Consider the following 64,648-nt stretch of genomic DNA (forward strand, 5'->3'; position numbering starts at 1 on the left):
CAGCAACAAGTCTTGGGGCCATCTCATCCCCCTATTCAGAATACTTTGTTAAACCCTTGATAGCCTCATTGTAAATTCTCTAGTGGGAAATGCATCATTTTTCATGCCTCCATAGAAATATGCATTGAGTATTCCAACTGTAATATACAGGTGTAAGATTTTCTAGCTGTTGGCTGTTGAAGCAGAAGAAATACCAGGAATATTACAATGCAGAGAGTATCCTTGGATCCTGCCCTTGGGACAGAATGAAGGAACTTTTGTTAGATTATATGCATTTCTGGAGCTCTTGCAGTGGCATTTTCTGTGTTGAAATCATGCAGCTCACAGTCTGCACCAGGTAAATTTTAGCATAGGTCTGTTGGTTTGGGTGAGCCCTGTGCCTTATTCTAGCTAAGGATTTGTTCACTGTAGGTTTGTCCAGCAAGAGAAGCAAATCTCCTGGCAAAGGCAAGCAAGATCACCACAGGAATACAGTTAGTAATTAGACCACCACTCCAGACACCCTTCTGGAGCACTGAACAGCGACCAATTTTTTAAACAGAAAGCTTTGCTTGCTAGAAGTTCTAGGTAGCAAAGAGAACCAAGCTCCTTTTCCCTCCCAAAAGTCTAAACCCACTTGATTCATGGCAGTATTTCAATATGGCCCTGCACAACAGAACAAACACGCTGAAGAGAAGCCCAGGCTGGCCTGTGATTCCAGACCTGAGTGTTCATCAGGATGCTGCTCTCAGAAGCTCCACCTCATTATGTTGCACTCTGAGTGACTTCTGCTTTCCCTGACCCACCCATAGATGGTGTTTGCAGTAAAAGGAACATGCATATCCTTCTGTGCCCTGCAACAAAAGCCCTTGGTTCTCCAGAGGATGTTCCTGTCCCTTTCTCTTTTGCATCTCCCCAAGCAAAAGCTGTTGCCTTGACAACTCTGGGGTATTCTCTGCCTCCACGGATGCTGGCAGGAGGAAGGCCAATTTCCTTCCACAAAATACAGAACTGTTAAGGAATAAACAATTAAAAGTGTTCTGATCCCTTCAGTAGTGCCAAAAACAGAAAGAAAATTAAGAAACCTGCTACAGACATAGGATTTTGTAAGCCAGAAGCAGCAGGATTCAAGCACTGAGAATTCACAAACACAAGTAGGGAACAGAAGAAATTGCAGTTGCTTGAGATTTCAGCAGAGAGCTGGGAATGGCTGTGACTAAGGTCAGGCTAAGGCTCTTCTCTTTGATCACCCTTCTGTAACTGGAAGGCCTCTGGCCTTCCATGGCACTGCCCTTTCTTTACCATTACACTCTTTATAAAGAAGGTGATAAAAAAATAAAAACAGAATAAAAACAACACTAAAAGAAATTTTAAAAGGTTTGCAGTTTTCAATGCTTTTGTGTATAACCTCTCATAATATTAAGTAGGACTAATTTCCTTTGTTTCTAATTTTGTGCCACTTTTTTTTTTTTTTTTTTTTTTTTATTCAACTCTACTTCAATTTTGAAGCAAAAAAGAAGACACGAGAGAACTGATGGTCAGGAAAGAGATCACGGTAGCTGCACTCCAGCAGAAAGGACAGCAGATAGACAGAGGTGCTGCTTGTATGTAACACAAAGGAAACATGGTGCCTTGAAGCTCTGTTTGTGTCCTGTACCTGAGCTGAGGGCTCCTCAGCCATGGAATACTGAGCTGTGTGACCATTCTGTCACATCTCACTGCAACCATGAGGAACATCACATCCATTGAAAGCCACAGCTCGTATGTAGAAGGACAGATAATGCTGCTGTAATCTTTAAATTCCTCCTGACCTTAAGCACATATAAGCACAAAATCTTTTGGCTTTTCTCATTTATCAAACCTTCCCCTCCTTCAAGGTTGAGCCAAAGCATGAACTGTGTGCGCTGCCAGCAGATATCTAATGATAACAGATTACATGCATCTTTTACCACAAAGAAATTATTTTGGAAAGTATCCATTAGTAATTAGAGCTAGATTTTCAGAGCCAATAGAAGCTAAAAGTACAGGAGAAACTAGTCACAACTTCATGATGCCAATAAAATCTGTAATAAAAAGCAATTCACTCTGTATTCCAAAAGGCTGCAGCACACCAAAAGTACCTAACACCACTGAAGCTCTAGCATGCATTATTGTATTTTATCCAAGGAAAGCATAGACAAAAGCTACTGGAGCAACCTTTCTGCTTGCAGTTAAATTTAACATGCAAGCAGGAATGACCAGGCTTCATGATACACCAACCTGCTGGTCAAACTAGTAGCACTTCTGTTTTAAGCTAAATGGAAGGCAATTAGGGTAAGAAAACTCCCTCTATTGACCACTGACATTGTTTATTACATAAAAGGTAATTGCTTGGAGAAGATTCCATCTCTTTTTGCTGCAGAAAATGTCTTGGTTTGCTGTGAACCCTTCTCCCATTACAGTGCAGCCACATTCGTGCCACTGCTCACAGAAGCATAGAGAGCCTTCTGCATGATTGAGGGCAAGAACTTTGTAATGCTCTACCTTTATCTGTCATATTTTGGTCTACAGCAGTAAATTTTGTATGCTTCTACTGACTACTCCCTGGAAATATGGTAAAGATGTGGCCTTTTATACAAAGATAAGGTACACAGAAATGATATCCAGAGAAAATATGGTAATAGAAAAGAACAGGCTCAAACAACAATGAAGAGCTCACAGTCAAATCCAAAAGCATTAGAAGATTTCAGGCTGTGTTGGTAGAGTGCAAATCCATCTTGGATCAAATTATTCACCCATTTACTGTGGTCCCTGGCTTGGCCTGGCAATTAGTTCAACTGTGGAATGCTACTTACGAGTACATTCACAATCCCTACATATTCTCTACAGCTCAAATGGACTTTGGGAAGCAAGAACTGGATACAGGCTACCCATTGTAAACAAAACAACCATTGCTTCCCCAGAGGTGCTGAAGATGTGCCTGGAAATAAAACACAAATAAAAAAATTTCTAATTTCCTACCTGGTATTCTGGGCAATATGAGGGAATTTATTTAACCTCTTAATTCCTCTGTTTTGTCATCTCAAGAACCAGGATCACACTACTGCCTTCACAGGACTCACTGCTATTTTTTGGCTCTGACAGGGCTGTGAATTTTTCTGTTCTGTGTAACATACATGTGGAGCTTGGTAATTCTGTGCATTCCTGAAAGACAATGCTCCCGTTAGGCCATGGAGACAAAGCTCATCTGTCAAGCAAAAAGGTTTGTTAGCAAAATTCATTAAGCAAAACATCAACAAATAAGGAAAACCCAAATCTGATCTTTAGCACATTTTTGAGGAACTCACCTGCACAGACAGAAAGTAGAAATTAATGTCAGTGGATGGACCTGATCTGCAGAAAGAGATTTTTCCATTCTGTTTAAGAAACAAAGTGAAGGAAAAAGCTATTTTTAGAATTGCAATTTGAAATTCCTGTTGGAAAAATTATGAAAAGCAAAAGTATATTTTGCCCTCCTTTTTTGTACCACTTCTGATTCATCATTGCATGACACAATTTTACAACAACTTACAGTAAAATGTTGAAATTGGTTTAATCCCTTAGGGATGTAAGCTTCTTGGTACATGCGTAAATAAACTGCTTTATGCTAAGCAGTAAGTCTCAGTCTATTCCCCAAAACTGTTTAAAGTAATTTTGGATATAATTAGTAATCCCTGAGAATGCAATTAGTCTATGGCAATTTTTCAGTAACGATTTCCCTCCTGTCAAATGGGTTTTAAACAGAAAGGTCATTTTGGATAATAATTTCTAAGATTTTACTTATCTTTCCCCTCAAAGTTCAAACTTGAATAAACTCACGATGTCTTAAAGAAAAGGAACATATTTTCTTGGAGTGTTTTTGAAAGGTATTATAACCTTGACCAACACAAAAAGCTTTCAGAGGCAAAACTGCAGTTTTGTTTCTCGGAGTAAGTCCTTGGCTTTACTCCCAAATTCCTCAGAAAGCTGCTACTCATAGCATCAAACAAAAGAGTGGTTTTTAACAAGTTTTGTGCTTGAGTCTGTAGAATTTTCTCACCTAACACACAATGCTGCATTTTCCTTAGCATTTGTCTGCTTTCACTCAGTGTAAGCAGGCCCTTAGTGACCCTTCAGCTGACTAGTGTCAATGATAATAACAATACATTTATATTTTTCGACCACTCAAATCTAAAGGCAAGTTAGCTCTGCACATGCATGCATGCACACACAAATGTAAGTAATATGTGAACATTTCCAAAGGACAACAAGTCCTTTTGGAATAGTAATGAATAGAGAAATCATCTTGTGCCCTGCATGAGATAGGTGCATTTCAAAATTTCCCTGTATAGCTTCCATGAAAATTGGCCCCTAAGCAAGGGTGTGAGTCATTGATGAATACAGCTCTGAGGCTTCACGCTGTGCAGCAAGAGCTGTAAAAGGCATTAGAGGAACAGAGGGGAGGAGGAGGAGAGAGAGAGAGGGTTAGGAGGTTATTAAATAAAACCTGGTAATGGTTTTACATGAAGGTTTTCCGAGCGGTGTTTGGAGAAGGCGCACCCCGCCCCGCCGGGCAGCGCCTTTGCCGGGCGGGGCACGGCGGGGCTGCTCTGCCCCTCCACAAATCACTCGTGCCTCACCCGAGGTATTGCTCTCACAGCTGCCCTCCCAGTGCTCGCTGAAACTCGGGACATACGAGTAAAATAAATTACCCTGTGGTACATTGTCTTAGAGTAACTTTTCAAATGGATATTGCAGCAAAAGGATGAGGGGTTTTGTCCTTCACATCCATCTCCAGCACACAAAAGCCACTGCACTGTACTAGCAATATTGCGGCCTTTGCCAGCACAACTATGGAAAAGTGTAGAACAGGATAAATAGAAAAAAATTAAGCTTCCTCAAACTTCAATTGTATTTGATTTTGGCTCATATTTGTCTTTTTTTCTTTCCCCAAGACCAATGTATTAAATTACTGTTAATTTATATCATTCACTGGTTAGTGATAAACATAGCTGATAACACATCAGACTGAATTAAGAGCAGGTCTCCTTTTTATGCAGTTGTGTTTCTCCTACCCAAGTCAGGAGGTCCAGGTTTCAATAAGGACATTGGGCTTTTAGTCAATACCTCAGCCATTATCCTGCCAGATCCTCCATCCTCCAGACTTCCTGCGTGTCCTGATCTCACACCCACTTGTGTGGTCCCCTCAATCTCTCTTCCTATTTTTGCTTCTTCCATTGAGCCAGCAGCCTCAGTGCACCCATCTGAAAGAGAAGATACAGTGCGGGCCATTACATCCCATTATCAAACACCTTGCCACTTGCAGGTTCACATGGGAAATTGATTATCAACAGTGATTAACTGACACCAGCTGGGTTACTTATAAATAAACCAATAATCCCTTAAATGAGTCTTTTTTCAGAGGATGGCTAAGACGTACAGTCAGGAGTATTATTTTTCCATATTTTATATAGCAAAAGTATCATGTGTTAGAAAGAAATCCATAATTGAAATCTTAATTTTCACACAGATAAGTTTTTAATGAGATTGGGCACAAACAATCAAAAATTATGGGTTTTTAATAGGTACAAGAGGAGCTTTAAGTCTTTTGAAGGTCAGAAACAGTGATTTTATGTTTAAGTCTTTTGAACAAATGGGCACAGTGGTCTACATAAGTGATAATTCAACCCAAAAGGAATGTTAACAGAAAAGCAGTTTGTCATGTTACAAGTACTCCTGTTCCTCTAATACCTTTAAAAATAAAAGATATAATTTAAAAAATAAAACAACACAAAACAACCGTATCTATAGGTAGATAGATAGATCAGATAGATAGATAGATAGATAGATAGATAGATAGATAGATAGATAGATAGATAGATAGATAGATAGAAGACCAGGAATTTTATATTCCCTTTTAACTGAAGAGTCGATGACTGGCTGATGCTATTTTAAAAACAGACACCTACAAACCCCCCTGGATCCACAGACATGCAGCACCATCTGGTGGATTAGCACGTCTGGCAAACAGTTCTGCATTTACTGAACACATCTCCACAGGCAGGAGAAGGGAGAAACCATACGAACAAAAGCATATCACAGAGATTTGTTTAGTCAACCTCAGGCAAGAGAAAGTGAGGAGGGTGGAATTTCTGTTACAATTTTGAAATAATACTCTCTACTCGTATAACACTTTATACTTTTCAGACACTATGTATATATATGGACTCAAAAATAAGTGAACAATACGCTTATGATGACAAAAATTCAAAAGTTTGGTATGTAATTTAACTAACTGCATCAAGAGTTATTTAATTTGATTTCTTTCATGCATGCATTAAGGCACGTGTTTATAAATCACAATTTCACTGGAAGTCTTGCTTAGTGAACATGACTGATTGCTCACCTAATAACAGTTTTCCAATATTTTGCTTTCTTCTTCTCAGGCACTAGATGGTCTCATGTTCTTTCACACATAGGCTCAGCTTGGATAATACAAGGTTATCAGGTGCTCACCATTGCAAAGCAACCATGAATTACAGGTGTCAGTTTAAAACCCCTGCAAGGCAAGTTGCATTTATTCTTCACACATCATGAGTAACAGGAGCTTCTCATTTTGGGTAGGAAAGGAAGGGGCCCCTCATATGTACACAGGGATGTGCCATCGTAGTCTCTGCTGTCTCTCCAGTGTCTTTGGAATTCCACCTTTCCATGGAGCCAGGTCTCCTCACTGCACCCTGCAATAGGTGGCTCTTGGCACACGACCCTTGAGGGGTCAAAAGGCTTAGTCCCCTGCAGGCCATGCACTCACCCGACACTGTCCAGGCAGCCGAGGCTCAGCTGAGGCTCCCTCCTTGTCATCACAGCCCTGCATCCCCTCTGCACTGATCCCTTTGTGCTAATCCCCATTTCTGACACAGCTGCAAACTGCTGGTCCTAAGATTTTTTTTGAAAAGACAGCTGTCTACACATACCCAGCTTCTAGAAGTCTCCTCCATGTAAGCCAGAATCAGAAATTTATATCTATCCTAAGTCTGAATTTTCTGCCTATAGAAGTTTCCCTTCTTCTTGATGGCCATGTATCTCAGCTATCTTTCTGCATCATCTGCATCTTTGTCTTGCCCATGCTGGTAATAAAGGTCCAATCATCCCTCATTCCTCTGGAAGATGTTAACTGTACCCAGCAGATCTTTCTCACAATCAGACACATCATCACTGAGCTGCAGACTGGGAAAGTGTACAGCAAGATCAGAACACAGGACACTGGCCATCACAACTTCGTACATCCCAGAGGGCAAACAGGAAGCTGGCAGGAGGCTGCTTGCTGCCAATTACTGTCTCAAGACACTGTGTTTTCCTTGATTCTTCAAAAATATTATGCAGCACATCTTAGAAGCATCCACAGCCAACTGTGCCACGTAAGACAAGAGGCAAAAAAGATCTTCCTCATGACATCTATATTTTTTTCCACAGGTAGATTGAGGCACTGAACCCTGCACCATTCCTTTATTTTTAAGAAACTGTTGCCCCCATTCATTTTTGGGTTTTTTCTTTCAATAGTTTGGTAATAATGCAGGACTGTTCACAGGGGATGATTGGTGAAATGAGCAGCAATAATGTGCACAACACTTCAAGTCCCACTTTTGGTGCATCATCTTCAAGCGACTGCCCTTCAGCAAACTTTTCTCTCTAAAAATATCCCATAATGCATTTATAGATATATAGCAAGACCAATGTCTTCTGTGGTCTGTGTTGGTAGTCTGCCATGGGCCCATGTTTGTAAGAAATCTCACTGCAAACTCCTTGCTCCTCCAAACCACCTCTCAAACTTTTGTCAGTGCTTATTGCTGTTTGGTTCAGGCACCTTTGAATCACACTTTGATTAATTCCTTTAATGTCTTTTCAGATGCTTTAGCCAGACAATTGTCACCAACAGAGGGTTTCTGCATCAAGGCCACCCTTCCTTTTTTGAGGGACTTTTTACAGAGGCATGTAGTGACAGGATAGGGAGGAATGGATCCAAAATAAAAGAGAGTAGGTTTAGATTAGATATTAGGAGGAAGTTTTTTTTCGTGAGGGTGGTGAGATGCTGACACACGCTGTCCAGAGCAGCTGTGAATTCCCCATCCCTAGAAGAGTCCAAGGCCAGGTTGGATGGGGCTCTGAGCAGCCTGGCCCAGCAGAAGCCGTCCTTGCCCACGGCAGGGGCTGGAACCAGATGATCTTTAATGTCCCTTCCAACCCAAACCTTTCCATGTAGGACTCGATCATTCCTGCCAAGAGTGTTGTGTCTGTCTCAGTCTGCAATGGTGGAACTCAGTGGCACAGGGTAATTTGCAGCCCAGAGGCACAGATGGTTTCAAAAGGTGACAGGCAGGATCACAAGGACGTTGCAATTAGGGTTTGTGGTGACCTGAACGCAGGCTGGCTCAGGAAACCCACCCGTCAGGTGTGGAGATAACGCCAAAGGCCTGTTCAGGAACAGGCAATGTGCAGCGCACCCTCCAGACACCGTCAGCCGGTGTCACCAGCGCCAGGCGATGCCAGCCCCGGCCCGGTTTGGTGTCCCCAGCTCCGGATGGATGAGCCGCCCCTCTGCGGCCCCAGACGCGGCGCCGCTGGCTCTGGCCGAGCTCCTCTGGCTCTGAGGAGCTGCCAGCGGCTCTGGGGGTGACACCTCCTCTGCAGCACGGCCCCGGGCCGGGCCCGCTGACCCGCCAACACCGCTCCCCTCACGGCGGGCCCGGCCCTGCCCGCGGACAGCGGGGGCGGCGCCGCCCGAGGCCCCTCCCGGCCGCAGCCGCCGTTGTCTCCGTTGCCGAGCGCCCGGAGCCGCCTCAGCCCGGCCCCGCCGCAGCCCCGGCCCTGGTCCGCCCGTCCGCAGCCATGGACAGCCTGCACGGCCCCTCCGCCGCCTCGGTGCTGGCCGAGCTGCAGTGGGAGCCCGGCTACGCCGTGCCCGTGGCCAACGCCGAGAACAAGGCGCTGGAGGAAGAAGTGAGCGCGGGGCCCGCGGCGAGAGGAGCCTGCCGTGCCCGCGGGGCCGGGCAGGGAGGGCTGGAGGGATCGGGGGAACCTCACGGGTTCCTTGGAGCTGTCCGGGGCATGGGGAGGGCGATCCCCGCCTCCCGTGGGACCCGCGCCCCGCAGCCCCCGAGCCCCGCAGGAGGAGCGGTGCGAGTTGTCCATTCCCTTAGCAAAGCTCCGCGTTTTCTCCTGAAATCCCTCATTTCGCTGCTTTGGAGGAATGTAGCAGCCGCTTCTTAGGTTATTTTCTCATTAATAATTGCAGTGACTGTTTTTAGGTAATTGCAGGTAATAAGCGCTCAACCTCGCACAGTAACTTGACGATTTTAACTCTTAAACAGCTGCAGAAGTTGCGAAAGGAAAGAGAGAACCTGCAGAATGAGTTTACCAACTTTCAGGAGCGCATAGAAGCAATGACATCTTATTTGAAAAACGTGAGACAAGAGATAAGCTTCTCTCAGGTAAATCACCACCTCCAGCAGACCCCTTTTGTCAGGCAGTCCTGTAACCCGAGTGTGTCTCTGTCTCTAGTATCTCTATCTATTTTGCCAGCTTTGTTAGAGATTTGTTAGGCCTTTATTCCAGGATTTCCATAGGAAATAAAAGTTAAACTATGTACCTCAGTGATATTATTTGATGGTCATTAAGACCATCCAAATTCAAATTACTGTACCTAGGAAAAAGCTAGGAAGGGTGCATTTTAGAATTATTTCTGAATGAGGGCTTCTGTAGATATTAATTTTAAAAAATTGGCCAAGGAAAACACCAGTGTAAAGGGAAAAATTTATGATCTTTAAAATAGTGAAGAATTAGTTGTGAAATGGTGGTGAAGACTTAATTGACAGACATGAAAAATGAAGTTAGATGGTCAAGATCTAACTCTTTACCTACATGCTGAATTAACTGACCAAAAGGGCTGGTTTAGATTTCTGAAGAGTCTTGAGACAAAGATTTACACCTTTCAGATGAAATATCCTAGGTGAAAAAGTCTTGAGAAACTTGTCTGCAGCTGAACAACTTCTTAATTTTTTTGGCCAGATTCAAGTGTTAATTTCAGTTAAAGGAAAGAAAAGTTAGGCAATCTCCAGATACTGCTATAGGCCAGCAGAGGAGGTCTGTCTCAGCACAGAACAATAAAATATTTTTTTGCTGTGCCTGCTGGATCTGCCATAAAGTCACTGCTGATTAAGAGACTAAGATTTGATGTCGAAATGTTAAGATTCTGAATCTTGAGTGAAAAATCTTAGAGTTGAGTTTTTAGGGCTACAAAAGGTTGATCTGTGGATACTTGATACAATGTGTACATATGTATATGTAAGAATATGTGTATTTGAGATACTAAAATCAAACTAATAAATTTTCTCTAAAATTCCTTCATTTAGATGGTGGTGAAACCATCTCTGACTTGGGATTCAATTGTATTGAAAAGTTTATTGATGTATGTCTTTTGTTTATTGTAAAATACTGAACTTTATTATTCTGCAGTCTCTTTACAAGGCCAAAGAGAATGAAATTGAAACTGAAAATCACTTTAAAGCCCTTGCTGAGAGAGAATATGGACGTCTCAAAAACTACATTAAACGACTGAAAGATGAGATAGCTTCCCTGAGACAAAAGAAAAACATTCAAGAAGTAAGGTTTGAAATTTTTGGAAGGGAACACCTATATTGCAAAATTTTATGGCTTGCACATACAGCTACAGTAGTATAAGTGAAGAATAGCTAATTGTAATTAAAGCTTATAAACTATTATAGATTATATGGATGGGCTTTTCCCTGTGTAGGCAAGTAGAGTGACACTGAGGATATTACTGCATAGACTGAGCAAGACTTAGCAAATATTAATTAGATATTGAAAGAATTCTCTTCTTAATGCCTGGTACACAGCCACATATCCATATCACTATTTCTATTTCTATCACTATTTCATCCATGTCACTGTGTTTCTAATGCTCACAGGTATTTTCTTAATGGTTTAAAAATCAAATAGTTGGTGGCAAATCTTCTCCATGTTAAATAAACTTGGGTCATGATTTCAAGATCGAAGATTTGGTTTAAGTTACAAAGTAATCTAATGCTACTCAATAACAGGTGGTCTTCGGGGTTTTAACTGTCTCCTTTTCTTTCTGTTCGTTATTCAATTATTTAATTATATTTAATTATTTAATTCTATTAATTATTTAACTATTTCATGTTATTGTTTTTAATTTGCTCTTTTTCTGCTTAAGTCAGTTTGCAGTCTCCAGTCTCAGAATGGGCAGCAGGATGAAGATATTCACACTGTTCAGCTGGGTCTAGATTCTCTCATTTTTGTGTCAGGAAGTCTCTTCACAGTCATGTGAAGAGGTCACATTTGAAAATTGATATGTAGGACAAGGGTCTAACAACTGTGAGGGAGAAACTTCACCTTTGGAAGCCTCAGATCAGTTCATTATATGGAACAAATACCCTGCAGATGGGTATATTTTGCCAGAGGCTGACTGTTCTGTTTAAAATTGTTTGCATTTTAATTTTGTGGCAACCTACTGTCTTGTTTCTTCTTTAAGACTAGGATGCCCAATAGATTCCTCAAATATAACACACAATACAAAAGAAAACTATCAATTCTGTGGACAAGATTTGGGTATACTTGTTACAGTAGCTTGAACTGGTTGCTTCAATCACTATTCAATGGATATTAGACATTTGATATTGAACCTTTTCATTTTCTCTTCTTTTATTAGAATACTATAAATAAAACCACTAAGAAGCTGGAAAACTTAAAACAACAGATGAACTTGGATGAGGAACTTCTGGAGAGCTGGCTAAAGGAGTTAAATCGTACAGATAATGATGCTATTGCAATCCAGAAGTACGCACTGCAAGATGAAGGGAAACTAGGAGTAAGTAGAAATGAAATGGCAGCAATTTTCAGAAACCAAAGGAAGAACCATTTTATCACTTGAAGACCATGTTGTGTTATCAAGTCAGATAAAGTAAAGACAAGATTTTGTACAATACTGCTTTGAAACTGGTTTTCATTTAGCACAAAAGTCCAATTCCATATGAGGCTCATTTTACAGTAGGTTTTACAGTAATGAGAGACATAATTGAAGGCATTAATTTGCTTATCCATCTGGGAAAGATTTAAGTTTAAATTTTTTGAGAGGGTGCACAAATAGATAATAAATTCTAGAAAACAGTGCCACTGAATTAAGAGGAGTTTGTTCAAAAATTCACACCAACTATGGACGAATAGTTTGGGATTTCCCTTTAGAAGTGAATTTATTAATATTGCTGAGAACAAATTACAGCTACTTCAGTAAAGGTACCTGGAATAACAGAAGACATAAACATATATATCTGTATAAACAGGAATTCCAGTCAAAAGTTCAGAGTTTATAAGAGTGAGTTCCCAAGTATATTATTAATGTCGAGATAAGCAACCCTCGTTATTCTTCTTTTTAGCTTTTAAATAGAATGAGGAAAAAATTGATTTGTACTCATCAAATACTTAACCCAGAAACTTTGGTTTACACAAACACTCTCACTGCTCTATGCCAAGGACACCACACACATTTACACACAGTGGAGGGTTACTTTGGTCTTGCTGCAGTTTGGTTCTTATGGCCACTTGTATTGACTGAAAATTTGGGAGGCTACACTGTCAGTTTTTTGTTTTTTAAACCACAATAAAATTGATGCCTCAATAATTTAACCCCTGATTGTAGCAGGGCTTTAAGAATTTATAAAATATGATTTATTTTGAAATACTTCATTTTCAAATATTTTCCTATCATTTTGTTTTAGACATTAACCCTTCAAATAGAAAAGTTGACCATGGAAGCAAACCAGAAGCGCAGAGCTCTGGATAACGAGTTTACAGAAACCATGACAGCTCAGGTTTGTGCTTGAGGTTCTCAAATATCCCTTGTTTATATGTGACATTTTTAACTTCAGAAATCATGGAGGTGCTTTCTTTTAAACAGTTGGAGCTTGACAGAGCAGCTGAAGATTTTCGCAGGGTTCATCAAGAAAGGCAAGAAGTCATCAGGCAGTGGGAGGATGCAATTCGTCAGATGCAGAAAAGAGATCAGGAGATTGATCAATGTGCTTTGGTAAAACTGCTGTAACTGATCCATATCTGGAGTTTGGGTTTGATGTGGGGGGTTTTTGTTTGGTTTTTTTAACATCAAAACTACAGTATAATTTTCTGGGTGGCTAATGTTTTACTTAACCTTTAAAATGCACAATTTTCACTGAGTAGCTATAAATCTGTCAGGTAAAGTAAACATCATTAATACTGGTAATTTTCCTGTTTAATTTCATCTGTTTCAAGTCTAGCTGAAGTTTTGCTTAGCTTTTTTTTTTTTTTTTTCCCCCAATTCAATCAAGAACTATTTTATTTTCATAAGAGCTTACAGTGTCTTTTTGTTTTCAAATTGTTGGAATATTTTGGAAGTTTCCAGTCCAAAACCCCTATAGTGTTTGGTGTGATGTATCCATGGAATAAAGTAATTTTAGAATGATAACTGGGCTGTCTCAGGGCAGATAGTAATCATAATAGGAACTGATCTTCTGGTTGTACCCTTTATTAATCTAACACAACAAATGCAAGCAAATCTAAAAAATTTTTATCCTGATAGCTAATTGCAGAGATAAAACAGGAGATCCGAAACAAAGAATTTTTGCTGAGAGAGAAGACTACCTTTTTGGTAAATGAAACTGTAAATAATATGGAATATGAAAAGAAAATCTCAGCTGCTGAGCGGGAAGCAAACACCCTCCGAAAAGAGTTCCAGGTTCAGGACACTCGCAGGGCTCAGCTCCAGGATGAGGTAAGGGTGACCAAAGAGTTCAGGAAAACAGACTGAAAGTAGAACTGAGCACCAGATGGAGGAAATACAGGAATAGCATTTCCTTTTCTCTGGTTTTATACTAGGCTCCTAATAATTCAACAAAATGTTGCTTTTCGCAGCCAACTCCTGTTTTTATTGGGATCTGAACCCTCAACTTGATCCTGTCAGTGAGAGTGATGAAAAGATTGGAATGCATTCTCTGTTGTGTAGGTGTAAAATGGATGAATTTTCTCTTAAACGGTCTAACACTGTTAGATGCCTCAGGAGGCTCCTTTCCTTTAGCATACAGACTGCAGTATTGTATAAAGATGAGAGAAATCTCTTCCAGATTCCAAACAATTCCTGTCCCTTGCTCTCAGAAGTACGTGTTGATGGCCTGGTATTCAGCTTACAATTCCTGGGGAAAACACACAGTGCTTTCACCTGGCTTTCTAATCAACAGGCAGTGGGATGGGGCTTTAATGTTCATAAAATTAAAATATCTGTGAACAAGCCGTGCTTGATGCTGTCCATACTGAATCTACACTTATATCTGAGAATGAGCTGCTCTGCCTAATTACTTAAATGCCTGTAGAAGTATTCTAAGAATTAATTCAAGTTTCATGGCTCTGCTGAGAAGGGATACACTTGTAATACCTGAGTAAGTTTTTTCTTAACAAGAAAATGGTAACACAGGGGTACTCAGCAAGCTTAGTAATATTTTCCCAAAAAAAAAAAAATAAACAACCCTTCATCTGCTGTTGCCTTAACTTTGGATAGCTTTTCTGTAGCAGGTGGTTCATAGATTGATCTCCTAATTAACCTGTAGGTAGCTCAGACAAGGTGTAGGCTATTAGATTACCCTATAATTCATGCAAGCTTGAGGGTTTGTAGAATTGGTCGGTTTTCATCTCAAGCTGTGAGATTGTGGCTTGAAGTTTTTCACAATTAATACTCCATGATGGGATAATAGAACAGTCTCCCCCAATTAGAACATCTGTGGGATGCATGGAAGAAACAAGGAAGGAAGGAGACAGTTCAGCCAACAACTTTTGACCTCTAAGAAACCTGCTATACCTGCCCTTGATCAGTTTTCTTCATCTGTGAAAGTGAAAACAATTGAACTTATGCTATTAAGTGATACTGCGAAGATGAAAGAGCTACTGATTGTAAACTATTCCTATCCTATTTAATGAGTGTATGCTGTCATGTATTTTTTACCAAATCAAATATGTGTATTTTTGTCACAATGATCTTAATCAAAATAATTTTATTTATCCAGCAAAGTTTGACATAGAAATGTTTATTAGATATGAGATTATCCATGCAAACTCAGCTGTGCACTCTAAAACCGTGATTTCACTGATACAGATGTTGTCGGACAAGAATTGCAGCTCAGAGCACCTCCATAATTCATCCTATGTTCTTAATTATTATTATTTTCTCCCAGTAATCACACTATGTAATCAGACTTTTGAATTTACTAGCTGGGCCAATTTACAGTGCCTCAGAATTTGCAGCATTTGCTCTCCTCATTTGGAGAGCACTGTTTAAAAGTAATGGAATACTTTCCAATAAGTAGAGGAAAATATAATTTTTAATATCTTAACATGTACCAAAGTAAGTAAGAGCTTCCTTGCTTGATTTTGTGATTTATTAGCTGCAGGCTTTGAAATCCATTGTGAACAGAAGTGCTTCTGATCTAGAGTCTTTGAGAACACAGATAACCATTCTGAAGAAAGAAATTCAGGAGAAACAAGCCAGGTAAGAAACAGACCTTTAAAGATAATATTTGTAAGGACTAGTAATACAACCAAATCCTTGAGATAGAAAAGAACCTTAAATAATGTTAATGACTGAAACCTCCAACTTGGTTACTTCATGTCCTGCATAGATTTGGCGCTGGGTAATTTAGGCAAGATACTCCTGGTAATCCTTGTTTTTAAAGGGTGGGGGGAAAAATCAGGGCCTTGCTTATGAGAGGTTGAATTTCAGACTGAGGCAACTGCTCAGTCAGATTTGCTGCTTCCTTTTGGCAGCATTGTTGGGCAACCTACATTTAATTTCTGTCATTTTGTTTAGCTTAAAACTTCTTAATGAAAAAAATGCAAGTCTTTCTTATAAACTGAAGCTTGTGACTGAGGAGACACTCAGTGCAGAAGAGAAAGCTTCGAGGTTGGAAGAAATATTGAAAGAAGAAGAAAAAAGTGTCGAGGTAAAATGTTTTTCATTATTTCTAGAAACGAGGAGTCATTTGTATTTGCAAGCTTTATATTTTAAAATTACTTCCTTAATTTTAAAATTTTCTAATAAAATGAAATGAAAGTATTGATATGACATGTAGCTATTTCATCAAATACTGAAGTAAGTGTGCATGTAGATATGTCTGTGCTGAGAAAACTCTGGGGGAAAATAAATGATTCTAGTAATTCCAACTGTATTAGTTCAGGATACTGATAGCCATCAATAATAAGGTTTTTAAAGACAGAATTTTGTCAGGATGACTTTTCAGTATCACTGCCACCAAAAACTTCTTGGCTCTAGTAAAACACCACCAAAATTTATAAACCTTCCAAGAGCTGTGATATTGGCAAACGCTTGAAAAAATATTTAGAAATCTTTTAATCAGATTTGGCTGGCCTGGTCTGCTCTTCTTTATTTTAATTCCACTACAAGATACTCTGCCACATCTAACTAGTGGACTGTTGTATAATTACTGGTTCACTTTAGATTCATTTTGTGAATAAAGATTTTGATCTGGAAAATGGCATATACAAGCTATATTAAGGTGACTATTTTTTAACATGCCTAATAATACTTTCATAAAATTAAAAACCCACTTCTTAGGCTGCAAATTAAGTATAGGAAAAAACTTCATTATCATCTGCTTAGCTCTAAAGAGCTTTTGAATAAATGCAGTGTTGTAACGCAATCTTCTGAACTTCCCTGCATTTCAGGAAGTGCTTATACTGCTTTATCATTTTGCTACTGATTCTCTTATTTTCCCTACTTAGCTTCTGACTGAACATGACAAATATTTTTTTACATTTTGGTGGACAACTGAGCACTGGATATGCAGAAGCTTTGATTGCTCTAAATGACCAGGTTAAATTAGTGTGACAGCAGGTGTCCCACACGGCTGACAACAAAAGCTGTACCTCTGTGTGCTCTTTTTCTTATACCTCTGTATGCTCTTTTTTTTCTTCTTCTCTATTTTTGTGTTTCCTAGAGCATGCATGTGAAATAATGTCCTGCAGTAGACTGAATGTCATTTCAAACTTTTTGACTCCACAGGCATTAATCACACATTTTAAATATACTTCCAGAAACTAGAGAGGGGATGTCTTGCCTTTATAGAGAGTTCCTTAAATTACAGGCCTTACTAGTTTGGCTTTTCAGATAATTTGAAAACAAGTAATGGTGTAGCCTTTCATTAAAATGAAAACCTTCTTTGCTTCCCCTTAAGACAGTTTCCAGGGTGGCAAAAGCCTGAGCAGGGTTTCTTTACCCGTGTCTGTGGCGGATAACCCAAGATGACGTTGAGCTTGGCAGCTCCACAGCTGCAGGGGAATATCTTAGCTAGGATGAACTGTTCTTGAACAATGTCTGTAATGCATTAGTCAGAAGCCTCCCTTCCATCACCATTAGACACACATGGCTATTTGCTGCATCTGTTAATTTACTGTGAAGAGATATTTACAGGAACAATGTGGATGAAATGTCACTGTTTTGCTCTCTAGTTCTGTGGTACTTCTCCCTCTTCAGTTCGTGGCAGAACTCTGTTGCACAGTGAGGCTTACTGAATATCTTATCTCTGTTAACAACCTCACGTAAAGGGAGAGCAACAATTTCTGTTAAATAAATCAATTTAGATATGCAATAAAGACCATGAAGTGAAGGTCAAATCATGAGCCAGTGTCAGTGGATGAATTTATAATTGTCATTAGCTTCAGAAATACAGCTCAGCATTTGGCACGTGCTTAAAAACCAGTTTGCTTCCAGAAGAAAGTTCCTTTGTTCAAGCACGATGCAAAGCCCACTGACATGTGCAACAGTCCATAATAATTTAATATTAAACTTACACTTGTCTTTTACATCCTGAGTTTTGAATTTGGAATTGCACTTACAGCAAGTTCAACTACAAAAAAATTCTGTTGGGTAGAATGTGCAATGTGATTACAAACCCTTAGAGAAGGCGTTAAATTATCTTTCACCATTATTTAACCCAGCAAGATGGTTACATATATATTAAATGCAGAATAAACACATTGTTAATCAATGTAGAAAAGTGAGTTCTCAGCTGTTTTGCATATTAATTTAAATGTACAACTTCAAATTCTGTACCAGACTTGAGCTAAATGTAGATGATTCCCTTCTCAGATAAACACACGTGTACATATATGTGCACACACAGTGTAAAAAAATTTAATAAACCATTGAAAAGCTTTGTATTATGTTCCTCAAATATTTACAGATGCTGGAGGTAATAAGGAGGTTTCTTTGAAAATAATGAAAGGAATTTATTTTTCTGAAAGGCTGAAAAGAATACCATTCCTATAACAGGGAAAAAAGTCATGTAATTGTAGGGTAGAATTAGATTTTTAAAAAATGAATAAAAAGTATTACTTTCTCTTTAAGTCAAATACTTTTTTTGCCAACCATTTTGAAGACAAAAGATTCCATGTTCATATTAATGGATCTAGTAATATTTTTCCTGTATATGATTAATAAAAAGAAATAATTCCTCAGAAATTAATTATGATGTGATTAATTATTTCTTTCTTCTAATTGATCAATTTGTCACCAGGAAAAAGAAAATGAAATGAGGCAGTTAAAGGAGCTACTTTTCAAGAAGTCTCAGGAGTTAAAAGTGCAGAGTGATAAGGAGAAGATTGTTCTGGCAGAAATTGAGGGAGGTCAAAAATCCCTTAAAAATCTCAAGAGTCGACTGCGCAAACTTGACACAGATCTGTTAAAACAACAAGAATTAATATATAACCAGGTAATATGTTAATGTCTTTTCATACTATGATTGGTTCTTGAGTCTACTGATAGCACATTGCCTAAATTCTGTAATCTTTACAGTTTTCCATTTTGGAAATATTATGCAGTATCATTTGAAGTCTGCATTCATTTCTGTTTCTAGATGTACAGATAAAATTGAGATTACTGAAACTTGCCAAAGTATCACCTACATTTTGCACTTGTGTGTTTCATTATTTTTTGGATCTGCTGCTTTTCTCACTAATTCCTAAAATCCATTCTTTACTTTGATCCCTCTGAACCACAGACACCTCAGGGTATATTTTTAAAGCTCTACAAGAGGTACATGCCAAAATCCTGTTATTTACTAATTGGATTATGTGCATATTTCCTATGCACCACTTTGAAAATTTGCTCTTTTATATCAGCATCCACTGGTAGCAACAAGATGGCAACTCCACTGTAAGCCTCCCTCCAGCAGCCTGTGCTGAGTGTGCTTTGTTACTCTTCTAGAAGATTACCCCAAACCATCACTGCTCATCAGTCACCTAAGATATTTTGCTAATGAGGTCTAAAAGCCAGAAACTATTATAAAAACAATAGCTTAATTGGGTGACTGTCCTAAAGCCAACATTTAGATCCAAGTTTATTGCTTATCTCAGGCTATTAATTCTCTTCAAATTTATTTTAACAGGATTTTTATATTCAGCAAGTACAGAGACGGCTGTCACGCTTAGAAGGGGAGGTTAATTCAGATGAAAAAGAAGTTTTGGAAGGAAAAGTTGCTGAACTTAAGAAAACCTTAGATGAAAAGAAAAAGGCATATGATGTTCTACAGTCACTGTACAAGAAACTTCAGGTAATTTCCTTAGAACATCCTTTTGACTGTGTATCATTTAGAAACCCCAGCAAATTAAGTAGATTGGGTCTTGGTAACTAAGAATTTTGTATTAGGCTAAAGGGAATCTGCCCTGTATGTAACCCATGTGGAAAACTTCATAAATTCCCTATAACTTCCAGAAAAAATAGATTATTACTGCCCAAGTGAGACACCTCAGCATGAAGGCAAGCTCTGAATGTTGGAAAGATGAGCATTGAATGTTGGAAAGACAAGCTGAGCTTTCCTCAACATGTGACTGACTGCTTGCAAATGTCTGAGTTTATCATTAGACACATGCAGAAATAGGAGAATGCTGTTTTGTAAAGCTATAACTTTTATAGTTTTCATAAATTCGTAAGTACAGTTGCATTTAAAGCTGTCCAAAGTCCCCATGCAGCCCTCTGCACGAGGCCATGCTGTGCAGTTTGCAGAGCAGCATATTGGACACATCATGATGATGGTTCCTGGTTCCAGCACTTAAATACATCTCATTTAAAATTAACTGGTAGCTTTTGTTGCAATTTACATTCACTGAAATAAGTTCAATTTAACTTATTTTGAAACAGAATGATATCCAAATCACCAAGAGAACAATTGATAAGACAAAAGAAGAAACAAGTGGTTTGATAGTGAAGATAGAAGAACTCACTCTTTTCAATGAGAGATCACTTCAGGAGTTAAGAAAAGCAAAACACATTAAGCAGGTGCAGTATTACTTTGCAACTTTATTAATACAGGACATTTGTTTGTTTGGGGTGCCATATGAATATACTCCAAGACAGTTTTAACGGTTCAAGTGAGATCTTAACTGCTCCAGAAAGCTCCTTCTGTGGTCTCTTATTTTATTTGAAATCAGCTAAACTGAAAAAGTTCTAGAAGGAAAAGTCTAATAACCCAAAAGCCAGCCTGAATTAGAAATTCTTATGAATTTGTATGAGACCATTCAGGAAACAATCCACCCCCCTCACAGTCACCATGTTAAACTGTTGGCAAATGAGAAAATGACAAGATTTTTAAATGCAGAGCAAAATGAGCCTTACAGTTCTATATATATTAAAGGTAAAATAATGAATAAATATTAACTTACTAAATTATAAATAATCTTAATTAAAACAATGATTTCTTATTATGATACCATTTGGCACTTATTAGGAGATGATGGTTGAAGATAATCTCTTAAAACTAGAACTGAAGCGCCTTCAAAATATTCTGTGTAATAAAGCAGAGAAAGTTCTAACACTGGAAAAACAACAACTGGAGTTAAAGAAAGTCATAGCAGAAAGATCTGAGGAAATCAGGATCCATAAGGCAATGCTGGAGTCCCAGATAAGACTGCTGGATCAGGAACGACATCGCCTGGGGTAACTGTTCTTACAGAAATTACACTTGTAGCTTTGACTGAGTACATTGTTATGGGGACATTCTAGAAAGAGAAGCATTTTTACCCAGCTTCACCATTAGAGAAATGGAAGATTAAATAACTCTTGCTCAAAGTTATCTACCAAGACAGCTGAGGCCAGCAAGAGACCCCAGCTGTGGCCCCCAGGCTGCAGCTTTAACCCTTGGTGAACAGATCAGTGGCCTTGCTGTGAGTGAGGAGCCTCAGCAGAGTGAGAGGAAACCTCAGCCACAGACATCTTCTTACAGTGAACACTGTGTGTGTAGCTCTGCCCTTTCCAAAATAATGTGGACATGTGAGACCGTGTGTCTGGAGGCATGCCAAAGTATATGAAACAGAAAAGTTGCTTCTAAAGAGGGTTTACTCCCAGCTGCTTGATACAACTGTAATTTATTTGATTCAAACAATAAGAGTGGTTTGCTTTGTGGTGTATTTTGTTTGGTTAGGCATTTTCTTCTTTTTAACTAATGAGCTTTTCATTATGTATCCTATATAACAAATTAAATCTTATTAATTACATATGCACCCTCTTATAAAGCAGTAACATAGAAATAATATTTCCCTCCTGTAATAACCAGTCCAAAGTATCTGGGATGGTTTTAGCCCTGAAATCCCAGTATGTAGATTCAGCCAAAAATGAACACTCAGCAGCTGCCCTGCCCTGCTGAGCACAGCCCTCACCATGGGAATCAGAGCGATTCAGTGTGGCTGGGAGCACAGATGTGGCCTGGCCTCCTTCCTTTGGTGTCACCCCGCTGTTGGACACTTCCAGAGGCTGATCTGGGGCTGCTCCGGCTGTTCCTCGCTCATCCTGCAGTGGGAATGTCAAGGTGCCATCAGCAGGGGGCAGCCGGGGCAGCTCTGGGTGTGGAATGCCAAAGCTGTAACTTTGAGGAAATGCCAAAGTTGTGACTCTGGGGAAAGGACTGAGCACAGCCCCCAGGATGCAGCGATCTGGGCTGTGCAGACAGGGGTGACTCCATTTAGAACTGCAAGAGGCACACGGGTAACCAGAACAGGGGATGTTTGTGGCTGGGAGAACACTGAAAACACCGAGACCTGCAGCAGCACAGCTCCTGGAATAACACGAGGAATTTAAACTGCTGCAGCAAGAGCTGCCCACAAAGCACTACCACACAAACACCTTCTCAACTCCTTTATTTTCTCCCCAAACAAATCAGTGCTGAATTTCAAGATCGCCTATGGAAAATTGATAAACTGAAACGCAGATATGAAATTTTTACTCTTTCCATGATGCCACCTGAAGGGGAGGAGATGAAAAGTCAGGCCTACTATGCAATTAAGGTATTTTATCAACATCATTCATTATAATTCAATTATTTAAGCTGTAGATTTTCCTGGGCTCTTAGACAGCCTCCTTGCCTACTGCCTACTTTGAGTCTAATTGTTTTATGTTATCTGACACCATTGGTTATTTAAATGTAATAAAAGTAATTTCACAAGAGTTTATGTGGAGCCTTAATTCTGAGCAGTTTGAAAACTTCACTTCAGTGCTCATTAATTTACAAATACACAAGAATTACTGGTCAAGTGACAATCCATTATCAACTGGAAACAACTTTATTGGAATGTCACATGGCCTTAAGTTCTTCTACCTGTCAGAGTTATTTCCAGGTATTCATTTTACCATATGAGGTTTATACCTTGAAGAATGTCTGCTTTCCCCTTTCACTTACCAGTCACCCATGTATACTTCAGCATTTCACTGAAAAAAAACCCAGTCTTTATCCAAAATGCAATACCCTGTTTATTTTGATCTCCACAAATTCTCTGATTTCCTGTTAAATCAACACACTTCCAGCTGTGAGCTTGGCTCTGAAGTTCATCTTTTTCTTACTCTTAGATGTTAAATTTCTTAATGATGGTATTTGTGCTACTGTGAGACCCAAGACAGCAGAAGACCCTCTGCAGAAGCCAAGTGCTCACTGTGGGTGTATAAAATACCCTCTCCACTATGGAGATTTTTCACTGTAACAGATATTCCAAGGAGCTATAGGAAATACTTCACCTGCTGTCTGTGTCTTAAATCTACTGGTCAGATAATGAGGAGTTACAAGTGACTAATTTCCAGATTGGATGAGTTCTAAGTCTCTCAGTGGTTATGTGATGTAGTCTCATGTCCTGGATTTAGTGGGTGAAGGAAGCAGAGGTGAAGCACGAGCTGTAGTTCACATCAGCAGTGAGGGCACAGACCCTGCTCTGGGCAGGACTAAGAGAGCTCAGGCAGACAGGCAGGTACCCATGATGAAATGCACGTGGGTGAAACACCTCAGTACTGTAAATAAACCCTCCTTCCAGTTCCCTAGGCACCCAAATCTCAGTCCAATTGGTTTTAACCCTTAAATATTGCTGTATAATAAATATTTTCTGTATAATTATCTTAATATTTTCAGTATGTCTGCAGTCACTGAAATACTGGGTTTGCTTTCAGGCTGCACAGGAAAAGGAAGCACTTCGACAAGAAGGTGATGATTTGGATGCAAAGATCTGCAAAGCTCAAAAAGAAATCACAGCTATGGAAAACAGTTTGTGTGTGCTTAAAAACTGGAACCAAAACTACAAAAAATCTTTCAAGGAAGTCCCTGAGACAAGTATGTGAAATAGAAATTAGATAGAAAATAGAATTTAATTCTAAATAATACTTATTATTTAACTTTTGTGCCCTCTGCTGGCTCTGGAACCAGTAGCTCTTAAATCATTCTCCCCCATGAAGTCTGTTACTTTTCCACAGTGATTTGGAATTAGTAGGAGAGTATTTAAAAACCCCTCATACCTTGAGGCACTGAAATACTGCCAACACCAATATAGTAATATTCTGAGATGCAGTTATTTTCAAGTGAAAATTGAGTTGTATGCACAGCAATAATGCTGCTTTGTTATTTGGGATCACAGGTGAGGAACTTGAGGAAAAAATGAAACTAGAACAGGACAAAAGAGATGCTGATGAAAAATACAGAGAAAAAAAAAGACAGATCAAGGAACTTCAGGAAAAACTCCAGGTAAAATACAAGTAAAGTTCCAGTCAGACAAGACTGCAGCATGTAGCTAAATCCATGCAAGTCATCCTAGAGGAATAATTGGAAATTGTGGAACCATTTTTTTTTCCTCTTTTATTAAGACATGATTTTTAGAAGGCTGTACATCCCCTTTTAAAAAGTGAGTGATTATTTGAATCTTCTTGAATCACAGCAAAACCTCAGGTGTTTAATTACATACAGCCAGAAGATTCAGAATCCCACATGCACTGACAGATGCTGCCCAGGCTGCCACTAAAGCAGCTGTGCTCATGTGCAGCACACACCACTGCTGTACCACCCTGTGCAGCCCTGCAGATTAAAATCCACACAGCTTGGGACCTCTGGCATCTACATCCCAGTTTTATCAGCACTGAGGGTGCCTTAGTTAAACAGGAATAAATTAGCTTACTTGCAACTTAGCAGGCTGAGCACTAAATGCAAGCAGACAAGAACTTGTGTTTTCAGGCTCCATAGCAAGGACTCACTCATGGTTCCCCTGGCTATCAAAAAGCCACTTAGACCTTAAAAGAAAGAGCAATATTTGTTTCTGATGTGTGCCATTTCAGTTATAATTTTATTAGGCAGAAGAAAGCAAAGGCACATGATTGTTCTGAGCCCTGAGTCACTGCCTGCAGTAACCATCACTCCTATTGCTGCTTCTAGCACCACAGGACATAGCTCTTATTTCAGAGGTGTTATTGCTTAAGGTAAAGAAAAGGGACACAGATTTTCATCAGGGACACAGATCTTCACTGGGATATAATGAGATGTTACAGCAAACCCATTCCTGCCTTTTAATTTTTTAAAGTTTTATTTATTTGTTTGTTTGTTTATTAAAAAACCCATCTGCCCTTATGGAGCTGAGTTTATTCATTCCTGTCAAAGGTATTCCTCTTCTACAGGAAACAATGTTGGGGTTTTTTCAGGATAGCTTGCCAAGTAAATAGTTTGTAGCCACTATGAGATACATCTGAAAAGCCATACCTGTAACTTCATTAACAGTACTTTTAAAAGAGATGTAAATTACCTGGAAGTTTCTTTGTCCAGGTCTGTGTCCAACAGTTACACTGGCAGAAAGTTTTGAGTTAAAATTAGCACTAATTGCTTGAGCTACATTTAGAAACAAGTAGTAATGACAGCAGACCTTTCTGCAAATACAAAAAGTGACAGGATATCAAACCTGCTTTATAAATTAATATTACTGTTCAAATGAATTTGCAGATCATGCAGCAACACTTTGATATGATACAGAAGAAGCAGGCCTCCTTTGAAGAGCAAAAGAAGGCAAAAGAAGCTCTTGTTTTGCAGCTGAAGAAAGACATTGAAGAACAGAAGCCAAAACTAGTGAGGGTTATAAAACAGGTTTGTGTGTTTATTGATGAGAAATTCTAACTTTATAGTGATAGTCAGTAGTGTGGGCTGTCTCTGTGGGTTAAATTGTGTGGTTTTAACTTAGCAGGTTTCTGAAAAAGTGTTGTATTTTCACAAGAATAATGCTGTAAAAATATTTGTGTTAAAGTGTTCCAAACTATCCAGAGAAATTCGGTCTAAGAGCGAAGATGGAATGGAAACACTGGAAGAGAAGGACATTCATCTTCGTGAGCTGAAAGGCTTCACCAGAACCATCGACCAAGTGATAATTGATGTTCTAGAAGCAAATCCTGGTTTAACTGCAGCTTTTCAAATGTACTTTCACAAGGTGAGCTTTCCAGTTAACTGCCACCAAAATCTCGAGTGAGAGCTCCAGCCTGTTACTGAGTGTCTTTCAAGGACAACTCACAATATTGGGAAATAGGGAAGTGTTCACTATCAGGTCAACTTGTTTTTTCTTTTTGAATTTTCTAGTTCAATTTGGAGCTTCCTACAGCTGCTTCTCCCACTCCTAGTCAAACTCCTCAGTCCCCACAGAGCTCACTACCTCCTACCAGGTAAGTTCTAACACTCCTGGGTTGCTTTGAAGTTTTTTTAAGATCAAGTTTAAACAGCAAAATTAGTCCCTAATTGAAAGAATTCTTTACTCTTGAAGGTCATCTCAATTCTCTTTTTGCTGAAGACTGTAAAATCTTTCTCCTTACTCTGTCCTTTAATTTTACATTTTCTAGCAAAAGAGAGAGTTTACTTCAGCAGCCATCAGTTTAGAAAACTCAGTAATTACTGAATAATTATATTTATTTACTGTGCTCTAACTAAAAAAAAGGTAGTTGGATGTTACAAAAGCACAATTTCTAGCCACATTTTACTCTTGGTAGTGTGAACACCCCTTCCTAATTGAATAGAGAAGATATTGATGCTTTTACTGGTACCTTCTTCCCCTGTTCAAGGTGTGCTAAAATAGAGCCTGTGCCATGCTGACCCAGTTATGATCCAACATTCCCAGGGGTCACTGAAGCCATTTAGTGGTGCTGGCTGGAGATATTTTAGGGGATTTCTCCTGGAATGAACAAGGCTACTCCGTGGCTTCATTGTGAGCCACCCTCAGCAGCTCTGTTTTAGATGCAGATTTAGATTAGCTCTGTATCCTAATCAGTAAATTTTTGTCTTTCAGATTCCTGGGTAGAGCTTCAGCCTCTAGTCAGGCTTCATCACCCAAAATCGTGGAGCTGACCTTGCCTGTCCCCAGCCCTAAGGAAGCAGCAGCTCTTGGGCACCCAGCCAGCAGAGGCAGCACCTCTGGCATGTCTGAACACAAGAAGCCTTAAGTCATTTTTTGAAGGCCACACCAGTTGAGATTTCTCAATTTTTGCAACTAACTTACATCCATGGAGTGACCTGGAAACCTTGCAGCTGAAGTACAATTGTCACTGTGGTTCTGCCACCCACCTTTGTCCCTGTAAAACCGTGTTACCTTTTCTTCTGCAACAGCTGCTGCCTCCAAGCGCTTGTAAAGCAAATCCCCACAAAAGCTCAAGCCAACGGTTCACACTTGAGCTTACCTAAGCAATAAATGGTGTTTTGAAACTTATTCTTCTACTTCAAGCTGGGTTTTGGGATGTTTTTTACATTACTCCTAGAGAACATGCAATACACTTGCCTTCACAGACATGGCAGGGTTCCATGGAGTAGACAGCACATGTAACAGTGCACCAGGATGAAACAGCCCAGCAACACTCACAAAAACCCAGACACAAAAATTAAGAAAAATTAAGAAAATTTAATGATCAAATGGGCTATATACATTGATGGCACATGACTTCATTCCATCATCCCTTTTCTATAGCTGGAAGTTAAGTTGGATAGAAGAATATCAACAGTCAATAGTACCCCAGGGACAAGAAAAACCAATTGTGTGTGTTTGATGTGAGCACACCTAACTGTACCCAGGGGTACCAAGGGATTTCAGCCCACAAAACAGAATATTGTACAGGAACACCTCAAATTAAGAGCACAGGAAACTTGCATTTTAAATAACTGATATTTTATGTAAGATATTCTTCCATCTCTTTCCACCATATTATCTTTTAGAATTCTTTGACATTCTGAAATGCAGAAAAAATCCTGCCTTTGTCTCACTCTGTATTTCCTCACAAGTTAAAAGTTCATATAACTACACTCATCCAAGCAGTGTATTGTCAGGTACTTCACTATTTCTTCTGCTTACTTCCTTTTTCCCTCTCAAACTCAGCTATCTGATTGAATATGTTAACTAAGTTCTGAGGCAGGTTTCTTTTACCACCACTTTCTGCTTGTTCTGTACCATTTAACGACACTTCTTCATCTGGTTCCTTTGCTTTATCAGTCTCTTCATAACTTCTTTTCCTATTCTTAGACTCACTTTCATTTTTATGCTGCCTGTCACTCTCATAACCTTTGTCCCCTTCATGTGAGCAGCTGCTCGAATGTGACCGGTGCCTCCCCCCTGACCTGCCAGAGTAGTCAGATCCTGGGGACAGGTAATACCTGTCCTGACCTGAGCCATGTCTCCTAAACTGCTCTCTTCTCCACTCCCCATCCCTTTCAAATCTCCTGTAATAATGCATCCTGGGTTTATAATCTGATTTATGATACGAACCTGAAGGGCCCCTCCAACTGGAGAAAAATCTCTCTGGTTTACCGTATTTTTCAGTTTTGCTATGACTTGGCTGACTTCTGGAGCTACTGTAAGAATCCCTTGAATCTTCAGACCTACCTCCAAAAGTGTCTTCATCATCACCTGAAGTCCTTGAAAAAGAACAGTGTCTGTCTTTCTCTTTTACCTCCATTTTTGGGCACGCTACGCTGTCCTGCCTTTCCAGCAGCTTTTCCATTTCAAAACTTTGGTTAAGAAAGGAAGCAGAGGTATCAGCAGGAGGGGAATACCACTCCTCTTTCCTATCCTGATCTTTATAATGGGAAGAAGCTCTAGATGAGCTTTTTTTGGAGCTGCGAGCAGACTCAGATCTATGCCGACACTTTTTCCTACGTTTCTTGTGATCAGAGGAAGAGGAGGAGGAAGAAGCTGATACATCTGATGATGAATCGCTTGATGATGATGAGGAGGAGGAGGACGAGGAGGAGGAGGAGGATGAAGAAGAAGAAGAGGAGGAGGAAGTCGATACTTTCCTTTTCTTCTTCAACCTAAAAGAACAATTAACCTGTGAGATAACCTTCAGTGTCAGGCAAAAATTACACATAGAAAACAAACCTGCATACCCCAGCTTGGACTGCAAGTTGGGAACAGAAACCGAGCCTGACTGGCAAGACAATTTCAAACGTCATTTCTTTATCAAAAAATTAAGATTAAATCCACCGAACATTTTGATATAAAAGACCTCTTTCCCAATTTCACATGGCATTATGCTTTGCAATTATGTCACATTGCAAAATATTCCTTAAACAACTTCTCTTCCACACACTTCTCCACTAAAGATTATTTGCACTGAAGGACACTATCCACAAAAACATTCTGAGGGAAAAGCAGCTTACCCAGGGAGAAGTTTTCCCCAGCTTATTGTTTGTTGAGATGGATTGCTCAGTCTCATCTGCACTTATACCCAGTACACTGAATGTAACAGTTACCTTTTTTCTTCTTTTAAGAGCTTACGCAATTTTTCTGCACTTGTTTCTATTTTCTTTGCTTTCTGTCTCTCTTCTTTGGCAGCTTGTTTCTCCCTCATTTCCAAAGATTTCTTTTTTGAACCCAAGCATCATAAAAAAGATAACATTAGTAGTGTTAACACGGGTATTAACCCCCATTCAACCCCATCCAAATGTATACGCCAGGAATGTTTTACCAGGAGTCCCAGACCAAAAATGAATATTGTTCAGGAATTTGGTATTGGCCATTGTGACAGGTTTATATTTAAGAACCATATTGCAGTTTTTATTCCATTAAAATATATATTTGACCAGTCATTGCAGTGGTACCCATGATCCAGCACACCAGGAAGCACAGAGCCCAAAAGTTAAATAGAATATGCAAAAAATCCCCAATATTACCAACATGTAGAAAGACAAGGAAAAAACCCCCAAACAACCAAAACAGACAGAAGAGTTTGAGGGGAAGTGTCATCATCATTGTAGTTTACAAGAGGAACACGGCAGAACCCAGTGGAAGATGAATTCAAGTTTGCCACGTTTGGATACAAACCATTTTGTACCAATTTCACAGAGCAGTTTGATGCATAGTTTATGTAAGGAATCACGTTCCAGGGGTTTGGTGGCGATGAGCAGCACCAGGTGGCAGGCACAGCAACAACAGTTCCATTCAGAGGGAAATGCATTGGAGAAAAACACATAATCAGTATTACAGGAAAACACACCGCAGTTGTTTCAGCCACTCAACACAGCAGGGACAGTATCAGATTCATGTACTAAGTTACAGGTAAATGCAGGAGAGCATCTAAGCAGATAAATAATCCTTAAACTACTTAAGTCCATAAGAGATCAGACTTCTGCCACTTACAGCCCCACAGAATCGCTCTATTCAGATTGAGCAGGAAGTCTGATTATAGTTTTCAAAACTCAGCAACTGTCTCAACAGTTCCTTTATTATTAAAGGAAACCTTTCACTGCAGCCAAGGCCATGCACAGCAACAAACAACAGCTGTCATATTCTTTATCTGCTGCATCAACGACTGCAGGAGAATGTCAGAGGAGTAACATTTATCTCCTCCTTGCTGAGAATATGATTCATCATTTAACTGACACCTCTTTCTAAAGCAGCCAAGTGCAGGTACTGCTCAGCTAACATACACCTCTTTATCTGGTGTAGCTCAGTTTTGTCAGATTGTCCTATCTCCTCTTCCCCCTTGTTTCCACACATCCTGTCAGCATTATGGCTCCACCAACTGAAGAACTGCTGACTGAGGCCATCTACCCCAGCCTGTGAACACCCTCACATGCAGAAGCACAGAACAACACAAGCCTGCTCCTCAGTGCTCTGTTTTACTCTTTGACCCACTCTGGAAGACAGCACAAGCAAAGGAGGTAAATAAAAGGGAAAATATGACAACTCATTAGCAGAGAGACCCAGCAGGCTCACCTGGGAAACATGCTGCGTGCAAGGGAAGAGAAGAAAAACCACCAGACAGCAGAGGAGAAAGCTGAGATATTCAAACAGTCTGCCTGCCCACCCTCCACCTCCTGCTGCTTTCCTTTAAATTACCTTTAATTTCCACTCATGTGAGCTCCCTGTGCCTCAGCTTTACCTGGTGTTACCCTTTCTAATTACCCCAAGGACCAAGATTCTGGCCAGACTTACTAAACAATGTTTATTTGGCTTGTGAAAGTATTTTACACTTTGCACATTTGCATTCACAGAATGTTTTAAGTTAACCTCATTAATCACGCAGTGCAATGGGACATTCTTATCCCTGCTTTGCTCTTTCTCTGTCTCCACTGTCTGGCATTTCTTTACTATCCCAAAACAGTGGAGTCACCAAGGGATACCTTTCTTCTGGTAGGTACAGCCATAATGCTCACTAGAAAACATTTACTGTGGAGTAGGGAAGCAGAGAATAAGACAAACCACCAATTCAGCACCTCCCTGTTCAAACGATTTAATTTGACTTTTCATGTTCATTTATTGTCACCAAGAGCAAAATATGGAAAGAAAGTAAAGAATCACCTGCATGTGCTTACGGAGTTTAGTTAAGGCCTCTTCTGCTTCCTGAAAAGTCTCATCCAAGCTTAAGGCTTTTTTATAATAACTTTCAGCATTTAGCAGTTTCTCTTCCTCTTCCAACCTAGAAATCAAGAGATAATTTATATACAGTTAGGACACAGATTTTGACAGCTATTTCTTACTTTAGGTCTTTCTTATTTGCAAGTAATTCTTATTTGCATTATGATACTACCACTGTATCCCTCTGAGACCCCCTCTATCATCTCAGCTCACCTCCCTAACAACACAAAACTGTATTTGACCTTATCATCTCCTAATTCTGACCTAATTTGAAACATAATTCCTCAACACGAGACTTAAAAGAAACTTATTCCCTCAATATTCAAAACTAAAATTTTGCATTACAGTGGGTCACCAATATTTCAATTATGTTCAGCAGAGTAACAGAACATAATTTTGTTACAAAACTTAACAAAAAAAACCCCCAAAAAACCCCAAAAAACCCAAAATCCTCAACCTTTTGGAATATATTCAAACAATCCACAGGACTTTATGCAAGCCTGGTATCCTACCAGTGAAAGGGTATCAAGGATTTAAACAGATATCAAGGATTAAACCTCAAATATTTTGCCAGGAATTTAACTGGGACAGAGGACAAAGTGTAAACCAATTACACAACGATGGATATTTCCAAGGACTTTCCTTTTTCTTTAAACACATAGCCAGGAAAGAAAGATGCCATTCTGTGTCCTCACTAGAATTGTATTACAAAAAATATATGAGAAAACTTGTTAACAACCAAGCAAACTCCTAACTCCAACACTTACTGCCCTCCTCTTTCCACAAGGGTCTGACACAGGTATTTCCTCGCATTTCTGTGAGTGGGACAATTTTCTAAAGCAATTTCAAAATCCCCTATGGCTTTGTTCAGACTTCCTTTGGTTGCATACCTAGAACAACAGAAAGTTGCACATGAAACAGTGATGCTTCTCTTTCACAAAAGGGGAAGAAAGTGAAACAAGCAGACTTACAGAGCTCCACGTGCTACCAAGGCTTCAACGTTTTGTGGATCAATTTCCAGAGCCTTGTTGTACTCATTCATGGCTTCCACGTGGCGCCCAACCTTAAAATAATCCACCCCAGCCTTTACACTGCAGAAGAAATATTTAGAAAATAGTACAGTTAGTCTGTGCAGATTGTTCTGTTACTCACAAATTCCAAACAGGGGACAGGTTAAAACCTGATCTTGTTATGGTGTATTTCACACTGGTATTCCAGTTAGGTGATATTCACCTAATTCCACAAAAATGTATTGTCTTTAATTCAATATCTGAAGGCACTCAAGAGCATTTCTGCAGACAGTGCTACTATATTACATTGTTTTTCATTTATGGAATTATTGTTTAAGCAATTTTCTGCACAAAACTATGTGTGACCCACCACCATTAACCTTGAACAGGCTTAATTATATCCAAAGCTAAAAATCCCCATTAGAGCAATGGCACAAGGTGATGTGAGCAGATGGTGCACACTCAAACCAGCTCATCTCACACAAATACCCTGAGGTTTTACATCTCATACTGCCTGAACATTTCTTGCACATTTTCCAAGAGATTAATTTATTAGAAGAGGATTGATACAAGCTGATCTTCAGAACAATTCATTACAGATTTCTCTTAAATTAAAAGTTAATTTAACATTATAAGCAACCTTTTCTGCAATTAATCAGTAAACATCCAGGCTGCTGTTCCAAAAACAGCAAGTGCACTTGCTACATTTACAGTCTGAGGTTTAAATGACTTGACAAGTACGAGGTCACTCAACACTCAATTATAAAACAGAAAATTGTGTGCTTGGTGTTACTACAAATCTTGCTCTCAACTCTAGAATGGGTCAGAATATTAAAAATATTCTAAGAACAACTCCTTTAAACCTGACACACATTTTGGAACTGAATCTCAGGACTTTATCTGTCACATTGGCACTTGGCAGATAGGTTTATTTTCAGTAAGATCCTGGTTACATTGCTACACATCCAGTGGAAAAACTGTTTCAAATGTGTTTTCTTTGCAGAAATATAATCTGTAACCCAACAAGCTTTGACAAGAAGAAGCATCACATACCATTTCAAGGCCCAAGATGCAGACTGCTGTTTCCTCAAGGCAGGGGCAAAATCTTCCTCACTGAAATTTTTCCTTTAAGGAACAAACAAATAAAAACATCAAGCTGGCTGTCTAAGTCTACAAAGTTAAGCTCACAGTATGCAGTGGAGTTGAAATAAGCTGTAATGTTATTTGTCCATGCCTTACTGCTCTCCCTCAGTCAGGACTTTCATATTTCTGAAACCAATTTTTTCCAAACCATATTAAAAGTGCTGAACTTCTACAACAGTAACATGTGCAACTGCAGTGCATTTAACAAAAACATACAAAGTCCAGCCTCATATACGTAGACAACATCAATCATTGCATATATTTAACTTCTATTTTACAAAAGGGGTCAAATCTATTACTAAAATAAACATTGTGAATAAACATCTGTCAGAAGACATTAAAATCTAAACATCCTTGCTTTCAATCCACAGATGCTGACAAGAGCTACTCAATAAATTCCATAAGTATCTGGTATCAAACATAGTGTGTGGTAAGGTGTCTTGCTTATTCAGAGCAATAGGATTTGAAATGCAAATTTCTTACTCTAGAGGAGTTTGCTTTTAAATATTTAAGGACCTGTACGCTGCAGTCATGCAAGTCAAAATGTACAAGTATAAGTGGTCTAGGACTCCCACTCACAAGTCTATTTCAATGGATTAGAATAATCTCCACAGAGCTACAGGAGAGGAACAATGTAAAAATCACTTACATTTGAAGACTTCTCAGCAAAGACGGTGGATTTGACTCACTTAGTCCCAGCTTTTCTGCTAAATATTCAACTAATGACGGATTAGCAAATCCTGGGGAACGATGCAAAACCTCTTCAAAGGTCTCTCCTGTGTTGGCAACTTCCAGGCTTCGCCTTAAAAACAGCACAAATGAGACCTCAGGCTCTGTGCCCTATTTCATCTATGTTTAGAATAAAAATGCCTATGTGGTATCTGCATTACTGCTCACAAACTGTTCCCTTCCACAGGCATGTATTTTCCTCTTATTTACTGACCTTTATGTGCTTTACCCCAGGTGAGCTTCAGAAATGTATGTGGGCGCCCACCCACCTATTGCCAGGACATACAAAAAAATTACAAATACTACAGACAGCTGTGTACCCATCTTCTAAAGGGAATCTTAAAATGCTAAGAATTCATATTCCAGTCTCCCAGGGTTTTGTGGGTTTTTTTATTTGTTTGTTAACACAATCAAAAAGCAACAGATATCTCACTCTGCCTTTTGCTTTCCTTACATTTTTGGAAAGAAGCTACACCTACATATTCAGACACAAGTATGCTAGAGAGAGGAACAGCAAGGAGGATGTGATCACCCAATAAAATCAGAAAGCCCACTGGGGAGTTCAAGGGACAGCCAGTCTGTCAGAGATGCTCTTCAGACACCCTGACAGCACATCCTTACTTATAATGCAGTGGGAAGTCATCGGAGGTGATCACGCCCAGTTTTGTGCTGGACAGGTTGGGAGGAAGGGCTGAGCTGTAGAGCGACACCGCCAGCTTCTCGTGGTAACGATCAACGTCCTTGAGCGCCGCTGCAGAAACAACGCGGGGAAGGACAAAATTACTGGAATGGCTCAGACCCGAGGCACACCCATTCCTGACAGCTTGGGCAGCTGCTCACCTCGAATGAGGTCTCCAGTTTGGTAATACGACAGAGGATCTCCATGGTTGCTTTGAGGAGGCACTTCCCTCACAGGACACAGGGCCTGCAACAGAACAGGGCACAAATATCATAAATGAAGCCACAGACTTGGGATCTTTTTCCTAAGATCTATCCAAAAAAGATTATTTTAAGCTTAATGCACATCAGAACTGCAATTCTTAAAATACAGTTTGGTTTGAGTAATAATTTGTGTATCTATAAATTATGAACTTTTCAACCCAATAATGTGGGTCACAGCAAGACGTGTTCACTGGCCGAGCACAGTATCACAAGCTGCCCACAAAGTCAGACCCAACATCCCAAAGCTGTTTCACCTTTACAAATTCCACTCCTTTAAGAGATGCAAGAGGCAACAAACAGACGTCAAAAATGAAGTATTGACCAAAGCTGTATCTTACAGTGATTTCCAAATCTGCAATTTCCCGTATGACACCACTTCCCAGACAAATCAACACCATGAAAAAGCCAAATTCACGGATAGATGTAATCCTCCCAATCACGATATCGCCACGCTCGATGTCACGGAAGAACAGCTCTCTCCTCTCCTCCCTGGGCACCTCCAAGAACCTCTCCAGGGGTGGCATGACAGCGTAACACTCTGCAACAAGGCACAGCCGGTTACAAAGCTACGCCCTGAGATCACAAAATATTTAATTATAGCAAAACACGTGAAAATATGAAAAATTGTGCTAACAGGAAGCTTACGCATAGCCTATAAAAATCAACAGGAAAAATGTTAAGCCTGTTTCTAAAGATACCGCGAATTCAAGTGCTGTCCTTACAGCGCGACCTCCCCGTGCAACTCACACACCCTCATTCTCCTCGATGGTGTCCTCGATCGGCCCGTTGGGTTTCCACGAGTGCGCGAACAGCAGATCCGCCTTCTTGGCGATGAAGCGCTTTATCTCGGTGTCGATGCTCGCCCTCTCTTTCCTGGGGGAAGGAGAACGCGGTGAGTCGCGCCCCGCGGCCCCTCCCGGCCCGCCCGGCCGCTGCCCCGGCGCCCCTCACCAGGCGGCCGGCGGGGCCCCGCGGGGCGGCTCCGGGGCGGCCCCGGGCGGCGGCAGCAGCCCGCGGAAGTCGGGGTTGTCGTGCTGCTCGGCGCGGAGCAGCGACAGCAGCGCGGGGCCGTGGTGGCTCAGCGCCTGCCGGAGCAGCTCCCGATCCATCCCGGCGCCAACGCCGCCGCCTCGCCCGGAACGGGAACCGCCGCTCGGGCAACGGCGGCGGGGCGGGAGCGGGCGGCAGCAGCGCCCCCGGCGGGCGGGAGGACCGCGCTGAGCGGCGGCAGCGCTCCGAGTTTATGAACAGAGAGTAAATAAAAAGAGAACAATTAAAACACACGGCTCAAATTACACAGATTTCCCCGCGGGAATCCTGCCCGGCTCGGCAGCGGCCGCCCCTGCAGGCGGTGCCCGCGGCGGCGCTGCCGGGAGGGGGCGCTGCGCCCCCGCCGGCCCCGGCCCGGAGCGCCAAGAGAGGGGATCCGAACCAGGGATGGTCCCGGGCCCGAACCGGGAGTGTTCCCGGGATAGAACCGGGGATGTCACGGGCCCGAACCGGGAGTGTTCCCGGGATAGAACCGGGGATGTCACGGGCCCGAACCGGGAGTGTTCCCGGGATAGAACCGGGGATGTCACGGGCCCGAACCGGGAGTGTTCCCGGGATAGAACCGGGGATGTCACGGGCCCGAACCGGGAGTGTTCCCGGGATAGAACCGGGGATGTCACGGGCCCGAACCGGGAGTGTTCCCGGGATAGTACCGGGGGTGTCCCGGGCCCGAACCGGGAGTGTTCCCGGGATAGAACCGGGGATGTCACGGGCCCGAACCGGGAGTGTTCCCGGGATAGTACCGGGGGTGTCACGGGCCCGAACCGGGGGTGTTCCCGGCCCCGAAGCGGGGGTGTCCCGGTAGCGCCGTCTCAGCCGGGCCGCTGGAGGAGGCGCTGCCCGGAGCGTGTTCTCTTCCGAGGGAGCGAGCGTGGGACAGCCCGGGCGGCTCTGCCGGGGCTCGGGCAGCGCTGCCGGCACTGAGTTACGGCAGTGGAGTGCGGAGAAAGGGAACGGAGCTGGGCAAGGGGCTGGAGCACAAGTGCAATGAGAGCTTTTGAGGGAGCTGGGGGAGCTCAGCTAGAGAACAGGAGGCGCAGGGGGGACCTTCTCGCTCTTTGCAACTCCGTGACAGGAGGGTGCAGCCAGGTGGGTCAGGCTCTGCTCCCAGAGGGAGCCACAGGACGAGGGAAAAGCCTCAAGCTGCTCCAGGGGAGGTTTAGGTTGGACACTTGGAAGAATTTCTTCGTAGGAAGGGTGATCAAACATCGGAACGGGCTGTCCGGGGAAGTGGTGGAGTCGCTGTTCCTGGAGGTGTTTACGGCAAGATTGGACGTGGCCCTTGGTTCCATGGTCTAATTGACAAGGTGGTGTTGGGCACAGGTTGGGCTCGATAATCTCAGCAACCTTTTCCAACCCAGCTGTCTCCGTGATTCTGTGAGCAAAGGGGAGAGCGTGAGCCAGCGGCGCGGGGCTGGGGCTCAGCTCCGCAGTGTCCCCAATCCCCATTCCCGGCGCTGTCCCTGGCCAGGGTCCCCTCGGCACAGCCCCAGGTGACACAGTGTGCGGGCAGGGACGTCCTGGCTTTACTGAAACCGGGAATGCGGGCGATTCCCTGGCGAGAAAGGCTGAGGGCACAACCAAGCCACTGCCACGGGCCTGGCGCCGGGCTCGGCTGCCCTGCTCCCCTGAGCTAACTTTAGATGCTAAAAAGACACTTCACTCAGGAGGCTCTTCATGCTAATCACCTCTCCAGCTAATGGAGAAAGGTGCTTAAAACCAGCTGGAAATAATCCAAGCCTATTAGAAGGATCACAGTTTTTCAGCTCCCAAGAATAATTTGTCCCTGGCATCACATTTAATAATTAATTTTAAAAGGGGAGGTGGGTGGGGGAGAAAACCCACTGCAAACAGCATAATGTCACTTCTCCCCTCAGTACAATGCTGAAGAAAAAATAGCAATCTGGCTGTCAGCAGATCAGGGACACAGACTCCTCTAGGAAGCAGCATGACTGAGAGGGCAAGGATCAAATCAAAGACTCTGGTCTCAGAAGCTCAGTTCAAAGCCAGCAGGGATATCACTGGTGTAGCAGACTTGGGGAAGACACTGGAAGGGCAAATTTATATTTTAGTTTCATTTCATGTGCCCCTGTTTTAATGTAAAAGAAGGTAAAGGAGGCACAACACTCACCATGTACCAAAAAGCTGCCAAGATTTTGATTTAGTCTTCCTGATCTGTATGAGACCAGGTGTCCTCTTAGATTGCTGGTTACCATGGTGGGGAAACATTTTAACACCAGATGGAAATTTCTAGATGTTAACACCAATTAGACACAGGTTGACGTGGGAAGGTAAATGCACCTGCATGGATCCAGAGCAAACAGGAGCCTTTCCTGGATGAGTTATGTGGCAAGTGCCACGTCCTGAGCCGTGTGGCACAACTGCACATAGGGGCAGTTTTATTTGAGGGAATGATATTTTGAGTAAGAGTTAATTGGTGTTGCTTAGCAAATACAAGAGCTAAAAAAAAAAAAAAAAAAAAAAAAAAAAAAAAAAAAAAAAAAAAAGGTTGTTTGAAGCACAAACTCTGCTTGTGTAAGCATTTCTCCAGTCTCATATGCAGATACACACAGAGTGTACAAGAAATGAGACATTATGAGTAAAGACTTCCAGTGTGTTACAACTTCTGGACTTAAAACAGCAGCAAAAAAATCACTATGAAAACACAACCACCTACAACAACAGATTCTTCTTACAGACATTTTCTTCTTTGTATAAAATCAATTGCATTTCAGGAAATTCAGTAATTTATAACACATTAACACAGAGAAGGTAGATTAGTTGCCCCTGAACATGAGGGCCAGCTTCATATTTAAAGTGATCAATTCGTTATCTGGGCCAAACACATCCTGAAATTATCTTAATCAAGCAAACTAAATTACCCCAAATAATTCCAGCTTCAGAAACAGCTTTTCCAGAGCAGAGTATGTGACCATGAACTTGTGATTTTTGTTCCTATTTTTCAGGTTATGGTAATGAACTGAGAAGTAATGTAAGACAGTGCCATATTGTATGTTGTTCCACCTCATCCAGGGCACACACAAGCTTTTGCATCCTTTCTCTCTCGCAGGATACTTCCTGGATATTCACTGTGATTTTAAAAATATCTCTCTAAAAGTAGTAGAAGTTTTCTGCTTTTCATTCTTTGCTTGCTTTACTTCAGTTGCCCGACAGGAAATGCTTTTGATAAAAGAGAATAGCAGCCACCACAGTTCAGACACGAATAATGGAAGAGTTTGGAATAAAGCCAGGGCTATATACAGTGCTCAGGAGATGCCAGGCTTGAGGATGGGGCATGCTCCATATGCTGTTAATCCTCTGTTCCATTGATTTAGGAACTGCCTGGATGAGTAGTGCCTGATCCCATCTGCTAAGTAAACACAGGGTGGGCAGGAGTGTTCTGATTCTGCAGGAGAAAGGATACAAGTCAACATCTCACCCTGCCGGAGGAGGAACACTCCAGATACTTTGAAACCAGACTGAGCTGGGTCAGTGTAGCTCTGCTGACAGCTCAGGTCAGGGCACGCCGAAAGGCAGCTCACAAAATCCATCCTGCAGCCTTTAACTCCCACAGTAAAAAGATGATGAATTTACACCACACCGGCTTTGAACCCGGGGTCAAACTCACAGCGATAGTGCCCTGAACAACCCCAACACTGGTAGGCACGATAGAACTTCAAAGTGGGTATGTGAAATACTGAGCAGATTTCATCCAAATCCAGCGAGCACAGCTTGAATGAGACAAGGTCAAGCTGCTTCTCAAACGTTTCCAAGTACCCAATATCACTGGTGAAGCTTACAAGAAAATCTCATGCAGGAAAGGATTTTGTGCCCAGAGCCACATTTTATCACGGACAGAAAGATTAGATTCTCCAAGATCATACATGTTGAAGTATAATTCTCTGTAGATTGTGGGCACATTTGAAGATAAATTTTAGCCTGTTGCAAATGGGAGTGAAATATTCAACTAAATATGTCCTTTGGGCTAAGAAAGAGGGAGCTAATGGTAGTAATGAAAATGAACATGAAGAGTTGTACTTCCAGCTGTGTTAGACTCATGGAAAATCCTGCCAAAAGCAGTCCTGCTGCCTAGACTTGCTAATTTATGAAGCAGCAAAGAGACTGTCGAATATACAAGATATTATTTTAGCACAAGACTGATGAAGGGACCTTCAGCACAGAATAACTGCTGGCCAGTTAACAGCCCTACTGTGAGGAAAACAAGATGTCTGCAGGTATAATCACTGAATATGAAGGAGGAAATGTGAAGACAACCCCAAACTCAGAATGATGGAGCAACCCAAGCCATGGCCATTCAAGCATTTCCCTTTGTAATGAGTTCATTGTTCAGTCCAGCTTTGGCATGGTCTGTAAGAGAGTACAGTTTCAGTGATGCAGACTTACCTGGAGTGTGCTCAGCACCTGTTTTTGGTGTCGAGGACCTTTACACTTCTCAGATTTCTAGAAACATGTAGACAAAGTGTAGTCAGTTACACGTTATAAATATGCAAAGACAGACTGTGGAAACTGCCCGGGCTGTGAATGGACAGTTACACCCTGCTGGAGTACAATGGAAACAATGGTTAAGAAATGTCAGTGGAGACCCCCTCTGTGCCCTGTGGATTTCTGGCAGGCTGCAGGCAGCAGCACTGCTGAGCCTTTGTACGCTGAGAGTTCAGCTTGTGCACCCAGGGCAGCGTTTGGTGCCTGCAGAGTAGTGACAAATGCGAGAGGTTTCAGGTGAAACTAAAAAGGTTACTGGAGGAAAATCGCCCTTGACATTTTTTACCCTGAATATGAAAACCAGGCTGTGTTGAATGAAAGTTTGCTTATTTGGCAGGAACCCCAGTCAGGCATCTTAGCAGCAATCATGACACAGACAATATGCACACACCCACCTGTACAGCTTGCAGTACACCCAGAAATCCTGCCTGCAGAGCAAATTCCTGTGGAACGTGGGGGCTCAGCAGCAGGTATGCTGAGCAGACAGGCTTTTGTGAGGTTTTCATGTATTTTCCAGCTTCTAATGCTCCACAGACTGGCAGTACCTCCTGCTTTATAGCAAGGGAGAGTCATCCTGGGTTTCAAGTTTTAGAGAGATTGCACGTTAAAGCAACATCAAAACATTCCTGACAGCAGAGTAGATCACTACCTAGAGCTCAAAATTACATTTCCACCGTGTAGCAAAATACAGTGTGAATATTTGACCTCAAGGCTGCAAGCACTGCAAGGAAATCTTTGGGCATGCAACTTCTCTTGGTTATTAAGTTTCTCATTTATAGCAGAGCAACATTCCTGTTTTCATTATAAAACCCTTTTCCCAGAAATTTGCATCTTTGTAACTGTCATAGAACATGTAGGAAATTTCAAGAGTTGTTCAAAGAAGTCTCTAAAAATATTTTGAAGACCTAAGCCTGTTGGAGTTTTATTTCTGGTAAAACAACCTTATGTATCTCTTATTTATATATCTCATGGTCAGCTGCTCTAACATTCTATTTGTGCAACATGTGCAATAAATACTGCCTCAAAAACAATGTACAAAAATCAGAAGTTTTCTCAATTGTTTGCAATGAACTAGGCATGTAACCATCATCACAAACTAATTAGCAGCCTCCTCATTTCTTTTAAATTTGTCACTATTTAAACTACATTAAAACTAAAAAGTTGAAACTGCTTTAATTAACTTATGAAGAGCTAAACAGTTGGCAATACAAATTCACAATACAGATTAATTATCTTCGTGTTTATGCCCATTTACTGCATAAGCATACCTTGAAAGTAAATGAAATATACCAAAATTATTTTTGTCTGTAGAAGGTGAATCTCTCTTCAAAAATGATAAGATGAATTGGTGTGATATGATTTCCAATTAATTTTTATCTCAACAAGAATTTTTTGAAAATACAGTGATTAAGGAGTACTTTTAGAAACAGAAAGAGAAGTTAATTACAGAATTATCTGGTAGATATAATTCTAGTAAGTAACAGCCATAAGTAGATATTCATTAGTCTCTCAACAGATCAGGTTTGTTTTTCCTATCAACCAAAAGCAGAGGCCAGATGGAACACTGGAATGCCAAACTGATGTATGTATATGATATTTGTTTGTTTAAGCACTTGGTGAATTTCTCAGAGTGTTAAATCCAAAAAGCTGGAATGATTTGCAAATAAATTAACAAGCCATGGAAAAAATATATATCTGCTTCAAATTTATTAATTAAGTTTGTAATTTGTTGTTAGAGGTTTCCTGTTTCTATCATAAAACTTTTTAAATCTGTAAGTAAAACCTGTTGCCTGGTGTTCCAGTCTGCATTTTAGCTCAGTGAAGAAATTACAAAGGCTGAGACAAAAACAACTGCCACTGGTTTAATGGGCAGTTCTGTGCCTCTGAGGGATTTTGGATGGAGACTTTGTGGACTCCCACTGGCTTCAGCAAGTTTCAGGTCAAGCATGAAAGGCAGAAATTGATAACTAAACTTTCTCTGCTTTCCCTGCTGTCTACAAATATGATTTAATCAGAGCAATCAAGTGTCAAAGTCCAGACATGATTTAGCTGGAGCTTCTGGAATATAAGATGTATACAGCTGTTGATTTCCTTTTAATTCTTGTCTTATTAAGGCAGTAGAACAGAATACATAATCACAGGGAACAGAGGCTCTGAAACAGATGAAAATCTAAAGCAGAAATAGGAGGAGGTAGCTTGAAATGGGGAAAAAAAAAGAGAAATACTACTGTGAAATAAAGATGTGTATGTGTGCAGGTAATGACTTTGAGCAGAAAAAAGAGACCCCTGTTAAAAGTACAGCAAGGGCCAGAACTGCTCTCTTACAAAAAACCTCAAACCAAAGCAGAAAACCCCAGCCTCCAACAGTGTGTGCAGAGACAACCTGAAATGCAAGTTATGCATTACACACCTCTCTTTTGTAGCATGTTTTATGACACTGATACCAAATTGTGTTTGTAAAGATATTGGGAGCTAAAATCACAGAATGCACCTAAGAAGGAATCAAAAAACCACAAGTTAGGCATCTAAATACCTTTCTGATTCTGGCCTGAGAATGGATGATAATTAGTATACCACAAATTAAGTGTTAACATATGCAAATGGAATTGTTTGCTGCTGCTACTAATTACAGATGTAGGTCTGTGCTGATTTGATTGGGAGTGAGAAATAAACATACAAATCTAAACCACTGATGTCTAAAACTCCCCCCCTGTAATTGTGATGATCTGATCCTCCTACAAATGGTAAATATATACATGGGAGACTGTGTGTACGTGTGTAGGAGAACAGCAAGTGGGAGAAAAAATCCAGATTTTTCCATCTGTACAAAATGTCAGCATACTGTCTATAAAAAGGCATCAACAAAATCCTTGTAAGCACAATTCAGGCTGCTCGAGTTCTGATCTGTATCTTCACTGACAGCAGGGGTTAATCAAAGCCCAATACAATGTTTCCTTAGTTGGGAAGCTGCAAGGAAATTATGCAGCACTTTCAAAAACGCTGTAAAGCTCGGGCAGTGCCAGACAGCATATGTGCATTTGGTTTAAACAGAAGGTTAATAGCCCAGGAAAAGTTGGTCCTGAAAAGTAACACTTCAGGCTGATGTGGTTGAAGCGCCTGGTTGCCCCCACCCCTGCCAGAATGTGCCTCTGAGAAATTCTAGTGGCAGCCAGGAAAACAGATAATTGTCAGGTCCTCGGTGCAGCCTGCAATTATTTTTTATTTTTCACCTCTGTAACCTGGTTTGTAATCTCATCTTGCAAATTTAGCACTTCACTTCTTTAAAGGTGGAAAAGCCTGCCTTGTGCTAGGAGTGATCACAAAGTGCATCTAAAAAATATGAAGAACAGGTTTTCTTCAAAATTGGTGAATTTAAATAAATTTCAGCCTCCGAAGAGAGTTCTGGCTCCTGCAAGCCAGAAGAGGTCTGGGGGAGGGGAAGGGATTTTCCCCAGACTGTGAGGGTTATTTTGGCACTGAGTGCCAAGATAAAAGGAAAAGCCTTCCCTACCCAGAGCTAGAAGTGCCTTCTTGTAAGGATGATTTACAGGGTCAGGTGGTCAGAAACTACAGAGAGTCTTTGACAAATCAGTTGTCAGCTGGAAAAGTGCTGTCAAAAAAATCCCACTCTACCAGAGGCACGTAAAGGGAGGACACAAGACGGAAAGGAAAGGGGAGAGTAGGATAAATAATATTTTTGGTAAGACTAAATGAATATATCAAAATATAACAAGGGCTATTGTGAAACTCTGAGATGTAATGGCAGGCTCTGAGCAATAGTTCCTGCTGGTACCTAAAATGAACCATAACCCTCTGTATTCAACTTCAGAAATTGCAGCTCACACAGCTGAGAGATGAAACAGTCATTTTGCTCTCTAATAGCTGTGTTAGAAGCCAGAAAGACCAGGAGAAAGCAGCAGCCTGGCTATTCTGATATACAAATCCTTTTCTTTTTTTTCGCCAAAGTAAACATACTATTGCTTTGTACTTTAAAATAATGATCACAGAGAAAAAAAAAATAAAATTGTAAATTAAGATAAGAGTACAAGAGCTGTTTAACTTCACTGCTACCAGAATGGAAATACAGTTTTTTTGGGTTTTTTGGTGGTTTTTTTTGTTTGTTTGTGGTTTTTGGGGGGTTTTTTTGTGGGTATTTTTTTTGTTTTGTTTTGTTTCGGTTTGGGTTTTTTTGAGTTTTTTTGTAATTGCAAATAATGCAGACACTGCTTTGTAACAGGAAAAAAGGAAAGCCATTATTAGCAAAAATCTGTAGATTCTTTAGGTGGAAAAATACATGGCATAAATTGTTTACATTTTCAGTGGGGAGCATCCCTCGGTGCATCAAGCTGTCACACAGCTTAGCAGCATGACACATCTTAGTGATTAAATGCTGGCTCCCCGGCAAAACCCAAAAAGCAAAAACAAATGAATTTTTCAGTGGAGAAAGCCACTGTTCTCTTGTACAGTGGCTCTCACAGCTGAAGAGAGGCAGCAGCAGGGTGGTGGAAATCAAAGTCACTCAGCAGGTGAGCTGTAGTTTGAATGCACCACCTCACAGGGTGTCTTTATCTGCCTTTGGTCTCACTCCTCTACTGGGGTAAAAGACACCATTACTTACAAGTTTGATTTCAGTTGTTAACCATGCAACGTGATGGACCTTGGAAAGGATTGATTACATCCCTTCACTTATTTTATTTGGAAGGCCCAAACCAAGCAGAGTGAACCCAGTTACTCAGATGAACGGACACAACTGCAACAGGGCTGCCAAATAACATGGGGAAAATGATGTTAAATCCTCAACTTAACAGCAATTACCCAGGAAAAGCAGGGGCACACCCTCACTTCTAGTTTTATTCATAATAGTTCTTGGCAGTGAAGAAGCTGATCTTGAGCTGAGCCCATAAACCCCATAACTCATCCAGCTAAACTCCATTAGGACATGTACTCAAGGCCCTGGCACAAACTCAGGCTTAGCTCTTTGGCCAATGCAAAAGCATTTGTAGCAGAGGGCACAGGTCCATTTCATCATGCAGGTGCTTGTATGTGACTCATCAGCCACTCTGAAAAGCAGAATTATCTGTATTTCTTGCAAAGTTCACACTTTATTATCCCCAGCTGTTCACTGTTACCAGTCCCACCCATGCGTTGCCACACGAGGGGTCAGCTTAGACTCACTTCAGCTGTATTAAAACAGTATTATTTTGTAATGTTTACCCACTTTTGTTTTCTTTATGCTGTTTGCAGTTCCAAAGGGGTCACATTCAGCAGCTGATCATGAAAAACACTCTCCTTAGATCAAAGAAAGCAGTGAGCAGTCCAGCACTGTCACATGGGGCTGATGAAATGCACGAGCTGACACTTGACAGGACAGCGATTATCCCAGAATTTAATAACATGTTAATCATCTTAAAAGTCATTATTTTCTCCCAGGCACACACTGTACTCCCACAGGAACACTGAAAAATCCCCAACAAAACACATCAGAGGATATTTCTACAGGGTAAAACATACTAGAAAACTAGAACAATGCTCTCTATGAAAGTGATCTCTTCCACTGTCCTAGAACACAAAACCACCAGAAAGGTGGTGATCTTTTTGTGCAGCTCTGTGCCACTCATCCCAAATGATTTTGGATATAATTGCATAGACTTTTATTTACTAAATTTAATAATAATGTGAATGTGAACATGCAATGCAGTCTCAGCATATGAACACAAACAGCAAAAACTTCCCCCACACGCCTTGTGTTTCTTGCTAGGTTGCAAAGGTTCCTGTGGGAGATCTGTGTTTGATTCATCTGTAGGTGACACACCTAACTGTGACTTCCAGCAGAGCTGTCAGTGCCAGGTGCAGCAGTGGATTTTAGTTTTTTTCATCTGCATTATCTGTGATTTGAGGTCACAACTTCTTTCACATGTGATACCAGTCTGGAGGCTTTTAATTTTATCTGAACCTGCCTGAACTAGAGGTGGGATATGAGTAATATGGGAGGTTGCAATGAACGGTAAATGTTTGATTTGGGAATTTTCAGTCAGAGAATATTCCTTAGAAGAGTGCCCAAGTTCAACAGAGCCACCACAGGGAGACTGCTCCTTCCTGAGGAAGCAGCGGAGCCTGTTTGGGGAAGATGGTCCCAGTGGCACATGGCAAAAGAGGAATGAGAAAATGACAGTCAGGAGCTTCATCTGAGGCCCAGACAAAGACAGTGAGACACTTTGTGCTCCCATGAGGAAAATCCCTACGGACCACAACAGAAAGTCACTGAGTTACCAAAAAGTGAATCCAGAAGAAAAGTCAAAATCTGCAAACTCCCAAACAGGAAACACAGACACTATTTTTTAAATCTCATTTCACTTTGGAGTTATTATAGATAAAAAAGTTAATTACTGTAACTCCTATTCTAATAAAAATGACTTTCAGGTTTCAAAGTCTTTGGGGGATCCTCACTCAATGTAGATCTATATGGACTCATCTGGGAGATGGGACTGGTCCCAGCCCCTGCCATGGGTCTGGGCTGCACTTGTTTGGGGTTTACTGTCCCCCAGCCAAGCACTAGCAGCCAGCCCAGTCCCTGCTGCTGCCTCATAAGGCACTTACACAACGTGGATTAATGGGAGTTGGTGAGAAGGTCATGTCCTGATACTAATGGAAATGAATTATTCCCAGAAATATATTTAGTCAAGATTGTGTCCAAGTCTTCAAGCAGTGAGGTTCAAATAGTTCCCTGTGAGATTTTTACAAGTTAATTTCTGTATCAGAGGTTTTTTTCTTGGTGTTCAGCTTAAATTTTAATTTCTTCCTCCTTTCTGCCTTAGAACATTCTAAAAAATTCCTCTTATTTCTTGCTGCTTATTCCATTTGTAGACTGTTGGCAAGTTCTTGGTTCTCAACCACTTAACTTTCTTTTCACCAGCCTGTAAATATTGATCCATTCCAACCTCCCCTTTTTGGCTATACAGAAGTCCCTCAGTAGTTATTTCTGCCCTATACTGAATGACCTTCAAATTGTTTGTTCTAATGAGCTACCTAAGAACACGTGAATTCCAGAGCCAGTGTTGTATGGGGATGAGCAATGCCTCCTTATATATGGGCACAGGCATTTCAACAGTTTCTCAGTCCTGCATGTTCCTCCTTCCCAGATTTGCCCATCACAGTAAGTATGTACAGCATGACCTCCTTTCCTTCAGACAAACTGGCATTTTTCCAAGTTGAATTCAATTTTCTTTTCATTTCATCAAGATTCTAAGACCTCCAAGAAATGGACTATTTGCTTCCCAGTTTCTTTCTATACTTTCTCCCTAACTCATCCAGAGTGCATCCAAAGCACATGCAGGAAGTTTCATTCACATGGGATTTACTTCTTTGTCTTTGTTCTTAGTGACTGCATTTTCCCAGGAGCTACAAGAGATCTCTGCTGTACAATGAATCACCTTTAACCCAGCATTCATCCATTTACCAAAGTGCACCTTGATGTTACTCTTGACTCACCATTAGCTTCAGGAAACAAACAAGTGTTTGGCAACATTAAAAAAGGGATCATTGCAGTCAAATCTTATTTCAGGAATGGAAACATCTGCAATTTTGGTGTATATATGAACAGATATATTTATGAAAATGAGTATGATTCACTACATAGATGAAAATTTTATATTTCATAGTCATCATTTCATAGTTCATATTTCAATCAGTTTTTAGTAATAGAGCAGATACTGCAGCAACTGCTGCTTGCAGAAATAGGTCTGGCAAGCTTGCATATAATACACTGTGAAGCCGTAACATAAACTGCCCTGGATGGTGACCTGAAATCAAGAAGTTAAAATTCAAAATGGAATTAAAAATAGGGGAAAATAATTTAGAGGGAATTTTTCCCCGGTCCAATTCAACTTAAAATGCAAATTCCTAATAACAAAATCTGTCTCAGTAGTCATAAACTACTTCTGCTTAATATCGACATGCAAAAAGAAGCCTGAAAATCTGTTTAGGGAGTTATTTTTAGATGAGTTGTCTGTTGAGAAGAAATTTTCCTTCCATATTCCCACCGGAGCAAATGAGATGCCACTGAGCTTTGGAAGCAGTGCCCGTGGCCACCTGCACCCCTGTGGCCTTAGTCTAAGCCCTTTCTTGGACTGACACAAATAAGGCTCCATGAAGTAAAATCCCCCTGTTTAGGGCTTACAGAACCTGCTAAAAACATCTGGTTACTGCTATTTGTCAAGAGCTCAGAATCTTCTCTCTTCATTCTTGTGTTTCTCCTCCACCATGTCCTCACAAAAGGTCACAGAATAGAAGCAAGTCCTCCCTTTTTGTGAACCTGGTATAACCCTATTGATTCACCTTGTGTTCAACCCAGTTAATTTCAATTTACCCTTCTGTGATTTGTTTCCCTCAAAGGTAATAAACCTGTGCTAACCATTTTACTTCCAGCTATTATTTGTTTTTGCCACACACCAGGGGAGAACAATGAACGGTGATCTCCTGTGCTGTGGCTCCAGGTGATGCAGTCCCAGCCCACAGCTCACACAGAGCTGGGCTGATGCTGGTGGGCTGTGCTCCTGAATGTGACCACACTGGGTGACACCTGTGGCTGCTCCCTGTCACCCAGTCCCTGGGAACACCTGCCCCGTGGCTCTGTGTGGGCTGTGACAAAATTCAGGATCCTCCCTCCGACACACAGGCTTATCTATGATACTTCTTTCAATTTTGATGTGCCCTCTACACAGAAATCCTGCAGGCAGCTCTCCGTGGCAGCTGGTGCTCCGTGAGGAGAACCCAACCCTGTGACCAGCACTGGATACTCAGTGCAAACAGCTCTGAGAGCCTGACAGCCACCAAACCCCCTTGGTGAGGTGCCAGAGCTGAGGTGAGGAGGAGCACCAGCTTCCCAAGCAGAGTAATTTGTTCAGGAACATTGTGGTAGAGCAGTTTCACTGCTCTCAATTTCTTCATGGGGTGTGGATGCACCCCTCAGGTGTGACACTGAGCATGGGAAGTTCTTTCCAGGCTGGGACTCTCTTCTGTGCCAGATGTAACAACAAAACCTACACACTTCATCACACACAGGGCAAAAGAAATCAGGAGGGATCAGGACACATCCTAATGTAATATGTAAGCTTCTGGATCAAGGATATGTTAAGTGATGTTGAACAGGTGTAGCCCTGATTTCATGTCTGAGATGTTTTGGTTTGTGAAACTTCTTTCCCAGGCGATTTGCTGTAAACAAAAAAAGATGTTTTGTCAGCTGTATTTATGTTATTCATTCCTCTTAGAGGAGGGATTTCTTGATGATCCTCTGGCTTAACCAATGTGGTTGAAGAGGTGTTAACTTTGCCCATCCAATCATATTGGTCTCTATAAATAGTATATAAAGAAATTGTATTTTGAATAAACCACTCTCTCTAGACTTCTGATGATTCACAGACCCAGTGTGGTTCTTGTCCTATAGCAACAAACAGGGATGTACTGTCAAGGAATGGCCTCTGCATTCTCCTGTGATCTTCCTCTGAATGCGTTTTGCAGTGTTCTGGGGCCTCCTCAAAACATGCTGAAATCCCCATGGATTCCAAAACTACACCACTCTCCACAACTTTTCTCATACTATTGATACAGGAAGGTCAGAGTTTGATGATAGAAAACACTACTGAAGTCACAGCATTTGGGATAGCTGTGATTTTAGCCCAAAGGCATTAGCTCACAATTATATTTCAAAACGTTTACATGAAACTGTACCCATGACTAATGAGGTGTAATTTGGTGTTCTTTTCTATATAAACTCAATGTTCTCTCTAAAATCCAGTTTCGGTGGATGTCTGCATCAGTTATAACTTTTTCAGCCAGCAGCCATTCCAGCTCACTGCTGAATTTGAGGCCTGTGGCTTAGAGCAAAAGAATCATTTGAGAAAAGCTAAGCTCAGAGTCTGGTATGAGGTGGCAAAGTAGGGCTGAAATGTATCACACTGTGGCCTCCACATTACCCCTATTTCAGCTCAGGCAAACACTTTTCCGAGGAAAAAACACAACTAGATCCTGTTCCAGCATTGTTTTAATTAGATCTGTAGCAAATAGCACAATATATGATTGCTGAGCCACTCAAAAATAGCTTCAATTACAAGTGATAAGAAATGGGTTAGAGCAGGGCAAGGAGCATGGAGATTTTACCAGGCAGCAGATGAAAGAGCTGAACTCTTGACAGACTCTGCTGCTTCCCTTTGCCTGCTGTTTCCTGGAACTGCAAATTCAGGAGCCATTTGTGAGTCAATGGCCAGCTCACCCTCACAAACCATTAATGGCATACCTGAACTCCCAAATGTCACAATGGAAACAAAAAAAAAATCCAACTCAGAAGTTTCCTGCGTCTCAAAGAATCATTTCCTTGCACTTTCTGGACATGTTTTTGTAATGTGTAGTTCAGGTGGTTGACAGGCCTCTGTTTGATATAAATTTGGGTGGAAAAATGAAAAAGAAAAGCTCTTTAGGTGTTCTCTTACAGTTACTCTGCTGAATAAATATTTTTATTGTGGCCAAGCATCAAATGCAAAGTGCCATTTCCTGAGTTCTTGCTGAGGGCTTTCAATTTTTCTTCCCTTGAGAAAATTGATGTGATTCCCACAGTTCCCCAGGGAACTAATGCGTTTTACTCTGGCAAGAGCCACAAGGACATAAAGCTGGATGGGCTCATATTTTGTAAACCGTTTTACTCATTGATTTTGTGCCTTAAGGAATGCAGGGTTCCGAGCAGCCTTTTGTGTTCCACGACAGCGAGGCCACCAGCCGGTGACATTTATAAATCTGCTGTTAATTGCTCGTGTGCCTGGGCTCCAGGGCTTCAGTGCTTTGAGTCACGGATCTAATGAGGTCGAAAGGAGAACACGCCAACCATGAGGCAGAGGGGGATCATCAGAGGGGGATGCAGAGCCCAGCTCTGCTGGCTGCAGGCTCTCCAGGGCTTGCTGATGGATCAGTGCAGCCTGGGGCTGGCCAGGGTTACCTGGGGCACCTCGGCTGCTGCTGCTGCTCCCTCGGTGTCACCAGGGCACTGCTTTCCCCCAGAGCATCTTGTTAGTGCCGGGTCCCAGCTGTGAGGAGCAGAGATGCCAATGACAAGAACTCACCTCTGGTGCTGATGAGCACACTCTTAATGGGAGTGCAGCTCCTCGGAGCTAATTATGGGCAAAAACTCCCTCTCTGCTGGCTGGGGAGAGAAACAGAGTGAATCTTACCTGACTCAGAGCAGGAACTTGACTGAGATTTTTGCCTTCTAGAGACATAGAATATATTTTTTTCTTTAATATCTAGCCTTTTGATAGTTTGCTATTTTAAAAATATCGTCCAGCACTCTGAAATTATTAAAACAGGCTTCTAAGAATACCATTAGATGCCAAACAAGGTCCAACTTGTTGCACAGAGAAATAAAAATATTTACAGCATAAGGGAGGTTAGAGTCCTGAACTTTTCCAGAAGATTTTCTATACAGGAGATCCATAAAGAGAAGTATAAATTCATACACAAAATAATTATTTAACAAAAATGTGAACCTCATATGTTCACAAACTGCCTTGTTCCATTTAAGTCTCTTATCCCTTTGAAATAAAACCAAACTGTTTTAATTGGCAAGACAAAGGTATTGTAGAAAAATAAAAATATTACTTATGAAAGTAGTACTGCCTTTGTATATCACTTGCAATCATGAGGTCTCAAAGTAATATACAGAGGTATGATGATCCTCAATATCTGGATGAGGAAATTAAGGTACACAGAGGTGAAATCACTTGCCTAAATCCCTCCAGTGGGTCAGAAACATCAGTGAAAAGAGCAGATTTCAAAGCCTTTGCATCAGCTTGATGTGTTGAAGAATTTCAAAAACAAATCACTGATGTTCAGGTCAATTCATAACCTGAAAATGAAGTTCAGGTTCCCAAAATCAGCATCTGGCATTGCCACAGAAATTTATCCTCCTGAACAAGGTACCACCTAAAGTGCCGGGTATGTTACACCAAACTGGTAAATATTAGAGTTTGTCTTGAAGAGACAAAGTTATAGTCCTTTTTGTTATCAAAAATTCTTTCTTACATCTTCAGAGTTTCACAGTTTCAGCTCCCTTGCTATGAACTACACATTTATTTCTTATTAACTGTGTTATACCTAAAGTTTTCAAGTAACAGCTGCCTCAGACATCAAAGCCAGTCAAAATAACAGGGAAAGAGTTGTATTCTTTTTAGTGGTTTCCTGTGGTTTTGATCAAAATACACAGAGAATCCCACTAAGAAGAAACTGATTTTAGTGGGATTCAGCTCTGTTCAGCTGAGAAACAGGAAAATAATCTCCTCTAGTTTGTTTGGTGTGTGTCTGTGTTTATCCTCTCTGTCTCTCATCTCTGTGTTTTCCTACGAAGTTTTTGTTCTGTATGAGCAAACTGAAGGGGTTCAGGGCTGTCCATAAACCAGCCAGGGTCACAACTGCTCCCATTTCACTTCTCCTTCGTGTCCTCAGCTGCCAAACCCTGAGGCTGTAAGAGCAGGAGGAGGAAGAGCTGCACCAGAGCTCCTCAGTGAAGGCTGGAGAGTGGCTGTGAATCAGATGGCACCAGGCTGTGTTTGTGAGCAGAGGTGTTACCTCTTTGTACAAACCCACGTTTCATGGGCAGAGCACAAAACTTAGGAATACATCTTGTATTCCTTAGGAAAAGGTCCGCAAGGTCACCGTCATATATGTTAGAAATGGAAAAAAACCATTCTTTACATGACTGTTCATGTTCACCTAAACAGAAAATTGGCAGCCAAGCAGACAAAGTAGATTTTTTACAGCTGTTTTATTTTCTATTGCCAAGTGTTCTCAAATAGATCATCACAAGCAAGAGAATCTATAAGTTTCTTTGCAATTTTGGAGTATAAAGGATGATTATATGAGAAAGCAGCATTCATATAAGATAAACAGATTCTCTACCAGTGTAATTACAGCAAAGCAAAAGATTTAGTACCCTATTATTTACTGGGAAGAGTAGCTTGTTGTCAACTAGATTAAAACACTTCTAACAATTTCAAATAAAATGAAACAAAATAAACCACTCAAATTGAAGTAAAAGAAACCTGAGTTTTTCTGCAATGGTTTAACCATCTTAGATGAAACTCATTATTAAATTATACCAACGTAATTCTGTGATAAAAATAGGATCATAAATGATATGTTCATTAAAACCATGGGAAAATGGATGGAATACTAATGAAATGAAACTCGAGGGCAAGGGCCAAGTAAATGCATCAATCAGGCTTCACAAAACCCATAATCTGCTCCTGAAGCTGAATAAAACACTCACATGGTCAAGGCCTCTGAATTTCTGGAAAGACTAAAAGTCTGAAGACTTGATTGTTAGAAAAACAAAAGCTCAATTTTGTGGTATAGGACCAAAGAAATGATTCTTGCAGAAAATAATAATTTATTCTTAAAAAAAAAAAAAAAAACCTCACACGAAAAACAAACCAAAAAAACCCACAAGCAAACAATGAATTATTAATGGAAATATAAATTGCAACATTTCCTGTGAAGTTAAACATTAATATTATTATTAATAAATTGGGAGAAAGTTGCCTTCAGCTTTGCAATACCTGAGAAGCAGCTTTTTGGCCCATCTCTATGAAACTCTCCAGGCCAGCAGCTCTTCAGTGTCAGGCCAATCCTGTTTATTCCCAGAAAAACAGAGCTCCTTGGAGCACACGGGACAGGGTGGGGAATGATGTGGGTGTGCCCACGTGGCACAGGATAACGTGGTGATGATGTCAGATGAGGGATGGGAGTACCTAAACTGTTTTTTTAACAGTGGCTTGAAAAAGGGAGGCATGAATAACTCTGTGTTATGGCATGCAGAACGGATCTTTGTTCCATGGCTGAAATTCAGGGAAAAAACCACAGCTGGGCAAAGGGTGAGCTCTGGCCTGGGCAGTGCAGGATGTGGCAGAACTCCCTGCCTTGTCTCATTTCTGGGGAGGGCAGTGCCATAGAACACAGTCCAGCCAAAGGTTTTGATGTTGAAATTCATCAGCATTTTCCAAAGGAAAAAGAGTTCTTCCTGACAATTTCCAATGAGCTCTTATTACATGCTGATATTGAAATGTCAGCACAGCCAAATAGCGTTTTTCTTATTTCATTTTATCTATGCCCCTAAATTCTGCCTTTTCCGTTTGGGATCTCCTCCTCTTGTCCTGAACTCAGCACTGACAGTCATTATACAACACTGCAGAGATCTTTTGCCCTCTTAAAGGCTTTTTCTAAGTGCTAGATTATTACTCCTTTATAGTTAATTGCCACTCACTTAGAAAGGGCCTAATTCTGCTTTTGCAGTCCCCTTAATTGCGAGACATTGCACAGAAAATATGTAAGTGGTGAACAAATAGGGAGAAAGAGAAGGTCAAGCCCAAACTGATGAGGTTCTCTAGAATAAAAAAGGAGTTATATAAATAGACAATTATATTTTCTCATTAACAAGAAAGTTTTTTCATTTTCTTTCTGGGTCTTTGAATCTACTGTAGTGGATTCAACGGGAACTTCTGTTTTCACTGCCCAACTCTGGTTACCCTCAAAAACTTCTAATAGGGAGTTTAGCTTGCAATTTCCTTGTGCTATCAGATGGAGAGCTCTGTGATTGTCTTAGTGGGCAAGAGATTAAAACATTCCTTAGGCTGAGAGCTGTCTGGAGATGAGCATTTCAGCCTTAATGCTGAGTGGCCAAATTTTGCTTGTAGGTTCCTCAGCATAAATCAAAGGCATCATTAGTACAATCATGGGAATTAGAAAGGTAGAATCCTAATAAATGAGAGGAAAACAAATCCTCGGGGGGTTTTAAGAATGTGGATTAGTTTAGGTAATTTTGAGCAACTGTTCTCAAGAAAGCACTTGGGGACAGTTCAGTTTAATTAGGCTGCAGCTCGTCCTCACCCCAGGTGGTTTTGTTCCTGCCACAAAAGCTCTTTCCTCCTCTCAGGTGTAGAACCAGCACCAACAAACCCCTGGAACTGCTGCTGCTGGATAAGGAGGGAAGGGAGAGCTGACTGTGTCCATCTATTAAAAGAGGTGATTGGGGATTCCCAAGAGCTGAATCTCCCTGCAGAGGTCCTGGAGTGTGTGAGCAGGGCTGGGCTCACCCTCGGGTGCTGCCCGAGGCTCTGCAGCCTGCGAGGGGCTGGCCTGGCACTGCCCCTCTCAGCCCAGCCTTATTCCTGCCCGGGCATCCCCCAAGGGCTCTGTGCTCTGCCAGGACAGGCTGTGTTCTCCACCTTTTCCTACTCAGACCTTTACAAAAACACCACATTTGTCTGCTGGAAAATTTACAACTCTGATCTATCCAAAGTCAACACAACTGCAGGAAGAAAACTGCAAACTGCAGCAAGTGCACAAAGCTGAGGAAGAGGTTTCAGGTTGCTGGGCATTTTTTTTTCCCATTATTTTTAATTTATTTCAGTTAAATTTGCATCAGGCTGAAAAAATGTGAGTCTAAAAGCAGTCAGAATTAATTATGCTTTTTGTTTTCTATATTCATCCACAAGTTTTTTTAACCTGGTGTCTTTGACATGTTGCATTTGTGACAACAACGTGGTGGAATGGCTCAATTTTATACATAATTTATTAAAAATTTTTAAACTCTACATTCCTACAGTCATTTTCATGTATAATTGAGCTTAAAATGCTTTTGGGTTATCCTGAATTAGGAAATCTTATACTGGATCAAGACACATTAATATGTGCTTATCATCTAATAAGAAGCCATTTCTAGGTCTTTACTGATTTTTAAGGTATCCTGGAATCTCATTAAAATGAAATCAAATTGCTGTGATTTCAAAATCTAAACTTGTACTTTGAGTATATGAAAACAGGGATTTTTAAACTTTCTGAGTATTTCCTTACTTTCTATTGAATTATGAAGCTGTCCCAAAAATCTTTCTGGCTGTATTGTCTGGTTTTAAAGTATTGATCTTAGTTTTAGAGAAACCTCAGTGAACCAGTGAAATTGTGGCAAAACAGACAAAATAAATTGCAGGCCAAACTATAACCCCACTGCCCTCAGACACCCTGAAGCTCTTGTGAGGAGCCACTTAGATCCTACAACACCACTGGCTACACTCAGCTGTCACCTTCTTTGTACCCTCACAGGGGCAGCTGGTCTTGTGCAAAATGGGACAAAGAGCAGGAAAACGGGTGCAGAGAGGCTGCTAATTTGGGAAGATGTGAATTTTCCCTTCCTCATCACACAAACTCTCACAGTAGTCGCCGAAGTGTCCAAAAATAGGAGCTTGCAGCCCTAACTATAGCCTTGTGAAACGACGAGGAGCTCGTAGCATCTCTCCATCTCTCCTGCTAGGGAGATTGTGGTTTGGGGAGCAGATGGATGAAATGGTGCAGCTCATTTCAGCCACTCTCAGTAAGCTGGCAGAATATTTCACAGTTCACCAATATCACTTTAATTATGACACAGCTCAGGTTTTCTCATCAAAATAATTTTGGCCTCGTTTTGATTCATATTGACACGCTAACAGGAAGAAGGGATGATGGGGAAAGAGAAGGAGCTCAAAAAGACATTAATATTCATGCCAGCAAAAAATTCATCATGCATGACCTCATACCACAAAAGTGTGAAAAAGAACATTATTAACAAAGGCAGCACTTGGGAACGTGGCTGGGTTTGTGCTGGTGCCAGCATTTCTGTAGGACATAATTTGCTTTCTTTTTTCATTGTAATTGGATCTTAAAACACTTACTTGCTTCTGCAACTTGGAATTTCAGTGCCTGCTCAGCAGAAAGATTCCTTAGAAAAATATTTGGAAAATCAAATCTCTTCTGAATATTGAATAAAACACAGTTATTTAAACTCTTCAAGATAGGCTTGTTCTGAAGAGCTCTCATGGCACCTTCGTGTTCAACAAGGCTGCTGTCTGACATTGCTGCTCACTTAGATGCTGCAAGTAAACTTTTGCTCTCCCACTCCTCGTGGGACTGATGCATTTAAGAGGATGAAAATTTGTTTATATTACTACTTTGTACAACAGAAGAATCACCACATTTTCATTGCCTCCCTTTGAGGGTCTCCCTGAAGGCACAGGGGTGGCATTGGACTAGAAGTCTGAAAAGTCCAACCTTCAGAATTTTGTTCATGACAATAGCATATGAAAAGGTGTTTGATTTTTTTCCCTTGACTTCTCTCTTCATAAAGATATTTTAAAATGGAAAGTGAGGGTATTTGACATGGAAAATTAGTAGGCTAAGCAAACAAAGCACCAACGAGATTTATTTAGAGCAGAATTTCAAGATAGAGTTTTCTTCTGCATCACTGTAACAGTAAATAATGCTCATTTAATTTAATCTCATTTAATTAAATCTCATTAATTTAATTTAATTTAATACTAACACTAGTATTAGAATGGTTATATTCTGGGATTGCAGATTTTAATGCAATATGGCTCAACTTCTTTCAGATTACAAGTTCAAAATGAGTGAAAAATTATATATCAAATTATGACAGCAAACAGGTAGAATTTCCAAGAGTTCAGGATGCTGAGAAAAGAGCATTTTAAATTTCTGGCCATTGATAACACATGATATGTGAGATTTTGAAAATCAGGCCTTAATTTTTTTGCTTCAGCTTTCAAAAATATTTACTTGCCTGGAGATCAAGACAAACAACCAGGGAGATTTATAGAAGCACCTAAACATTGGGTTTAGTCAAGGTAAATTAAGCATGTAAGCCTGTCAGATGCTTCTGTAGATCATACTGGATGTCCAGCTATGTATTTAAAAATAGAGAACAATCATAAATCAACTCCTTTGAAGCTATAAACTCTCATATACCTTATCAGTAATTGGCATCTCAGCATCCAGGGATAGACTACTCACAGCTCAGAGCCTCATTTTAAAGATGCTCTGTACCTGTATGATGCAGCCACCAAACACAGATGGACAAATCACAGTTGAAGCATCAAAATGTTTCTGTTAAGGGACAATACCTGAGCTACAATAACCCTGCACGTGTCATGGAACCATGGGGAAGTATTTTGAGATGTTTTCTCCTCTGAGATTTTATATTCAAGCAGAGCTAGGTCAAAATTACAGCGACTTGTGATTAATTTTCCCATAATACCAAACGGATTTTTTCCTGTTTCAGCTTACTCCTGTGTTGTCTAATATAGACTTGCTAGCAATACACAGGGAGATGGCTCATGTTTTGCTTGGAACAGATGCAAACTTGGATCTAAAACGAGAGGTGTGTTTTGTAGGTTGTTACTGATGACATATGGGCAGGATAAATTCAGAACAGATTGTCATTTAACACCACCAAGAGCCTTACCCTTCAAATGAGGCTGGATATGATCCTAACAGGTTACATCCTGCCTGCACTCGTGTCTTTGTGTCCCAGAGGAATTGTTCCAGCTCTTTTGGCACTGTGACAGGTTCACAAGGTCACATGTCATTTAAAAGGGCTTTGATGACCCCGCTGCTCTCGTGGTGCCGTGTGTCCCTTCGTGCTCCACATTTGCAGAGCACAAGCTCCTCAGGCCTCTGTCATACTGAGGCTTGCACCAGGAATTCCAGCATGGAACACCCTCATGGGACATCTGATTGCCCAGGATTTCACCTCCAGGTCTGTGTGGCATAAAACAAGAGCAGCTTTGCCCTGAGACTGCCAAGGGGTGGGAGGGAGCCTGGCCCAGGCAATGATCACTCACTGGCAGCTTGGAAATGCTGATTAGCAGAAAGGCATTAAGCTTTAGCTGTAAATCTGAAACTTTTGGCTGGCTAGACATTCACCTGTGGGTGACAATGGATTAATGATAGGAGAGATGGCTGCTTTCCATCCAGCTGCCTCCTGGCTTGTAATCAGCTCCTTATTATCTCACCAGTCTTAGAGAATTTCCAGAGAACAGAGCTGGCCTTTTCTCTGGTGACATGAGAAAGAGTGACCAAAAGAAAGGAAGGAAGGAAAAATAAGAGATCAGAAATAAGCCTCTCAGTGTTCTGCTCCTCTGACAAGAGCTGAGAGCAGGGTGAGAAAAGAGCTGTGTGAGCTGCCCAGCTGCCAGAGGAGACCAAGGGATGCTCTGAGTGCCCAAATGAAAACCTGGCTCCATGAGACTGCACGTTGTGCCTGCATGTGAGACTAGTCCTAAGTGATGTTCTCAATTTCCATATTAATTCAAGGACTGCAGCCAAAGGTAGAAACCCAAAGTCTCCAGGGAAGAAAAACAAATTGCTTTGACTTCTGAAGGAAATCAATATTAGACGGTGCATTGGTTAAAGTGTTGAAGCCCATGGATCAGTTCCAGATCCTGTGTAAAGAGATCTCTTGGGGATTCTTAGAATAGATCTTCATTATATTCAGCTTAGAAGCACTTCAAGCAGGAGACAAAGTAAAGCTGGACAATTCTGCAAGTAGCTCGTCTTTTGTCTTGGAACTCAAAGTATATTTCAGTGTAGTTTAAAACAGACTGAAAAACCTGTGAGCTCTGGCAGCAGAAACACCACTCTGCCTCCACAATCTCCTACCTGGGACAAAAATGAGCAAGAGAACAAACACCTAATGTTAAAAGAAGGTAGAAAAAATTTACATGAAATGAGAGGCAGGACAGCCACCTTCAATTACATTAACTTGCAAAGCTGGATCCAGAAAACTGTTCTGTGGCCTTAAGAAATAAAGTGAAATTAGAAGTAAATGCACAGGTGAGTTACATGGGAATATGAATTTTAGGAAGACAGAAGACTGTATGGGTTTAACCACTCCTAGGCACTAAAAGGACATTCTCTTCTGTTCCAGCTGTGCCAGTGCAATATCCTGCCACGCTCAGTCTAATCCTCACGACAAATCCTCAGATCCCCTGTTGTAGAAATTATGCTGCCTCAGATCTGCTGATGCTCAGGCTGCTTAGGTGACTTTTCCTTAACCTTTATCAGTCTAAAAAAAGACACATTAGTTGAAATGGTTCAACAGTACATTTTTTTCACCAACCCTTCTAAATTTTGAATAAAATGGGTTAGGGAGCACACACAGCAGCAGTGCTACTGGCACTTTTGAGGGGGCTGTTACCTCCAGCACAGGAATGGTAAGTAGGTGCTGGGGACTGTAGAACTTTTGACAGCTTGAGAGAACTATTTGCAGAGTGAACCTCACACCTCACCCTACTTCAGTTACCTCTTTCAGGTTCATTGTGACCTTAATGCTCTGGGCAGTGAGGAAAGTTAAGCCAAATGGTGGAAAACCAAAAGAAGAAAAAATAAAAAAAATCCAGACTGTTATAAAATCTTGTTTTGTCCAGTCCCACAGTCAAGGATTGTAGATAAACTCATTTAATTAAAAATCAGAACCAAAATACCTCTTTGGCAAAGACAGTGTTGGTTTCATAAATCAGTGAAAAAAACACATTTTCAAGAAATTTCTAAGTTTTTAAAAAGCCAGTGAAATCCATGTCATCATCATGATACATCATTCCATTACTAAATACTTATTAAAGACCAAAAGCACACATACACACTCTCAAAGTCAAAAAAGCATACAGAGATCCGTGCCACACTCCATTTACACAAAAGCCTGGTTAAAAAAAGGAGCAAGTCACCATCTGCTGAACCATCTGCTCCATCCAAGCCCTGTTCTTCATTTATGGTCACTGGGGTAGGAGCTTCCACAAGGAAAAAAAAATGCTCAGCATCACCAGAATCCCCAAATAAATATTTAGTACCTTCTAATGCCACCCTCAGCTTAGTCCAAACAGTGGTTTCAGGACAAAATTTTGGCTGTGGACAGATTTGTCTGAGCTTGCTAGATACTTGAGGGTTGAGGATATGTTTTTAAGCAGCAGTTCAAATGCTGGGTGAGTAATCTGAGGAGTTCTGCTCTTTCTGCCTCACTGCTTGCCGTGGCAGTAGCCCATCACCTTGGCAGAGAGCCACCCTGGGAAAGGCTGCACGGTTTGAGCTTGTGGGATTGGGGCCATGTGCAAAACCAGTGAGCTTTGCCTGCTCAGCCTGGTGTGCTCTCAGCTTAAAAAGGAAAAGCAGACTCACAAGCCCTGTCTTTCCTTCCATACAACATGGAAAAGATATAATTTTTGCTACACTATAACTGTTTCAGTGTAAGCCTACTTTGACGTTTAACCTACCAAGGTATTCAGGCATTCAGAAATCGCTTTCCTCCTCCAAAACCAATTTTTCTGTGGAAGAATTGTCTCTGAACGTGATGTTAGCAATGAAGGATGGAAGTTTCCTTGGACATCTGAATATTTCCCTGATATTATATCAATTAATTTGTCTGTGCCTTAGAGGCCCAGCCAGGCAGGCAGAAAACCAGGCTGCATGACTTTCCTGCATTGAGAGCACCTGTGTGTGCAGGGGACAGCTGCATGCCTGGCTTATTTACTGTGCAAACAGCAGGAGATGGAGCAGACACCTCCTCCAGCCCCTTTGTCTGCAAACACTTTGGCAAATATTTAATCCACAGTGGGTGGTGCTGACCAAATTGGTGAATTCCCTGGTTCCCAGACGCAGAGGTCAGAACTCAGTGGAGATGGGCACAGGTATTCTGAATTCAGTGGAGATGGGCACAGGTATTCTGAATTCAGTGGAGATGGGCACAGGTATTCTGAATTCAATGGAGATGGGCACAGGTATTCTGAATTCAGTGGAGATGGGCACAGGTATTCTGAATTCAATGGAGATGGGCACAGGTATTCTGAATTCAGTGGAGATGGGCACAGGCGTTATGAATTCAGTGGAGATGGGCACAGGTGTTATGAAGGGCAGGTGCCACGGTGGCAGAGGTGTGAGCTTTGGACAGTCTCTGAAGCAGTGATCACCCCGAGCTCTGAGCTTCTCCCACCACAGAAGAACCCTCTGTGCTTCACTGCTGCTCCAGGCCGTACTAAAGTCACCTTCAGATGGACCTCGCTGCAGTGAAATAACAAAATGGGTCAGATGAGCATTGTTTATCTGCTCCAGTGCAAAACAGATGAGTGACTTTAAAAATCCCAGCCCAAACCTTGCTGCTCTGACATCCATGTTCCCTGAGCTGGCACAGGGCACCTCTGCACAGCCTCCCACTGCTCGTGGCCTGGATGTTCTGCACTGCCTTTCTTTGCCTGTCCAAACCTCTTCTTCATTTTACAATTCCTCAATTATTTTGCCTTCAATCACTGAAGAGAAAACATGCATTAAAAAAAAAAACTGAAAAAGAAAGAATTGTCCCCTTCCCCCTCAGACTCTTATTCTTCCTTTTGACCTTTCCTTTTCTGAATCAATTTCAGTGGATTCTCCCCAAAAAGATATAAATTGCAACAGCCCATCAGCACAGTTCCCATTTCCCACATAAATGACTGTGTTCAAATGACATTTTCAGTCTCATAATAAACACACTTAAATGGGTGCTGTCACCAGGTTTCTGCAGCAACTCCAGAGCTCCAACCTGCCCTCAGCAGGCACAGCTTTGGGTAAAGTGACCTTAAATCTTCTGCTCTCTCTCTCTCCAGTCTTCAGCTGGAGGTTGGCTGGGTTTCATGGCACGGAGCCATCTGATAGAGGCTGCTCTGGTGCATCACGGGCTGGCACAGCCCCAGAGGGATATTCTTGCAGAAAAGGATCTGCTGTGGCTGAGGGCATTTCCCGGATCACAGTCCAAGGACAGGAGGCAGAGGCAGCCAATAATGTCTTTGTCACTCTCCCATCCTCAAGGCCCACTTACCAACAAGAAATTCCAAGGATTTTGTTAAATTTAGTCCCTGGAATGGCAGAATGGAGCTGGAAAGGGTCATTATTATCTCATGGCTTTTATTTTCACATGTGTCATAAACTAGAGATGCACAAGGCAAAGCGAATATCATTAGAAGACTTTTACAGTCATATCTTTATATGACTTTATATCTTTAAACTCATGCTAATGATGCATTCTTTAGTTCAAAAGGAAATAATTTGCACAACTGTGTTAGCCATTGTTTACATAAATGTTGTAAAAATTCATCATAAACTCCCAATCTGGAGGAATAATGAGCTATGATAGCTGAGGGGTTCTCAAGGTGCCTATTTACTAGAAGGGGAAGCTAGACCTAAAATGAACAAAATGATGTGTTTAGAGGGGGATCCCAGAGCACAGTGCTCATTTCAAACAAGAAGGGTGAATGCTAATCACAGCTAATGGACAAAGCAGGCTCACTTTGCACAGCAAAATGATTCAGTGCTTCCATTAGAATTCCCACACAGCTTGAAATCAAGACTGAGAAAACTGGCATGGAGTTGGGCACTGCTGTAGGAAAAACACAGCTCTGCCTTGAGTGTAGGAACCTGCAAAGGTAATGATAAGTGGATAATGGACTGGATTAGCACAAAGCCTGACTGCCCCACTGGGACAGCAGAGAGGCAGTGTTTATTCCTCTCCTGAAAAGAGAGAAAGCATCCAGGGCAGTATACCTGAGCTGGAGAAGGTGCATCCAAAAAGAGTTTATGGGTTTTGAAGACTGCTCTTTGTTAAGGATGAAATTCTGCAGCAGCAGAACTGTGGTAACCTACTGTTCACTCCTGTGGGGACTGGCCCCTTTGGGATCCTTCTGTGCTGAAGCGTGAATTTGACTGGAAATGGGATATTTATCTTTCTAAAGCAGCATTCATACATTTTTTGTGTCACAGTGCATAGACTTGCCTGGCTCAGCACCATTTTAATGAGAAAAGGTAGGACTCCCTCATAATGAGGAATATTTAGGCTGTAAAATATATTCCTCTCTGCCTCTTTCAGTCCTTGACAGAAAAAGCAAAGAGGATCCACGTTACCTGATCATTTCACAACTCAGCCTTGGCTCCTTGTGACAGGAGATTGCAGTGTCCAGTCAACAGGGCTGCACAGATCCTGCTTCCTGCACTTCATTTAGGAGGGTAAGGATTTGAGGATATTTGGAGACAGCAATTTAGAGAAGAAACTCCTCTAAAAGCTGTGGATTTTGTGATATTTTCAGAAGAGTATGGCTCTGCCTGCTCAACCCTCCCTTGTGTATTTCCAGACACACCAATGCAGCCCCCAGCCTTTTCACAAGCTTATTCAA

The 64,648-nt window shown here is 41.1% G+C and overlaps 2 protein-coding genes across 2 annotated transcripts; one reads left to right on the top strand and one right to left on the bottom strand.

The window, feature by feature from the left end:
* Nucleotides 1–8,783: 8,783 nt before the first annotated feature.
* On the top strand, nt 8,784–27,089 carry CCDC39 (coiled-coil domain 39 molecular ruler complex subunit). The gene is made up of 20 exons (XM_063408056.1): nt 8,784–8,973; nt 9,345–9,464; nt 10,489–10,635; nt 11,726–11,884; nt 12,792–12,884; nt 12,971–13,099; nt 13,628–13,819; nt 15,480–15,583; nt 15,902–16,034; nt 18,627–18,821; nt 19,497–19,661; nt 20,249–20,386; nt 20,835–21,043; nt 22,263–22,386; nt 23,534–23,693; nt 23,995–24,101; nt 25,341–25,481; nt 25,639–25,818; nt 25,965–26,047; nt 26,665–27,089. Exons 1-20 carry the CDS (start codon nt 8,863–8,865, stop codon nt 26,816–26,818), a joined length of 2,844 nt encoding a protein of 947 aa, XP_063264126.1. The 5' UTR covers nt 8,784–8,862; the 3' UTR covers nt 26,819–27,089.
* Nucleotides 27,090–27,250: 161 nt separating this feature from the next.
* On the bottom strand, nt 27,251–36,212 carry TTC14 (tetratricopeptide repeat domain 14). Its single transcript, XM_063408057.1, has 12 exons — nt 35,997–36,212; nt 35,797–35,918; nt 35,384–35,583; nt 34,944–35,028; nt 34,725–34,854; nt 34,024–34,176; nt 33,285–33,356; nt 32,193–32,312; nt 31,989–32,111; nt 31,165–31,282; nt 29,115–29,224; nt 27,251–28,673 (listed from the first exon to the last, which is right to left on the bottom strand). The coding sequence occupies exons 1-12, from the start codon at nt 36,152–36,154 to the stop codon at nt 27,701–27,703; spliced, it is 2,364 nt and encodes a 787-aa protein (XP_063264127.1). The 5' UTR covers nt 36,155–36,212; the 3' UTR covers nt 27,251–27,700.
* Nucleotides 36,213–64,648: the final 28,436 nt, after the last annotated feature.

The sequence above is a fragment of the Prinia subflava genome, chromosome 11, assembly GCF_021018805.1.
Source record: "Prinia subflava isolate CZ2003 ecotype Zambia chromosome 11, Cam_Psub_1.2, whole genome shotgun sequence".
NCBI lineage: Eukaryota > Metazoa > Chordata > Aves > Passeriformes > Cisticolidae > Prinia > Prinia subflava.

What these genes read in the sequence shown, in the direction of transcription:
- TTC14 (XM_063408057.1), bottom strand. Translation starts at nt 36,154, where the DNA reads ATGGATCGGGAGCTGCTCCGGCAGGCGCTGAGCCACCACGGCCCCGCG. An exon ending in GCATCTTGGGCCTTGAAATG is followed by an intron (nt 32,313 to 33,284) that starts GTATGTGATGCT and finishes TTTCTTCTGCAG; the next exon opens with TGTAAAGGCTGGGGTGGATT. An exon ending in CTCTTAAAAGAAGAAAAAAG is followed by an intron (nt 28,674 to 29,114) that starts GTAACTGTTACA and finishes TTGTTCTTTTAG; the next exon opens with GTTGAAGAAGAAAAGGAAAG.
- CCDC39 (XM_063408056.1), top strand. Translation starts at nt 8,863, where the DNA reads ATGGACAGCCTGCACGGCCCCTCCGCCGCCTCGGTGCTGGCCGAGCTG. An exon ending in ACAAGGCGCTGGAGGAAGAA is followed by an intron (nt 8,974 to 9,344) that starts GTGAGCGCGGGG and finishes ACTCTTAAACAG; the next exon opens with CTGCAGAAGTTGCGAAAGGA. An exon ending in AAGATGAAGGGAAACTAGGA is followed by an intron (nt 11,885 to 12,791) that starts GTAAGTAGAAAT and finishes ATTTTGTTTTAG; the next exon opens with ACATTAACCCTTCAAATAGA.